This window comes from Sus scrofa, chromosome 1 (genome assembly GCF_054392235.1).
Source record: "Sus scrofa isolate SSC_HxYL_T2T_F1_AM1 chromosome 1, Sscrofa_HxYL_maternal_Yorkshire_Landrace_v2.0, whole genome shotgun sequence".
In the NCBI taxonomy this organism is placed as follows: domain Eukaryota; kingdom Metazoa; phylum Chordata; class Mammalia; order Artiodactyla; family Suidae; genus Sus; species Sus scrofa.
Window position 1 is genome coordinate 100632372 of NC_139383.1, and position 61010 is coordinate 100693381.

At 36.4% G+C, this 61010-nt stretch overlaps 3 protein-coding genes and 3 pseudogenes across 3 annotated transcripts; 3 read left to right on the top strand and 3 right to left on the bottom strand.

The window, feature by feature from the left end:
- The first annotated feature begins 397 nt into the window (after nt 1–397).
- LOC100520293 (olfactory receptor 9G19-like) lies at nt 398–1348 on the top strand (annotated as a pseudogene).
- A 9037-nt stretch (nt 1349–10385) lies between these two features.
- LOC100520122 (olfactory receptor 9G4-like) lies at nt 10386–11332 on the top strand (annotated as a pseudogene).
- Nucleotides 11333–24567: 13235 nt separating this feature from the next.
- On the top strand, nt 24568–25518 carry LOC100519942 (olfactory receptor 9G4-like). The gene has a single exon (XM_005660903.1). It carries the CDS (start codon nt 24580–24582, stop codon nt 25516–25518), a length of 939 nt encoding a protein of 312 aa, XP_005660960.1. The 5' UTR covers nt 24568–24579.
- Nucleotides 25519–27927: 2409 nt separating this feature from the next.
- On the bottom strand, nt 27928–28863 carry LOC100519759 (olfactory receptor 9G19-like). The gene has a single exon (XM_003122780.1). It carries the CDS (start codon nt 28861–28863, stop codon nt 27928–27930), a length of 936 nt encoding a protein of 311 aa, XP_003122828.1.
- A 14430-nt stretch (nt 28864–43293) lies between these two features.
- LOC100519587 (olfactory receptor 9G19-like) lies at nt 43294–44211 on the bottom strand. Its single transcript, XM_013994320.1, has one exon. It carries the CDS (start codon nt 44209–44211, stop codon nt 43294–43296), a length of 918 nt encoding a protein of 305 aa, XP_013849774.1.
- Nucleotides 44212–56475: 12264 nt separating this feature from the next.
- LOC110258898 (olfactory receptor 9G1-like) lies at nt 56476–57394 on the bottom strand (annotated as a pseudogene).
- Between the last annotated feature and the right edge of the window lie 3616 nt (nt 57395–61010).

Sequence of the window (61010 nt, forward strand, 5' to 3'; positions counted from 1 at the left end):
AGTAAAGCCAAAGGATTCTTGAAGAGAAAACAAACTCCCTCTCTCCTTTCTCCCACATGGTCCCCAACCACCCTAAGTACAAACAGAAGAGAAGATGAACAAATCATAATTTCTCAAAAGGAGGACAACTAGATTAAACATATATGGCAACACATATTGTATTATATACATAATATCTGATCTTTTAAGGCACCATAGAATAAGTTCCCAGTTTTCCAACAGGAATTGTACCCAGTTCAGCATAAGCATTTCTTAAAATGAACAGTGTATAGACATCCATTGGATTATTTCAATGATCTCAAATGGCAAATGATGGGGAAACTGATCTGCTAATACCTTAAGTCATGACCTACTGATTAATCTTTTCACAGAGAGGAACCAAAGAAACCTAAAATCAATGGATGAAAAAAGTTTCACCGCAGTGAATGAGTTTATACTTTTAGGGTTCACGACAGACCTGTGGTTACAGAGTGTTCTCTTTTACATCTTCCTCAGCATTTACATCATCACTCTGTTGGGAAACATCACCCTCATTTCTCTTATCTGTGCTGATTCTCAGCTCCACACACCCATGTATTTCTTCATTGGGAATCTGTCATTCCTGGATCTCTGGTATGCTTCTGTCTATGCCCCCCAAATCCTGACGACCTGCATCTCTGATGACAAAATCATCTCTTTTGCTGGCTGCCTAGCTCGGTTCTTCTTCTCAGTGGCCTGGTCTATAGTGAATGTTACCTGTTGGTTGCCATGGCTTATGACCGCCATGGGGGCCATCTCCAACCCCTTGCTTTATTCCCAGGCAATGTCTCCAAAGTTATGTGCCAGTCTTGTTGCAGCTTCATACTTTGGTGGCTTTGTGAACTCAACTATCATCACCAGTGAAACATTTACCTTGAGCTTCTGTGGAAAGAACATCATTGATGATTTCTTCTGTGATCTGCCACCCCTTGTCAAGTTGGCTTGTGATGTGAAGGAAAGTCATCAGGCTGTGCTCTATTTCATACTTGCCTCCAATGTCATCACTCCCACCGTGTTTATTCTTGCTTCCTATCTCTTCATCATTGCTGCCATCTTGAAGATTCGCTCTACCCAAAGTCGCCTCAAGGCATTTTCCACTTGTGGCTCTCACCTGACATCTGTCACCTTGTACTATGGTTCAGTTGTCTTTATTTACTCCTGACCAAGTACTAGCTATGCCCTGGAAAGGGATAAAGTGGTGTCAGTGTTCTACACAGTGTTGATTCCCATATTGAATCCCTTGATCTGTAGCTCAAGAAATAAAGATATTAAAGATGCCCTGAGGAAAATGATAGATAGAGCAAAGTATCTTAAACAAATATTTTGTTAAAAAAAAGACTCTTTTTTAGTTTTTATTTTTTGTGTCTTTTTTTAGGGCCACACCCATGGCACATGGGGATTCCAAGGCTAAGGGCTGACTCAGAGCTATGGTTGCTGGCCTACACCATAACAAGAGCAACGCCAGATCTGAGCTGCAACTGTGACTTACACCACAGCTCATGGCAGTGCTGAATCCTTAACCCACTGAGCAAGGCCAGGGATCAAACCTGCATCCTCATGGATGCTAGTCAGATTCATTTCTGCTGAGCCACAACGGGAACTCCTATTATTATTTTTTAAAAAAATTAATTTCAATGTCATGGATAACAGATATGAGCTTGTAAATCTCTGAAATAAGTAAAATGAGCAAAAGATAAAGTCATTGGATAATGTAGAAATTGCATATTACATTTGTCTTTTTAATTTGGCATTAATGTCTTTGAATATGTGTTTAAAATAAACGAGTCTGCATCAATTGGAAAAACTGCCATGCATGCTGACTCAGAACAGAGTCAAGAGCACTGCTGAGATTCTGAGAAGGTTGTAAGAGTCTTTTTTGTCTTTATTTTTAATTACACTTGACAGTTCATAAGTTGCTCGTAAGTATAGTACTATAATCTATAATATAAAATAATAACATTCATTATGGATTCATTATCATGATTAGATGGATGAAATGACTTGCTTCAAATCAGGTAATTCATAGGTGAGAAAATAAGAATGCAAACTCAGAATTGATAACTCCGGGGGTACTTATTCATTTGTTAGGACAGTGTGTTAGTTAGCAGGTCATAAGTAGAATATCTACCATAAAATGCCCTTCAAAATAAATTTATTTTTTCTTTTCTGATTTTCATATTTGTGCTTGCTCCAATACAGAGATTTCCTTGACAATATATGTATTGTCAAATAAAGCATATATATATATATACACACACACATATATATATACACACACATATATACATATATATATGAAAACAAATATTTTTATTTAGAGTCACTGAAACCTACCAATAAATAATTTCCCAATAGTTAAAAAAAATCAAGATCAAAAGAAGAAGAATTGCTGCATGAAACAGAAAGAAATGGAGATGTAGCTAGAAATAAATAAGTAGAGAGACAGAGACAGAGAGACTTCAAAAAGCTTTGCATCCAAAAGAGGATACATAGTGGAAATCTCTGCAAGGTAAAGCAGTAATTGATAGCGATTAAGGTCATGTGGGTGTTTGTATTTCTTTCTTCAGTTATATATATCTCAATTAATGAAAAATTAAGGAATGCCTTATTATGATACATTGCATCTCCTAATTTAAGTAATCTTTTTATATATAAAAATCAACATAAAAAAGTCCTAGTATTGATTAAGAAGTATGTTAGTTTCCTAAGGCTGCCATAAAAAAATACCAGATTCTGGATATTGTAAACAATAGAAATTTATTTTCCACAGTTCTAGAGCTAAAAGGCCCAGATCAAGGTGCTAGCAAGGTTGATTTGTTCTGATGCCTCTTTCCTCTGCTTGCACATGGCCACCTTCTTGCTTTCTCCTCACATGGTCTTTTTTTCTGTGCCCAAGCACCCCTCATATCTCTTTGTGTCTAAATTTCCACTTTTTGTGTTTTATAAAGGCACCAGTCAATTTGGATTAGAGCTCATCCTAGCCACCTCCTTTTCACTGAATCACCTTTATAAAGGTTCTACTTCAAAATACAGTCACATTCCAAATTTCTGGAGGTTAGGGCTTCAACATATGAACTTTGGAGTGTTATAACTCAAGCCATAGCACCAAGGATTGGTGGAAATTTTCCTGATGAATGAGACATGAAAGTATAGCCTAGGAAGATAGAGGAGCACTGGTCAGGAAAAACATGAACCACATGATAGCTTCTAGAAAAGTCTAATTAGGACAATTTGGAGAGTTTCTATTGTTAGATACATGTATGGTTATATTGTGACATAGATTCTTTTTGAGAGTCACCTTTTGATGAAATGCTGTTTATTTCATCATAACCTCATTAATGTATCTTCTCTGTACTCCGAATGAACTCTTTGGAGACTGAGGTACATGCTTCTGAGCTGTTCTGTGAAAGAGGCCCCAGAGGAAGGGCTGTTAAGGAAATACATATATTGGGTCCAACAAAGCATACCCAGACGTCAGAGGGAAGAGAGTATCACTTCCAGGAGTGCTGGTCCTGATCAAGGGTAAGCAGCGGGGATCAGTGGGAGCAAAGAGGTTTGGCCTCTCTGTGACCTGAGCTGTGGCCTCAGGCAGAGTCTGACATAGCTCTCACAGGGTCCTTGTTATGCCAACACACACACACACACACAATCCTCTAAATAGAATTCCATTAATGATATACATAACCTTCATCTAGAATTCAAGTTCAGTCTGGTGGTTACACTGGATCATCATCTATTTACTCACTAAACAGCAATGTGTGATATTTTCACTTCTTGGTACTTATTTTCAGGGGCTAGGGGGATATGTGTAGGCTTCCCAGAATTTTAAGTGCTCCAGTGTAGGGAGAAAGGGACAGAATCAAAGTTGTTCTATATGACATGTTTCAGCAGGACTGCCTCTGACATTTTCTTTGTTTTTTCATTTATTTACTTTCACATTACAATTTATATTAAATTCAGAAGTCATTTTAGTCCATCTTGATGGTTATGTGTCCTGTCTTCCTCCTTCTTTTGATCAGGGGAGTCTACTCAAGTGAAGATTTCTCCTGAATAGTTTGAGCTAGAGTAGCCATAGACAATAATTTGGAAAAAACAGCTTCATGTGTAAAGGTTGTAACCCTTTAATTGATTTTAGGAATACATAAATTCGATACCAGGAAGTGCCTTATACTTTGGGATACAGCAGTAAACAAAACAGAGGAACATTTCTGACCCATAGCTAAAGCATTCTAGTGCGGAAAAACATACAATTTAATAAACAAATGTTAGAAGATAACTGTAAGTCTTGGGGAAAATAGAGCAGAGTCTGGGCCGACTAAGAAGGATGGGGATTGTTGGTGGGAAGAGGATCTGGAATTTAAACTGGAATGATGCGGACATGCAGAAATGTCAGAAAATGACATTTGATTGGCCTTGAAAGATGAGGTTGTGAGCCCTGCAAATGTCTGGGGGATAATATTCACATGGAGGAAGAGATAGTTCAAATATCTCTGATTCTGGGGCCAGGCTGCTGTTTGGGAGAAGCAGTGAAAGTCATCAAGGTTGGAACAGAAATCAGGGGGTGGCAAGTCTTAGATGATAAGGACATGCAGGTAATAGACAGCCTTTAATCCACCATATGGACTTTGAATAACTTAAAATCAGTTGGTAGAGTAGAAGGGTTTTTGTTGTTGTTGTTTGTTTTTGTTTTGTTTTGTTTTGTTTTGTTTTTAAGAGCAATAATGATATTGCCCTTTTTTTGTGGTACAGAACCATACTGACCGATATATTAAAAACATGTTACAGGGAAATATGTATATGGACCAGTTAGAAGTATTTTTGCAGTATTCTTGGCAACATGATGATTATTTGGACCAGGTGGCATCAGTGGAGGTGGTGAGAAGGGCTCAGATTCAGGATGTGTATTGAAGGCAGGGACACCGGGGTTTCTTGGAAGTTTGAAGAGGACGTAGGAGACAGGGAGAATAGGTTGATTCCTGGTGTGTGGCTTGAGTAGAATTTACTACCTTATTTGAGAAATGAGCAGATGATCAATTTGGGGGGGGGGTGACTAGGAATTCAGCTGTAGACATGTGAAGTATTTATTACTCATCTCTTATAAATATGGAATGTTACCACTAGGAAGAGACGTAGGAAACTTTTAGTGTAGGGTTTTGTTTGTTTGCTTGTTTGTTTTTAAGAATCATAACCACCAAATCCATGGATAGGTTTCTGGGGCTTCATCATCTCTCTAAAATTTTCTTTGTTTAAACTTATGTGCAGTTTTGGATGTTGAAGAGAAAATATATTGCTTTTGTTAGATTTTCAGAGATCCAGCATTCCAAAAATTTAAAAGCAATTAATTATTTTCCTGATAATGAAATTAAGGAATATGCACAAGCTCACATGGTTGGTTTATCTGGAGACAAGTATGACCATGCAAGTCTTTATGTGAAAATGAGAATGTATTTCATCTCTCACTTCAAGAGGGTGATCATATCTGATGTCTCCAAAGATATGTGCATGAGTAAGGGTTGTTAATCTTTTCTGCACAGTATATTGTTGTGGGTGAGATTATCTATTCTTATATCTCTGATCCATTCTCTAAGGGGCTTTAACAAGCTGAAGTCATAGAAGGTGGGTGCTAGAAAAGGATTAGTCAGTTTTTCATGTGAGTGAGACTGTGTTCCAGGGAGGACCTTGGCACTCTTAAAAGCACATAGGCCTGTATCTGTTAAGTCCATGTGCCTAAGGGAGAAGCAACAAGGATTTACTGTATAACAAAGGGAATTATATGCAATATCTTGTAATAACCTATGATGGAATATAATCTGAAAATAAATGATTGCCTAGGGTGTACACCATCAAGTAACTTCAATTTAAAAAAAAAAGAAAGAAAAAGAGGCCTTCCCATTATGGCTTAATTGGTTAAGGACCTGATGATTGCTCTGTGAGGATGCAGGTTTGATTCCTGGCATTGCTCAGTGGGTTAAGGATTTGGTGTTGTTGCAAGCTGTGGCATAGATTGCAGAGGTAGTCTGGATCTAGTAGTGCTGTGGTTATGGTGTAAGCCTCAGCTGCAGCTCTGATTTGACCCCTAGCCTGGAAACTTCCATATGCCACAGGTGAGGCCATAAATAGAAAAAAAAAAAGACAAAAGAATTAAAAAAAGAAAAAAAAGAAAAGAAAAACAAATGGGTAATTATCTCTGCCTCTATTACATGACTTTCTATCCATAACCAATAAAAGTTGCATTTTAAAGCCTACCGATCTTTTGTCAAATGCATGTGAATGGGAGACAAAATAACTTTCAGGATTTTAGAAAGATTATGAAGGATACCACTATTCTGGCTTATGCTGTCTCCTTGAGGAAACTTAGCCTTACTGTTTTTTTCTCTTGAGTTCAAATTTTAAAAAAATGAGTCAGGTATTACTCATCTTTCTCAGAGTAAAAATAGCTACTGTTAGGGATATTTTCAGTTGACACACAGCATAAGTACTTATTGTATATGGCACTGGTATTTTTCTTACTTTCTTAAAAGTGATGAACTGTGGTTTGGAAGCTGTTAAAAGACTTTCCCAAGATTTCAGACCTACCAGAGGGTGGAATCAGGATTTGAACAGGATTTTCCATTTCAATTGTTCAGTTATGCAAGTCTGCCTAAGCCAGTCCCATCTGCACTCAGCTGGGTTGGCATATATGTCTGCGTTTAGCTGTTAGCACAGTGAGGACTGGTTGAAGAAGAACAAACCAACGCACATGTCTGGGGGTCAGCTTGCTGTCATCTGGGGTTGGAAAGAATGCAGCCAGATGTCTCAATATCTAACCAAGTCTTATATACCTGGTGGTGGAAGAATTCCAAAAGTGAGAAGAGAAGCATGCAGCATCTCTTGAGCTCCAGGATAGGCCTCTGCAGTGGTGCTACTTATGTTGCAAGCGATTGGCCAAAACAGATCACAAAACTCTCCCAGTTCAAAGGTTAGAATGATAGAATCTACTCTTGATATCAGGAAACCAGTAAAGAATCCCAGTCATTTAAATATATATATTTTGTTGATCATTGATTGGTGGTTAATTTACCACTTTCTCTCTTAAATATTAGAAGCTTGGTACAAAATATAAAGGTGACGCATTTCTGATACAATTTTGTTTCACACAGAAGTCAGAATGGTGACTATATGATATGGCCTTTTTCTAGAATGTTCTAAAACTTTCACCAAAATTATTTACTTACCCTTTTAAATATTTTATAGTTTCTTGTAAAAACACAGAGGGCATGCTTTCATTACCATCTAATACCTTGAAAGGATGTCTTTAAGATTTGTCTAGTATTTTGACGTTAAATTACTATATAAATATACATTACTGATTAGAAGAGAAATTGAGCCTGAGAGTCTTTGAGTCTTGTTTATTAAATAAATTCCCAGTTTATATAAGCCCTAGAAATTTTCTTAAGAAGTTTGAATGCTTCTTTGCTGCCTTTGTCAGCAGGTGATGAAGGATTAAGCATTTCAGAGAAATTCCAGTTAAAAGGAAACATTTCCTCCATTTCTATCCATTATCTGATCTACAGCCAGTGTAAACCTTGAAGATGTAAATCTGATCCTATTACTTTCTCATCATGACAGTGTTTCCATTTGTGTTGTTTTAAAGGCCAACACCCCTGCTATGGCTTCTAATAAGCTTTGTGAGCTGAGAACTCTTGGGGTCCATTCCACTTCTTCCATCGTATCTTTAGTTACCTTCTTAGTCTCTTAGCTCATCAGCCTCTGTCTCACATGAGGGATCTATGTTCTTTCATCTCATGGAAATGCTCTCTCATCTCCTGCTGTGTAGCACTGAGAACTATGTTTAGTCACTTACAATGGAGCATGATAATGTGAGTAAAAAGAATGTATGCTTGTATGTGTAACTGGGTCTCCATGCTGTACAGTAGAAAAAAAAATAATACATTGGGGAAACAAAAAATTTAAATGTATCATAGAATATTCAATAAAATAAAAGTCTCTGTTAAAAAAGAAGAGATCCATTCTATACTGGCAAGGATTCCAAGATTTTTTTTTACTTTTTTTTTAACCATAATATCATCAATAAGTCACATGTTCTCTGAAGCCACCAGCTACATTTAAATTATAGTTTTGTCCAGATAGATGGCCAGGAGGGGGATTTCTGGATCACATGGCAATTATGCTTTTAGTTTTCTAAGGAATCTCCATGCTGTTTCCCATAGTGGTTGTACCAATTTACATTCCCACCAACAATGTAGAGGAGTCTCTTTTCTCCACACACTCTCCAGCATTTGCTATTTATAGACTTTTCAATGATAGCCATTCTGACTAGTGTGAGATGGTACTTCATTATAGTTTTCATTTGCATTTCTCTAATAATTAGTGAAGCTGAGCATTTTTTCATGTGCCTACTGGCCATCCGTCTTCTTTGGAGCCATTAGCTACATTTAAAGGATTAGGATAGTTCTCTAAATAACAAGTGGAAAAACTAGACTTTAAGTGAGAAAACTTGGATTTGCATTCCAGTAACAGCAGTGTGTGCAGTTTAGCTCAAAAATAAATGTTTTATCATTTAAGTAAATCATAGCCCTCTTAGTTTTAGTTTTCCCTCACTGTCTCTGGGGGAAAGTCAACTGGCTACTGGAGCGTTAGCTCTAATGCCAGAGTGTTTTATATTATATTCCTTCTTTTAGCTTCTCTCTGAGAGCTCGGGAAAGTCAAGATATAAACCTTGAGGGATTCATGATTTTTCAGTATATCTTTGGCACCAAAAATTTGTTTTTTCCTAATATTCAACATCTGCTGTATCAAAAAATACTTTGACTATATATATATATATAAATCTCACATCAGCTAAAGAAAAGTACAGAATAAGAACAGTTTAAAAAAGAATTTTTAAAGCTTTCTTTCTTTCTTTCTTTTTTGTCTTTTGTCCTTTTTAGGGCCACACCCTTGTCATATGGAGGTTCCCAGGCTAGGGATCAAATCAGACCTATAGCTGCCGCCAACGCCACAGCCACAGCACTGCCAGATCCAAGCCATGTCTGTGACCTATAAACCTTTTTTAATAGATAAAGAAATTCAGGTTGTCAGAGGAGTACAGGACTGCCTTAATTAGGGAATGCGAGAAAAATATATTTACTTATAAGAGATGGCTTAATAGAGTTTTGTTTTGTTTTGTTTTTGGCTTTTTAAGGGGTGCAGTTATGGCATATGGTAGTTCCCAGGCTACTTGACTAGGGATCACATCAGAGCCATAGCTGCCAGCCTACGTAGCGTGGAATCAGATCCACATCTGCAACCTATACCGCAGCTCATGGTAGCAACGCCAGAACCCTGACCAACTGAGCGAGGCCAGGCATCAAACCCACATCCTCATGGATGCTAGTATGATTTGTTTGTGCTGTGCCATAATGGGTACACCAAGAGCATGTATTCTTGGTAAAGAAAATTCTGGATTTAAATACCAGCTCTGCTGTTTACCAGTTCTGGGACCTTGAAAATGTTTCCTAAACTATGTGAAGATTATAATGCTTATCTTACAAATTGTGCAAATGATGAAGTGGGTTAATTATAGGATTTAGGATGCTATCTGAATATAATGAGCAATACAAATATTTTTCTATTTGTACTAATAGTTGTGGGAGTATTACAGTGCATTGGTATTTGTGTAACTATTAACACAATGCTTGACATATAAAAAATTCCCAATAATACATACAGAACACTGAAAATATTTGAGTGCTTCCCATGTAACGATATTTGGATGGATATTTTCCTGAAATATGACCTAAATTCAATCACACCAACTGTCAGAGGTCATCATTTTGCTTAACTGTTGATGAGACAAGGTACTTGCACTTCATCAAACAATTGGTAAGTGAAGACCTTAATTCTAAAATCAGATGCTGGATATCCTGTCGTTGCTCAGCAGTTAACGAACCCAACTATTATCCATGAGGACACAGGTTTGATCCCTGGCCTTGCTCAGTGGGTTAAGGATCTGGTGTTGCCATGAGCTGTGGTGTAGGTCACAGATGCTGCTTGAACCTGGTATTGCTGCGGCTGTGGCGTAGGCCAGTGCCTATAGCTCTGACTCAACCCCTAGCCTGGGAATCTCCACATGCTGTGGGCATGGCCCTAAAAAGATGCTAAATAAATAAGTAATTAAAATAAAATCAGATCTTGACTGCATTTCCAGTGGGCTTCTCAAGTCACAGACTGAAATTATATCCTTTTTTTTTTTAAAAAAAAAGATAGTAAGGGATTAAGGGGGAAAGTCTCCTAGTCATTGTTGACTTAATCGATACCTCTGTTTATTTCTTTCACCAGAGAAGGCACTAATTTTTTCTGTCTCCTTATCATATCAGATTTTCACCTCTGTGGACATGGATGTTGGAAATCGCACTATCTTGACTGAATTCATCTTAGTGGGCCTCTCGTCAGACCCCCAGTGACAGATGATGTTATTTGGAATATTTCTAACTCTCTATTTGGTCACTTTATCAGGGAACATGACCCTAGTTATTTTAATCTGTATTGATTCCTGCCTCTACACACCTATGTATTTTTCATTGGCAACTTGTCTTTTTTGGATTTCTGGTACACCACTGTGTACACACCCAAAATCCTGGCCAGTTGTGTCTCCGATGATAAGCGCATTTCCATGGCTGGATGTTGAGCCCAGTTGTTCTTTTCCTGTGTTGTAGCCTACACGGAGTGCTATCTCCTAGCAGCCATGGCTTATGACCACCACATGGCCATCTGTAATCCATTGCTTGACTCAAGTTCTATGTCTGATTCTCTCTGTACTGCACTCATTGCTGGCTCCTACATAGGAGGGTTTTTGAATGTCATAGCCCACACTGCCAATACTTTTCGCTTGAGTTTCTGTGGCAAAAATATAATTGACCACTTCTTCTGTGATGCACCACCATTGGTAAAGATGTCTTGTACAGACACCCACGTTTATGAAAAGGTCCTCCTGGGAGTGGTGGGCTTCACTTTCCTCTCCAGCATTCTTGCCATCCTGATCTCCTATTTTAACATCCTTCTGGCTCTTCTGAGGATCCACACAGCCTCAGGAAGATGCAAGGCCTTCCCCACCTGTGCTTCACACCTCATCTCGGTCATGCTCTTCTATGGATCTTTGCTCTTCACGTATTCAAGGCCAAGTTCCACCTACTCCTTGGGGAGAGACAAAGTGGCATCTCTCTTCTACACTGTGGTCAACCCATTGCTCAACCCTCTCCTCTATAGTGTGAGAAACAAGGATGTCAAAGAAGCCTTCTGGAAAACAACTCAGATCATAAGGTCTCAAAGATGAAGTTCATTTTTTGCAGAATGCTTTCATTGCATTTTCTGAATTAGTGGCTTATAAACATGTTTGTAAACATTGCAATATTTCAAGTAAATGCAATACATTAATCTTAAAAGATGAAACATTGATAAGATCATTTTTATTGTTTATTATATTATTGAGATTAAATTATTTTAAACATGATATTTGGCTCTTTGATGTTCTGTGATACTGTAGTTGTTTCTCAGCAGTACTAGATTTTTATAAGATTTATCTGTTTAATCATCTTCGGAAGGTTGTAGAAGGAGAAAGAGGAATTAGGTCGTTTTTGTGCACATGGTTTGACGTTGACTCTTAGTGAACGAATTTTATTCTATGGGGAAATGATTTGGAATGGCTAAATATCCAGAAATCTAGTCAAGGTTTTATACACATTTAGTTTTAGTAAGGAATTCCCTCCATATTCATTCATAAAGCTCTAGATGAGCATGTAGAAAATATCTTTGTAAATAGGTATCTTCCACATCAATTTAATATTAAGTGAAATGTGTAATAGTTATTTAGATGGAAAAGAAACATACATCATTGTAAATCACGGAGAAATAGGTGCCTCTATGATAATGTATTGCCCTGAAAAAGAGGTCTCTTCCAGAGACTCAGTCTGCCATGTTTCCTTAATTCATACACCTCATCTTTTCCATAAAGAAAAATAACATCCAGTGGAACGAACTGCAAAAATGAACCAACAACCATAAGTGCAACTCTATTCTAGACACATTTTTTTCTACCAGAATATTTTAAGTACAGAGAAAATTATAGCTTCATTTTCAGTACATGAAAATGCTTTTTATTTTTATTTTTTGACAGTTTTTACACCATGGAAAACAAAGGACTATTAGTTACATATGATGAATGAGTGGCTTGTGCCATGAAGTTAGAACTTTGTTATTAAATGCTTATAGCTATTGTTGCAATGAGTACATGTATAAGATGCATTTACATTAAAAATGTAAAATGGATAACTGTAACCACTTCACCATTTGTACTAGCTCTGACATTTCTGATTTCTTTTCATATGCATTCATTAAATAGCATGTCATTGCCCTCTCTGTTTTCATCACAATATTTCTAATATTCCTTATATTTCCATTTACACAGAATTTCTGTATGTATTGGACAAGAAAGAGGAAGGATGTATTCCTCAAATATCCAAATTCAATATAACATTTTCTGTATATTCCCATAAATCTCATTAGGTAGGGAAAATCAGTGGATCAACATAGGGGAATAATAAGGTCATTTAAGCCCTTGGGATCCCAGATATAATAAATACACTTCTATTTTGCATTTAATGTGAATGCTACTTTTTAAAAACTATATTAATATTAAATTGAATCTACATTTTATAGTGAAGATTATATGCTGGTCAATAAATCAAAATGCCAATTAATTTTTTTTCAAACAGGTGTTTTTTTAATTTTTTAACTTATTTTTTAATATTTTTTTGTCTTTTTGTCTTTTTAGGGCTGCACCCATGGCAGACAAAGTAATGCCATTTGCAGCAACATGGATGGAACTAGAGACTCTCATACTAAGTGAAATAAGTCAGAAAGAGAAAGAAAAATATCATGTGATATCACCTGTATCTAGAATCTAATATGTGGCACAAATGAACCTACTACAGAAAAGAAACAAACTCATGGACAGGAGAAAAGACTTTCTGTTGCCAAGAAGGAAGGAGAGGTAGTGGGAGGGACTGGGAGTTTTGGGGTTAGTAGATACAAACTGTCGCATTTGGAGTGGATAAGCAATGAGATCCCTCTGTATAGCACAGAGAACTATATCTAATCACTTGTAATGGAACATGATGGAGGGTAATGTGGAAAAAATAGAAGGTATATAAATGTATAACTGGATCACTTTGCTGTATGGAAGAAAATGACAGACCACTTTACATCAACTACAATAAAAAATAAAAATAAACTAGCAAATATCTCATGATTTCAATATGGAAAAAAAATCATATTGTGACTTAGACCAACTAAGGGAGCCAATTTTAATTAAATACTCCTCATTATTTTCATATCCTAATTAATATATCATCCCCATATTCCAAAAGAACTGTAATTGTGTCTTTAGAGAGTGAAGTACATATTTCTGGGCTACTGGGTTGAAGGAATCCCAAAGGGCTGTTGAGGAATACATGTATAGGGTCTAATAGAGCATGCCAAATTATCAAAGGAGGGGGAAAAGAGTATCACTTCCAGGAGTGTCCTTCTTTATCCAGGGTAAGCAACTGGGATCAGGGGCAGTGAAGTGGTTTGTCCTATCTCTGACCTCAGCTGAAACAAGAGAGATACAGATTCTGTCCTGTGCTAAACACACACAGAGACACAGACACACACACACACACACTCTCCATCTTCTAAATAGAATTCCATATGTGTAACTCTGATCTAGAATTCAAGTTCAGTCTAGTAGTTATGCTGGATTATCATATATTAACTGTTATCCTGGTGAAAACAAGAGGACCAAAAAGGTGACACACTTTTTGATGCTAGTGCTTCTAGTAGATGTGCAATCCATATTGCTAGTGTGATATTTTCACTCCTTGCTACTCATTTTCAGGTGCTGGATGGATGTTGAAGCGGGGCCAGCAGAGAAAGAAAGTAGGTTGATTCCTGGTTTGTGGCTGGAGAAACTAGAAGAATCAAATTTATTACCTAATTTTAGAAATGAGCATATAGATCAACATGTGGGGCTGAAGATTAGGAAATCAGGTATAAGCATGTGAAGTTCAAAGTATTTAGTACTCATCTCTTATGATTATAGAATGTTAGCACTGGAAAGGAACTTAGGCATCTTTTAGTATTAGAATTTTCATTAAGAATCATAACCAAAAAACCTATGGATAGATTTATGGGGATTTGTGAACTCGAATTTTGTTTGTTTAAACATATGTGCAGCTATGACTGTTGGAGAGAAGGTGCATTGCCTTTGTTTAGTTATTGAAGAGATCCAGCATTCCACAAATTGAAGAGCAATGACTCATTTTCTTGATGAAGAAATTAATGAGTGTGCACAAGCTCATTGGTTGATTTTTGTTGAAACAAGTGTGACAGTGCAAATCTTGTTGTTAAAATAAGACTATATTTTCTCTCTTGCTTAAGCCAAGAGGATGGTAATGTCTGATGTCGCCAAAGATATATGCATATATAAAGGTTGTTGATTTTCTCTGCATGCTGTCTTGCTGCAGGTGAGGTTATCTATCCTTATCTTTGTGATTGATTCTCTAAGTGTTAACAGATTGGAATCACAGAAGGTTCCTGAAAAAGGCTCAACCAAATTGTTCATATGGGTAACCTTGTGTTCCAGACCATACAGGTGACTCTCTTATAACCACACAAGTGTTATGGCAATCATATCTCAATTAAACTCAGACACATACACACACACACACAGAGAAAGTAATTAGTGTCAGGCTCTGTCCCTATGACAGGACTCCTCAATCCCAGACCAGTGGACTTTGCACTCCGTTGTTCAATTGCATGTGAAAGTAACAAAAATATTAACCTTCAAGGTTTTAGGAAGAAATTCTGAAGGATAGTACCATTCTGGCTTAAACCATCTTCTGGGAAAAAAAACATGGTTTTGTTTGCATATTTTTTTCTCATGCTCAGCTTTTATAATTAAGTCAGGTATTATTCATTTTTCTCAGAATAAAAATAGCTTCCATTAGTTAGCTATATTTTCTGGTGACACACTGAGATATGCATCTTATGTACATAGCACTGATTTTTATTTTTACTTTTCTAATTGTGGAGGAATGAGGAGTGGAGGCTAAAAAAATTGCAGAGTTACCAATGGATGGAATCAGCATTTGTGCTGTCATCTCAATTGTGCAGTTATACAAGACTGTCTATGCCAGTCCTGTTTGCTTCCAGTTGGGCTGGCTCATATGTCTGTGTTTAGCCATTAGCTCAGGTGGGGTTTGGATGATGAAGAATGGACCCACTCACATGTTTGGGGTCTAGCTTGCTGTCAGCTGAGGTCACAAAGAGAATGCAGCCAGATATCTTATTATCCAGCAAGCTGACCCAAGTTTATTTACATGGCAGTGGTAGGATTTCAAAAATAAGAAAGGAAACATGCAAAGCTTCTCGAGGTTCAGGCTTGGCATCTACAGGATGATGCCTATGCTGCTATAAACTATTTGCCCAAACAAAATACATGGCCATCACAGACATCAAAGGTAGAAAAACAGAATTTACTTTTGAAATCAGGAAATCAATTAAAAGTTCTTTTTTTTTTCTTTTGCAATATATCACATAGATCTTTGGTTTGTTGTTTAGTTTTGCCCTCTTTCTCTTTTAAATGGTGGAGTTGTTACAAAATATCATGTGGTGGATTTCCAACACAATTCTGTTTCATACAAAAGTCAGAATGATGACTATCTGTCTTTTAATAAAATGTTCTAAAGCTTTTGTTAAATTTATTTATTTACTTTTCCCAAGATTTTGTAGCTTTCAGTTTAAAAGTACAGAAGGAATGATTTTGTTACCAAACAGTACTTTGAGAGGATCTTGTCTTTAAAGATTTCTTGTATCCTGGGTTTAAATTAGTTTATAAATACACATTCCTGGTTAGAGATTAAACTGAGATTCTGAGTCATGTCTGTCAGGGTAAGGTCTCAGTTTATACAATTCCTAGTAATTTTTTCAAGAGGTTTGAATACCTCTTTCCTGCCTTTCTCAGATAATTGACCTCAACCTTGAGCAAATAGTTGATTGGGGATTTCAGAGATTTCTCTTAAAAGGGAGATTTTGCTCCTTTTCAATCCATTCTGTGAGCCATAGCCAGGGTGAACCTTAAAAATATAAACATGGTTATGTTACCTCCTCATAATGGAAGTGTTTCCATTTGTGTCGGTTTAAAGACCGAAATCCTTACTATGGCTTCCACTAAGCTTTGTGAGCTGATAACTCTTGTGGCTCATCCATTGGCACCTTCTTCCATCTCATCTTTAGTTAACTTCTCAGCCTCTTTGCTCACCACTCTCACTCATGTGAGGGATATATGTTCTCTTTTGTAATTCATTTTTTAAAATTTTGATTTTATTGGATTACAGTTGATTTACCATGTAGCATTAGTTGCAGGTGTTCAGCAGAGCAAATCAGTCATACATATAAATATATCCATTCTTTCTTCCTATATAGGATATTACAAACTATTGAGTAGATTTTCTTGTACTGTACAGTAGGTTCCTGTTAATCGCCTGTTTTAAGCAGCCATGTGTATATGTTACTCCCATCCTCCCAATTCCTCCCTTCCATCCATGGTTTCCCCTGTGGTAACCAATATATTGGTTTTGAAATCTGTGAGTTTGTTTTTGTTTTATAAATAAGTTCTTTTGTATCTTTTCTTAAGACTCCACATATAAGAAATATAAGTCTTTATCTGTCGGATTTACTTCACTTAATGTAATAATTTCTAAGTCCATCCATGCTGCAGCAAATAGCATTATTTTATTCTTTTTTTGTGGCCAAATAATATTCCTTCATATATAGGTACAAAATCTTATTTATCCATTCCTCTGTTGACGGACATTTCAGTTGCTTCCATGTCTTGGATGTTGTAAATAGTAGTGCAATGAACATTGGGGCGCATGTATCTTTTTGAATTGTGGTTTCCTCTGATGATTTATGTTCTTTCTTCTCATGGAAATGCTCTCTTGTTTCTTGTTCCCCCTTCAATAGGCCGGCATTTGGACTCACTTTTCAGGATCATTTAAATATTTCATCTTCTGAGAAGACTGAGCTTAGCACAAAATTCATTTTTTCTGTTATTTGCCTCTTTGGGTGGAAGTAGTATAACAGTAGTAATTAGCTCTATCCAGATATTTCCATCGCCCAATTATATTTTATTAAAGAGAGTTTAATAAGTCATATATATATATATATTTATATATAAATATATATATATATATATATATATATTTCCCAGTGTAGACAAGTGATAACATAGCACAGAAAGTTTGTAATAGATATTGAGATGATAATACATTATTTTGTAGGTTATCAATGTAATAACCATACATTTCTGGCAAGATAATTTATTCAAGCCTGAATAGATATAGAAGAAAAATATAAATGTAGAAATGAAATGAGTCATGTAGAAATGAGTCATGGTGAGAAAAGGCTTATGAAGGTAAATTAAAGCTGACTTATGAAACTGGGTGAATGAATGACTAAAGCTTCTTTTGTTCTTTGCATGCTAATAAGAAGAGATCCATTATATAGTAATAGCTGGAGTAGTAGAATTGTCTTCAAGGCTTCAAGCTGCTTTTACCACATGCCATCCATGGAGTCACAATCTATCTTAATATCATGGGCTGCATGAGAAAAATTCAGACATCCATACCTTACCTCCTAGCAAGTGGAAGCACTAGACCTCCAGATAAAAGAATCAGGTTTGCATTCTAGCTGCAACACTGACTCTTAATTGGCTCCAAAGTAAATGTTTTAAACATCAGGGTAAATCACAGTCCTCTGTGGGTTTTGGCTTTCTCCCACTGCCTTTTTACCTAGGAGGACATCAGCTCTCAAGCTACTGGGGCCTCAGTCCTAACTCTGTAATGTTTTGAATTAAATAATCTCATTTTAGCTTCTCTCTGAGAGCTTTGGAGCTTTGAAACATCAACTTAGAAATATTCATGCTTTCTCAATGAACCCTTGACAACAAAGTTGGGTTCTTTCTAATGGTCTTAGGCCACCTTATAAAAAATGCATCAAATACATATATAAATTTCATGTCACCTGGAAGAAAATGGAAAACAAAGCATTCTTTAAAAACAATTTAAAAATATTTTATTAGATAAGGAAATCAGGTTCTCAGGGGCCACAGTATTGCTTTAGCTTGAGCAGGAAAGAAAACAGTTCATCTATAAAAGACATAAATGGTTTAACAGTTGAGAGTATATGCTCTTGATAAAGAGAATTCTGGGATCAAACACCAACTGTCCTGCTGGCCAGTTCTGTAACCTTGGAAATGTTTTTAAAATACATGATGATCACGTATAGAGTTGTGGAAAGGATTAAGTGAGTTAAGATTAGGGCTTAGACTATTAACTGGTATATAGTTTGTTTCTCTATTAATATATGCATGCATGTATGCATGTATATATGTAATTTACATGTATTTTATATATTTATATTCATATATATATGTATAAATTTTCTAGTTGTACTAATAGTAGCAAGAATAGTAAAATATACTGCTATTTGTATAACTATCAGAAAGAGAAAATGCCTAATGTGTGTTCTTCAGGATATATGAAAGTATTTATTTCATATATATACTTCACTATGTTCCAAACTGTGATGGTGTTCTCATGTATACCTCCTTTTTTTAATTTTTATATTTTAATTGAAGTATAATTTACCAACAACCCTGTTATTTGCAGATAGACATCATAGGCATTTAATATTTCTATATATCACAAAATGATCACCGTTATAAGTCCAGTTATCATCTGCCACTGTACAAACTTATTACAATATTGTTAACTGTATTTACCATGCTTTATATTCCTTACATTGCTATGACATTTATTTTGTAACTGGAAGTTTGTTTCTCACCTGTTTTACTCATCCCACTACCCAGACATCTTCCCTCTGGCAAGCACCTGTTTGTTCTCTGTATCTATAAGTCTGTTTCTGTTTTCTGTTTTCTTTTTCTTTTTGGCTTTTTAGGGTTGCACCCGTGGCATATGGAGGTTCCCAGGCTAGGGGTTGAATTGGAGCTGTAGCCACTGACCTATGCCACAGCTATATGAGATCTGAACTGCGACTGTGACCTACACTACAGCTAATGGCAACATTGGATCCTTAACCCACTGAGCAAGTCAGGCACTGAAACTGCAGCCTTGTTGGATTTGTTTCTGCTGCACCATGATGGGAACTCCTGTTTCTGTTTTCTTTTGTTTGTTCATGTTTTATTAGATTTCACAATTAAGCAAGATCACATAGTATTTGTCTTTGTCTGACTTACCCTCTAGATCCATTCATGTTATTGCAAATAGTAGATTTTCATTATTTTTAATGGCCAAATAATATGGCATTGTTTCTATGTGTACCACATCTCCTTTATCCATTTATCTATTAGTGGACAGTAAGATTACTTCCATATCTTTGCTATTGTAAATAATACTGCATAAACAGTGGGGTGCATACCTTTTTGAATTAGTGTTTTTGAGATAATTACCCAAGAATATAATTGCTGGATCATATGGTAGTTCTATTTTTACTTTTTTGATAAACATTCATACTCTTTTCCATAGTGAGTGTACCAATGTACATTTCCACCAGTTAGTACACAAGAGCTCCCTTTTCTCCACATCTTTAGCCAAACTTGTTATTTGTTGTCTTTTTGATAATAGCCATTCTGAGAGTCTGAGCTGATATCTCATTGTGGTTTTGATTTACATTTCCAAGTGATTAATAATGTTGAATATCTTTTTATGTATCTGTTGGCCATCTGTATGTTTTCTTCGGAAAAATATCTACTCAGGTCCTCTGCTCATTTTATTTTCCTTTTCGGCTACACCCACATCGTATGGAAGTCCATGGGCCTGAGATTGAATCTGAGCTGGAGCTGAGACCTACATCGCAGCTATGGAAAACAATGATTCTTAACCCATTGCACCAGGCCAGGGATCGAACTGGTAACTCTACAGAGACAAGCTGGATCATAAACCCATTGTGCCACAGGGGGAGGACCACTCTGCTTTTTTTAAAAATTGGGTTGTTTGGAGGTTTTTTGATGTCGAATTGTATAAACTCTTTTATATTTGTGGATATTAATTACTTATCAGATATATTATTTGCAAGTATTCTCTTCCATTCAATAGATTGCCTTTTGGTTGGTAGTATCCTTCACTAGGCAAAATCCTTTTAGTTTGACGTCCCCCCCTCTTTATTTTTTTTGTCTTTTGAGGGCCACACCCGTGGAATATAGAGGGTCCCAGGCTAGGGGTCTAATCAGAGCTGTTGCCACTGGCCTGTGCTAGAACCACAGCAATGCTGTGACCTACACCTCACCTCATGGCAATGCTGGATCCTTAACCCACTGAGCAAGGCTAGGGATAGAACCCACAACCTCATGGTTCCTAGTTAGATTCATTTCTGCTGAACCACAACAAGAACTCCTGATGTCCCATTTTAAAATTTCTGTTTTCATTTCTTTTTTTCTGAAGAGATAGATCTTAAAATCTATTACTAAGACTTATGCCAAAGAGTATACTGCCTATGTTTCCTTCTAGAAATTTTCTGGTTTCAAGTCTTAAGTTTAGGTGTATTCCGTTTTTAGGGTTTTTTGTTGTTTGTTTTTGTTGTTGTTTTATATGGTAAAGAAAGTTGTCCAGATTGATTCTTTTGCTTGTACCCGTCTAGTTTTCCAAACACCATTTATTTCAGAGGCTGTCTTTCCTGACATGTATATTCTTGCTTATCTGTTGTATATTAATTGAACATGTAAGTGTGGGCATATTTTCTAGACTTTTTATGCTGTTCTGCTGATATATGTGTCTACTTTTGTGCCAGTATCATATAGTTTTGATTACCATTGCTGTCTGGTATAGTTTCTAATCAGGAAGCATGATAACTCCAGCTTTTCTCCAGTTTTCTTTCTCTAGGACCTTTTGGACACTTCAGGACCTTTTATATGTGTTTCCATATACATTTTAGAATTATTTGTTCTAGTCTTGTGAAAAATGCCATTGATACTTTGAGATTGAACTGAATCTGTAGATTACCTTGATTTGTATGGCCACTTGAACAATATTAATTTCTCCAGTCCATGAGCATAGCATATATTTCCATTTGTTTCCATTGTCTTCAATTTATTTTATCAACATCGTGTAGTTGTCTGAGTAAAGGTCTTTTGTAATTTCCTTGGTTAGATTTGTTCCTAGGTATTTTATTGTTTTTGATGCAATTGTAACTGGGACTATTTTCTTAAATTCTCTTTCTGATAATTTGTGTATAGAAACACAACAGATGTCTGTATATGCATTTATTTATTAGATTTAATAGTATTTTTTGGTGGAGTCTTTAGTGTTTTCTACATACAGTGTTTCTTATATCGTGAGAGTTTTACTTCTTCTCATCCAATTTGGATGCCTTTTATTTCTTTTTTTTTATAATTTTTTTTTATTTTCCCACTGTACAGCAAGGGGGTCAGGTTATCCTTACATGTATACATTACAATTACATTTTTTCCCCCACCCTTTCTTCTGTTGCATCATGAGTATCTACACAAAGTTCTCAATGCTATTCAGCAGGATCTCCTTGTAAATCTATTCTAAGTTGTGTCTGATAAGCCCAAGCTCCCCATCCCTCCCACTTTCTCCCCCTCCCATTAGGAAGCCACAAGTCTCTTCTCCAAGTCCATGATTTTCTTCTCTGAGGAGATGTTCATTTGTGCTGGATATTAGATTCCAGTTATAAGTGATATCATATGGTATTTGTGTTTGTCTTTCTGGCTCATTTCAATCAGTATGAGAGTCTCTAGTTCCATCCATGTTGCTGCAAATGGCTCTATGACATTCTTTTTTATGGCTGAGTAGTATTCCATTGTGTATATATACCACATCTTCCGAATCCAATCATCTGTCACCTTTTATTTCTTTTTCTTGTCTGATTGCTGAGACGAGGACTTCCAATATTATTTTAAAGTTAGGTGGCAAGACTGAGGATCTTTGTCTTGTTCCTGGTCATAGAGGAAAAACTTTACTATTTTTACCATTTAGTATCATGTTAACATATTGTTTAATTGTGGTTGCTAAAATTTTGTCGAAGAATTTTTGCATTTATGTTCACTGAGCATACAGGAGTGTATTTTTTTTTTTTTTTTTTTTTTTTTTGGTGGTGTCTTTGGTTTTGGTAGCAGTGTGTTGCCGGCCTCTAATAATAAGCTTCAAAGTGTTCCCTCCTCTTCAATTTCAGGGAATAATTTGAGAAAGATAGATGTTACCTCTTTAAATATTTGGTAGAATTTCTCTGTGAAGCCATATGGCCCTGGACTTATTTCCTGTGAGTTTTTTGTTGCTGATTCAATTTCATTACCAATAATGAGTCTGTTCATATTTTCTATTCCTTCCTGACTTGATCTTGGAAGATTGCTTGTTTCTAGAAATGTATCCATTTCATGTAGATTTTCAAATTTGTTGGCATGTAACTGTTCACAGTATTCTTATGATTGCTTGTATTTCTGTGCTATAGGTTGTAATTTCTTTTGCACTTCAAATTTTACTTATTTCCTGATGAGTGTGGTTAAAAATTTCTCAATTTTGTTTATCTTTTCAAAGGAACAGTTTTTAGTTTCAGTAATTTTTTTCTATTGTCTTTTTTAGGCTTCACTTTTCTTATTTCTGCCCTGTTTTTTATTGTATCCTTCCTTCTACTCAGTTTGGGTTTGGTTTGTTCTTTTTCTAGTTTCTTTATGTGTATTGGCAAGTTGTTTATTTGAGATTTTAGCAACACAATGTCTTTTGAATTAATAATATACCCCATTTATATTTAAAGTAGGTATTCCTATGTATGTTCTCATTGCCATTTTATTAATTGCTATAGGATTGTTTTTTTAGTTGTCTTTTTTATTTCTCGCTTCTTCTTTTGCTCTCTTGTGATTTGATGACTATCTTTAGTTTTATGTTTTGATTCTCTTCTTTTTTTGTGTGTGTGAGTCTACTCTAGGTTTTGGTTTGTGATTACCACGAGGTTTATATATATTATGTATACATGATATATGTCATTAACTATTATTAATTGTTTTTAGTAGATAATCTCTTAAATTTGAATGTATTCTAATAACCCTACAGTTGTACCTCTTCACCCTTTCACATTTAATATTTTTGACATCATATTTTACAACTTTTGCTTGATATATTCCTTAGCCATTTACTGTGGCTAGAGATAATGATCTACTACCTTTATGCTATGTCTGCCTTTATTAATGAGTACCCTTTTAGTAGAATGTGCTCCCTAAAATGGATTCAGAAAATATGAGATTTTTCAGATGTCTTTTAGGATTGGAGTGTCTGTTATATACAGTCTTCCGGTTCTCCCAAATGTAAACCCACCTGGTTTTTGAAGCCAGATGTCCTGGGGGGACTTCATCTTTTCATGCAGGACCCCCAGCTTAGGGAGCACTATGTGGGACTTGGACCCCACGTTCCTTGAGGAGAAACTTTGCAATTTTGATTATCCTCCTCCTCATGGTCACCTACTTGAGGGTGTGTGTTTGACACTATCACATCGTTACCCTCCTATCCACCTCATAGTTATTTCTTCTTAAGATGCTCAGTTGTGGAAAATCTTTTCTTCTCATCTTGGTGCTATTCTAATCCATAGTTTTTCTGTCAATATTTATAATTTAGGTATGTGCATGGGAGGAGTTGAGCTCAGGGTTCTTCTACTCCACCACCTTGGTCATTCCCCAGCCATACTCAGAAGCTGACATCACCGGTTAAAGGCATTTTATCTTTTCTTCGTTGGTGGTAAGTGTTAGAAATTTCCCTGTAAAATGATGCTTTATTGTTTCCCACTAATTAATATGTTATATTTTTATTTTCATTCTCTCAATAGTTTCTAAGATTGCTTAATTTGTTTATTTAGCTTTTAGGTCCCTTCAGAAGATTATTATTTATTTGTCAAATATTTGGGAATTTTCCAGAGATCTTTCAATTACTGGGTTCTAATGTAATTACATTGAAGTCAGAGAATATACTTTCTGTGACTTGAAATATTTGAAATTTATTGAGACTTTTTACAGCTGCAAATATAGTCTGTTGGTGTTCAGATTGTTGTCATTGATACTTGCTCTGTAAATAGTAGCAATTTCAGTTGTAACTATGGGAGAAGGTAGGCTCAGTGTCTTCCATTTCTGCCATACTGGACACACCTCTCAAGTGTATTTTCTTTAATCTATCAGACAACCTGTAGGGGATCACGTTTTTTTCTCACCCATTTGGTAGGAATGAGGGTCTTTTGCTATATTAAGCAATTAATTGAAAGCTCTACAATCAACATGAGGTTCTAACTCCAAGTCCAGTGTTTCCCAAGTCTCAGTGAAGTTCTATCATTCTAGAGAGTAGGGACAAAAGTCCACAAGCCTCCTAGCAATTGCTGATTTAATTGTTGCTTAATTTCTTTCAATAAAACATTATTAAGAGATTTTTCCCCCCTCATATTTATTAGGCTTTCTACTCTGTGGACATGGAAGTTGGAAATCATACCATCCTGACAGAATTCATCCTAGTGGGCCTCTCTACAGATCCCAAGTGGAGGTTGATTCTGTTTGGAATATTTCTGATGTTCTATTTGCTCACCTTATCAGGGAATATGGCCCTTGTTATCTTAATCTATATTGATTCTTACCTACATACACCTATGTATTTTTTCATCGGCAATCTGTCTTTCCTAGATTTCTGGTACACCTCTGTGTACACCCCCAAAATCCTGGCCATTTGTGTCTCAGAAGATAAGCGCATGTCCCTGGCTGGATGTGGTGCCCAGTTTTTCTTTTCCTGTGCTGTAACCTACACTGAGTGCTATCTCCTAGCAGCCATGGCCTATGACCGCCACATGGCAATTTGCAACCCTTTACTTTATTCAAGTACCATGTCCAGTTCTCTCTGTACTAGACTTGTTGCTGGCTCCTACATAGGAGGGTTCTTGAATGCCATAGCCCATACTACCAACACTTTTCGCCTGAGTTTTTGTGGCAAAAATATCATTGACCACTATTTATGTGATGTTCCACCATTGGTAAAAATGTCTTGTACAGACACCCACATTTATGAAAAGGTCCTCCTAGGTCTGGTGGGTTTCACGGTCCTCTCCAATATTCTTGCCATTCTGATCTCCTATTTCAACATTCTTCTGGCTCTTCTGAGGATCCGTACAGCCTCAGGAAGATGCAAGGCGTTCTCCACCTGTGCTTCACACCTCATCTCAGTGATGCTCTTCTATGGGTCCTTGCTCTTCACATATTCAAGGCCAAGTTCTGCCTATTCCCTGGGGAGAGACAAAGTGGCATCTCTCTTCTACACTGTGGTCAACCCATTGCTCAACCCTCTCATCTATAGTGTGAGAAATAAAGATGTCAAAAAGGCCTTCTGGAAAACAACTCACACCATAAGACTTCAGAAATGAAGGCTATCTTTGTTGCAGAATGCTTTCATTGCATTTTCTGAATTAGTGGCTTATAACCATGTTTGTAACATTGCAACCTTTCAAGTAAACACAGCATATTGTACATAATGAAAACTTGATCAAACCATTTTTATTGTTAATCAATACTTTTTGGGATTAAACTATTTTAAACCTATAATATTGGGTTGTTTGATGTTATACAATATTGTATTTTACTACTTTGCAGTATGAGGTTTTCATAAAACTTATTTGCTTGTTTTTTGGGGAGGTCTTTAAAAGAAAAAGTGGATTTGGATGGCTTTCATGTACATCTTTGTCTCTTGCTGAGCAAACTTGATTAATTGAGAAATAAGATTTAGAATTGTTAAGCTCCTGGAAATCCACTCAAAACTTGACAGCTATTTATTTTTAGTAAGTCATTCTTTCAAACTCCTTCATAAAGCTCTAATTGAGTATATTATTTCTTTGGAAACCTTGTATCTTCTACAGTAATGTAATATTACACAAACTTTTATGTTTTTAGATTATGAAAAAAAAAACTTTTTAAATCTATAGTGAAATATGTGACTTCAGGATTGCATATCACCTTAAAAGAATGATCACTTAATGTAGAATGTAGAGTCTGCCATGCCAGCCCTTGGTCACACACCATTTATTTCTCAGATAGGAAAATATCATCAGGTGGGACAAAGTGACACAATCAAAGCAACAAACAAAAGTCCCATCATATTCATGTTTTACAGCTCCATGTGTAAAACATGGCAGGTTTAATTGATTTTTTTCATAACTTGTGTGTAATGTACAGTTCTTTTTGAAAATTGGATCTGCATGTCATTTATAGTACTTTAATCATTGTAAGGAATGACAAGCTTCATTACTTTTGGAAGAGTATGGATTCATCTATATTCATGACAAAGGTAGTGGACATTTAGCCTCCAGATATTTACTTTTATTGCTTAAAATCTGATGTTGACTCTCAAAAATACTTTCATGACTATAAACATAGTTTATAGAAACTGTAAACTATAAAATTGCAGATAATGTTGTTTCTGAAAACTACAAGTAATTTGTTGTAGAATATCCTTGAATGTCTGTTTTCATTTCCACTTATAGGCATAAATGATAGCTAGAGAAGTGCAAAGAAGAAACTGTGATTCCTATCTGGAGTTGTAATCATCGGACAAGTTATTAAATTACACACTTATCCTGACCTTTTTTTTTTTCCAATTTTTGGTATTTGCATCAAGTAGTTTATGTTTTACCTTGAAAAAAGAGAGTAAGTTCAATCAGACTTCCACCCCCAATGTGAATTTGCCTGACAAGCAAAAGGTAATTTCTTGGTAGCATCCACCTCGGGATATTATCCTAAATTTGAGCATGCCCTGGTATTGGCTCAAACTTTCTGATTGATTGCTCTGCTCCCCTCCCCATACACAGTATAGTCACAAAAGTAGCTTTTAAAATATTTTGAAAGTGGTATATGTAGATCTATATTTATGGACTATACCATGAGATCATTAGCTAGTGGGAAATTTTCTTCAACAGTCAATAATTGGATGGAAAAAGAGAGAGGAAAACCAGAAGAAAGTGAGGCACTCTCTTTTTTCTTGTGAAAATAAGTTAATACACATCCCTTGATAAGTATTGCAAGTAAAATAGTTTGGAATGGCATTGAAAATGCACAGTGAATTTTTTTTCATTCTTTATTTCCTTTGTACCATCTAAACACTTATAAATGGTTAATGTTTGAAAACACTCTTTATAACAACACTACAAATTATAGAATATTAGCTACATGTGACAAATAAGTAGCTTGTACCTCATAAATTAGAATTTGTTATTGAACAATTGCAGCTATTGTTGTTACGAGCACTTTTATAAAATGGAGTTAAATAAAAATTGTAGAACCCATAGTTGTAGCCGGTTTACCATTTGTACTAGCTCTGTCATTTCCAATTTGATTTTTCATCTCGGTTTATATTCCAATGTCTCGACGCCCTCTCTTTTTCCATCACAAAATTCTTCACATTCCTCATTTTTCCATTACCATGTAAGAGTTTCTTCCCAATACTTTAATGCTTGTTGATAGGGAAAAAATATAGGGATCTATCTAAGGGAGATAGTGAAGTAAAATTTAATCATTTGGAATTCCAGAAGTGATATATACTGTTCATACTGCCTTAAAACCTTATATAGTTTTTTAAAAACTGTATTACTATTAATTTGAATCTATCTTGTAGAGCATATTATAGCACTTTCACTAAAGCAAAACAGACGAATGTAAGAAACATTATATTTCTCATTGGATTTCATTAAATAGAAAAACAGGTGTTTTAAAATACTTCTCCTCAAGCTTCCCCTGAAGTAGTCTGTTTTCACAGAGCATTGATTTGAGAGAGAGATGTCAATTTATCCTTCAGTTTGCATAATCCTGAAGAGTTTTTTCAGAGCTCCTTTCACGTCTTTATTCCTCAGACTGTAGATCATGGGGTTCAACATAGGGAAGAGCACAGTGTAAAATGTAGACACCATTTTGTCCCTCTCAAGAGAATAGCTGGAACTTGGGCGGGAGTAGATGTAGAGGATGGAGCCATAGTACAAGGTGACAGAGATGAGGTGGGAGGAGCAGGTGGAGAAGGCTTTGAGGCGGCCCTGGGTGGAGCGGATCCTCAAGATGGTAGTGATGATGAAGAGGTAGGAGGACAGGATGAGCATGGCAGGGGTGATGACATTGGAGGCCAGGAGGAAGTAGAGCATGTCCTGGTAGGTGTCTTTCACACCACATGCCAACTTGACCAGGGGTGGGACATCACAGAAAAAGTCGTCAATCATATTGTCGCCACAAAAATTCAACGTGAATGTGTTGCTGGTGAGTATTATTGCATTGACAAAACCTCCAATATAGGAATATGTAACCAGAGAGCAGCATAGTGTCCTTGACATGGCCTGAGCATAAAGCAGGGGGTTGGCAATGACCACATAGCGGTCATAAGCCATGGCAGCCAACAGGTAACATTCACTGTAGGCAAGCCCAGCAGAGAAGAAGAACTGGGCTACACAGCCAGCAAAGGAGATGCTTTTGTCTTCAGAGATGCAGGTCACTAGGATCTTGGGGGTGTAGACTGAGGAATACCAGAGATCCAGAAAAGACAGATTCCCAATGAAAAAATACATGGGTGTGTGTAACCTGGAGTCATTACAGATCAACAACATGAGGGTGGTATTTCCTACCAGGCTCACAGAATAGACACCAACGAAGGCCACAAACAGGACCAACTGCATCACGGGGTCTGTTGTGAAGCCCACCAGGATGAACTCAGTGACAGTGTGATTGCTTCTTTCCATGGTTTAAAGAGACCTCACCTGCCAATATAAGAGCGACATCTTTATTTATCTCAACCAATACCAAAGGGCATTCTCTTTTATAAGACTATGAGATATGGTCAAGGCTATGGTTATTAGAGTAAGAAAGATCTGGGCAGGAAACTTGGGTGATTTGGGCCAGTGATGGATATTTCTTGAGTCTGCATATTTATTTCAACGAAATACATTTAGTAGTAAGAAACCTTAATGCCGTTTGGGGTTTTAGTCATTTACGAAGTAAATTCTTCAGTCCTTGATGTCCAGGCATTGGGATATAGCAGTGAGGCTGACAGAGCTGACCCTTATTCTACAGAGCCTTTATTTAGAAAGGAAACCACATAATAAATAAAGGTATAAGTATAGAGATATTTTGAGTTCATGTTGGCTGATATTAAGAAATGAATATTAGATGAGGGAAAAATTGGGAAAGGAGCTAGTTAAATTTAGACAGAGGAAAAAAAATCCATTTACCATTTTCTAGCTACAAATGGAAAAGTTGTTCAGAGCCCATGAGCTGTGGGTAAGTCCCCACGGTTTGGAAGGTGGTGACATGTGAAAGGTCATAGAATAGGCCACCCTGGCATATGCTACTTTGGCATAAGAATTATTTTGAACTAAAAGCATAAAAAAACCAGCAGAATCCTAAAGGACACTCTGATACCCCCTTTGATTCTTGAAAATAGGAGATAAAATTCTTATGTGAGAGCTGTCTTCTCAAAACCTGGAAAAAGAAATACTTTTTCAATGACAGGAAAATGAGATCAAAATAATTCTACAAAATGAGACCTTGTTAAAACAATTATTTTTCCCTTTTTCATCTCCATTGCAGCATGTATCATTACTGTATTCCTTTTTATTGCCTATTAATATTCCTCTATATACTTGTGCCATTTTTGTTTACCCATTTATTCATCATTCATCAGTTGAAGGGTATTTTGTTTCATCTACTTTTTGGCAATTATGAACAGTACTGCAGTGAACATTCTTTTACAAGTTTTGTGTAGAGATGTGTTTTCATTTGCCCTGTGTAGACACTAGGAGTTGAATTGCTGAGTAATATGGTGAATCCCTATTTAACATTTTGAGGAACTGAAAACTACCACCCATGTCAGCTGTACTATTTTTCAATCCCACTAGCAAGACATGAGAATTCCAGTTTTCTCTTATTCTCCTTAAAACAAATTGTCTATCTTTTTGATTTTATTGATGTTTTTGTGTTAAAAATATCATAATATTGTGTTTTTGGTAGATTTTTAATGACTAATAATGTTAGGTGTCTTTTCATATATTTATTGACTATTTGTTTTCCTTCTTTGGAATAATATTAGATTAGAATGTGAACATTTTTGAAGGCATTAGCCTATGTACCAAAACCATGAACCTAAGAGTTTATTTTTGGATTGTCCATTAGGTCACTGATCTTTACATCTATCCTTATGCCAGTACCTTTCTGTCTTAATTACTGTAGCTTTGTAATAAATCTTGAAATTGGGATATGTGAGTCCTTCAACTTCGTCCTTAATTAATTAATTAATTAATTTTAATTTTTATTTATTTTTTCTTTTTAGAGTGCACCTGTGATGTATACAAGTTCGTGTGCTAAGTGCTGAATCAGAGTTGAAGCTGCAGGCCTATGCCACAGCCACAGCAACACCCTATTGGAGCCCCCATCTGTGACCTGGGCTGTAGCTTGCAGCAACTCCATATCCTTAATCCATTATGTGAGACCAGGAATCAAACCTGCATCCTCATGGACACCATGTTGGGTTCTTAACCCACTGAGCCACAATGGGACTCCCTTTCTTCTTTGTGAAATAATGTTATATTCCTTCTCTTCCTCCTGTACTTCTGCTATTTTTCCAACATTGCTTCTCCCTGTTCAACTTGTATAAAAGCGTTTTGATTTTTCCACTTTAGGTCTTTATTTCCTTATGACGGCTTCCATGCAATGTAAAACATCTATTAAATAAATTTGCATGCTTTTCTCCTGTGAATCTGTTTTATGTCAATTTCTCAGGCTCAGCCAAACACTCTAAGGTAAAATTTTGCCCCTCTTCACAGTTTTCTTCCACAATCACAGAAGAAATTCATCCCTTGGTTATTCTGCAGGAGTTTTCAACATAGGCTTTGGCATATTTACCACAAATTCCAGAGATAAAACCAAATTAAGAATCAGGGTGAAGTGTCAGAGTGAAGACCAACAAATTAAGACATCTGGTTATGTCGAATTAAAAAAGGAAGTAACTGTAGGTCTTTTGCTGTCTAAAAACCTGGGGCTTAGCATTATTTTCTGGTTTTAATAACTAGTCATGAACAGTTCTCAAAAAGACACATCATAATTTGAAGTCATCTATAGTAATAGTTGTGAATTCTATCACATTCAGAAACTTATGCTTTATAACAAATATTTTTAATGTCTCCTTTTTATTCCTAAAGTGAAATTTATAGTTAATACAACATTTTGGTGCTCTGGGACCCCAAATCTGATTTGAAGGGTTTTTTCCAAACATACAACAGGCAATACTCTGGACATCAGCAAGGTGTCCAAGAATTCACCTCAATCCTGATGCTCTCTACCCAAACATAGCGTCAGGTTCCACAGGAAAAGATTCAACCCCACATACAACTTCAGATACCACTTGCAAACCCAGTTTGTTACCTCTACTTCTGACCAACTTGCTTGTCAGAGGTTTCCAGTGTCTCTTCTTGGGTTTGATTAAATTGCCAGAGAAACTCACAAAACTCAGAGAAATGTTTTGCTTACTAGATAACCAGTTCACTATAAAAGGATAGCGCTCAGATACACCTGGATAGAAGAGATGAATGGGGCAAGGCGTGGGGAAAGGGCCCAAAGTTTTCATGCCATGTCCAGGAGTGCCACCCTTCCCACACCTCCTTTTGATCATGAACCCAGAAGCACTCTGAATCCTGTCCTTTTGGGTTTTTATGTAGACTTCATTACATAGGAAAGATTGTTCAAATCCCTGGCCCCTGGCGAGGAATTCAACCCTTTGCTTCTTTCCCCTCCCTGGAGGTCAGAGCCAGTCACAAGACTGGTTTCCTTGACAACCAGCCCCTATCTTTAAGTGATTTCAGAAGTCAACTCATTAACATAACAAAAGACACTTATTTTTTAAGATCACTGTCAACACTTAGATAGTTCCAAGAGTTTTAAGATCTATGAGCCAAGAACTCTGGAAAAAGACAAAATATATAGGAAAAATATATTTGGCCATCCAGATGACCAAAAATATTTTCATTTTAAATCACAATTTTGCAATTACCTACCTCACTAATACGTATGCAAATATATACATATATATATAAAATATATCTTAAATCTAATATAAAGGGGATAAAAGAGAAAGATAGCTTATAGTACCATTATTACATGGTAATAATGATATGATTACTATAAAATACCATGAATTTCAATATGTAAATTCTGGAACACAGTGCAATGTATATACATATACGTAAAATCATTGTGAATGTGTTAGTAACTCGTATACAAAGCATTGCATTTATATTAGTGATGAGATATTTCTGACAAGGTGACTAATTCTTGATAAAGGCCAAAACAAAACAAATGGCAATCATTACTCAATTTTGAATTTGTAGACTAGTAGATACAGAGCACAATCTTGCGAAACATAAATTGTGTATTTTTGTAAAGTGGTAAACACATAATTGTAAAGACCTTTTTTTCAATCATAAATGTCCATCTAGACCTTGGATTTAGAGGGTGGTACATTTTTATTTGGATGGGACTATCCATGGATGCAAAACATTTTCATCATTGTCTACTATGTACTACAGTCAGGAGGGTCCCTGATATTTGTGACTATTAAAAATCCAACTGTTTATTTAAAAAAAATGTTTCCTAAATGATATTATCTGGCATTCCCATCGTGCCTCAGTGGAAATGAATCAGACTGGAGTCCATGAGGACTTAGGTATGATCCCTGGCCTCTCTCAGTGGGTTAAGGATCCAGTATTGCTGTGTGCTGTGGTGTAGGCCAGCAGCTATAGCTGCAATTAAGGCCCTAGCCTGGGAACTTCCATATGCCATGGCTGTGGTCTTACAAAGTTTAAAAAAAAAAGAGATGTCATCACTTCTTTGATAAACCCCACAACTTTGTATTTTACTTTGTGACTCTTCATTAAATTCTTCTAGGAAATATGTGAAGAAATAAAAAATAAAATAACTGGAGAATACCCCTGAGTGGTAAGATTACCTGTGGTAATGTGGTCCTCCATTAAAGCTTTTTATGGCTTTATTGGGTCTCTAGGGTCACACAGAGATAGGAACCCACTAGGAAGTAAACCCCATGAGAGTAAGAATTTTTGTTCCATTCATTACTCTATACCCAGTGCCTAGAATATTACCTGGGATATGGTAGACACTCATACATATTTAATGAATGAAAGAATAAACAAGAATGAAAGAATGAGTTGGGAAGAGAAACAAGCCAATAATATCAATTTTTTAGGTGACTTTTAATGATGTCACTTTATCCTTAAATTGTTAGAATTGCCTAGTATCACATATGCTTTTCCTGACACTAGTAATCCCAGGTCATTTGTGTTCCCTGTAGATAGCAATAGGAAGGAACAAAGAAATCTGCCTACAAAATAGACTTACCAAATATTTACTCATCCAGAAGGAGTGCATCTGTGATGCCTGCTAAAAAATGTCACTCCCCATCTGGGTCTACAAGGATTGAGTCATCAGCCACTGCTATCACTATCCTTCAACACATGCTGAGGAGCTCAAGGTGATGATCAGGAGTGAGGCACTTTGTGCTCTGTGTTCTGGCAGAACAGGCCTTCTGATAGTGAGGTATTTTCAGGAGAAAATTTTATAATTTCTTCCAACTCATATTTAGAAGAGCACTAACATCATTAACTAAGAGATCTGTGCCTCATGAATAGCACTAACTTTCTGCCAAGCTATGTGTTTAATTGCACATACCACTTCTCCCAAATCACATATGTGCTGAGCCTCCTGTCCTTTACCTCTTCAGAGCAGTTCCTCAGAGCTAACTGATAGGGCATCTCCCAGGCTATAGGCCTAGTATGTACCACCTGATAAAAATGAAACTCATAGCTCTCATGTTGTGTGTTTTTATTTCTGTCAGCAGTAAAGAAGATGTTTTTCATGACAGCAACAGATTTTCTGGCATTATATGTTATGATGAATAGGAAGCATGCCTCAGAAATTGAACTGACTGCTCAAACCAAAGATGGTTGGGGTATCATGGAAAAAGCACTTAATTTTCAGGGAATTAACAAGAATTCAACTTCTCCACCACTAGTCCACATTGTAAAAGCTACACTTTAATTGTAAAACAAGGATAGCTCATCTCTCCTTAGTGTTGTTGTAAAGACTATAACTTAAGAAAAGACTAAGCACAGTGCCTGATACCTCATAAATTCTCAAATAACCACAGGTGCATAAAAGACTCAGCTGGATCAACTCAGAGTTCCTAATTCAGGAGACTAGATGTGGGATCCAGGAACCAGCTTTCATTAAAGCAGTCCAAGTAGTTGTTATGAAGGTTGTCTGAAGATCAAGTTTGAAAAATGCTACAATAAGTGTCTGTTGCGTCTTTACCCTTCCTTATCATAGGAGTCCTTCCCTGCATTGCAAGGTTGTGAAGACTCAAGAAGTTAATAAATGTAAATACGTGTTCAATAATGTTTGCATTTAAGGAATTCCTGTTGTGGCTCAGCAGTAACGAAACTGACTAGTAGCCATGAGGATGCGGGTTTGAATCCTGGCCCCACTCAGTGGGTCGAGGATCCAGTGTTGCCATGAGCTGCAGCATAGGCCAAAGATATTGCTCAGATCTGGCTTTGCTGTGGCTGTGGTACAGGCTGGCACCCTGCAGCGCCAATTAGACCCCTGGCCTGGGAAGTTCCATGTGCTGTGGGTGCAGCCCTAAAAAGGGAAAAAAAACTACAAAATAATGTTTGCATTTAAAAAGAGGAGCTATCTATAGTTCTATTTTAAAACGTAATGCCAATACTAAACAAGATGGCTCACACATTTCCTTGAGCAGAGATCCCCTTGAAGAATTGGGTTCTGTATTTTAATTTTTTTTAATTTTTTTTTTAAATTTTTTGTCTTTTTGCTATTTCTTTGGGCCGCTCCCATGGCATATGGAGGTTCCCAGGCTAGGGGTCGAATCGGAGCTGTAGCCACTGACCTACACCAGAGCCACAGCAACGCCAGATCCGAGCCGTGTCTGCAACCTACACCACAGCTCACAGCAACGCCAGATCCTTAACCCACTGAGCAAGGGCAGGGACCGAACCCGCAATCTCATGGTTCCTAGTCGGATTCGTTAAACACTGCGCCACGACGGGAACTCCGGGTTCTGTATTTTTAATCAGAAGCATAACACTATAAATTGGCTGTACTTAATAACCAGAAAACATGTTATTCTTCCTAAGGACTTACATATATATTTTAAATTAAATGAATTTTATTATATTTATAGTTGTACAACCATCATCACGCACTAATTTTACAACATTTCCATCCCAATCCCCAGCCTATCCCTCCACCACAACCTTTGGTTACCATGAGTTTTTCAAAATCTATAATCAGTATCTGTTCTGAAAATAAGTTCATTGCATCCTTTTTTAAGATTCCATATAAGTGATAGCATATGTCATTTGTGTCTCACTATTTGCCTAATTTCATTTAGCATGATAATTTCTAGATCCATCAATGTTGCTGCAAATGCCATTATTTCATTCCTTTTTATGGCTGAGTAATATCCCATTGGGTATATGTATCACATCTTTATCCAATCCTCTGTCAATGGACATTTCAGTTGCCTCCATGTCTTGGTTATTGTATATGGTGCTGCAACGAATATTGGGGTGCATGTATCTTTTTGAGTCATGTTTTTCTCTGGATGGATGCCCAGGACTGGTGATGCTGGAGCATATGGCAATCCTATTTTTAGTTTTTTAAGGAATCTCCATACTGTTTTCCATAGTGGTTGTACCAATTTACAGTCCCACCAACAGTGTCATAGGGTTCCTTTTTCTCCACACCCTTTCTAGCACTCATTGTTTGTAGACTTTTTGATGATGGCCATTCTGGCTGGTGTAAAGTGGCACCTCATAGTAGTTTTGATTTGCATTTCTCTAGTAATTATGGATGTTGAACATCAGGACATATATTTTTGTTTTAAGATAAATAATACATTTCCTACCAAAATTATTAAAATATAACATTTTGTGTTTAGAAGTAAGTTCCTCTTATCTGGAATTCTTCTCAAAAATACCATATGACTTTGTGCTTCTTAAGGCATATTAAACTGAAAGAAGTTAATACATTTTTTATGTCTTCTGGTCTTTAGAATAATAGTTTCTAGTAATCACTGCTACTTTATCCAGTTACTTTAGTTGCTCTTAGGATATCAACAATGCTGGTTTCTTTCATAAGTAAAATACTACCTGATAGTATCTTGCTTGTTTGTTATGTGTGTGCATATGTGCACATTCATGTGTATGTGTAAGTGCACATACATGTATGTGGGTGTGGGTGTGTGTGTGCCTGCATTTAGGGCTTCCCCCATCCCTTGTCCTTTTTGGTATATTAATTTTTCTTTTCTGTCTCTAATAGTGAGAAAAGTTATTTTTCATGTGAACTCTCTAGCAATTTCAGAAATTGCAATTGGAAAATGGAGAGATATTTCAAAAGAGGCCATTTTAATAGACATATTATATCTTAGTATTTAAATGACCTTAAGACTGATTTTGAGGAATAAATAAAATTTTCCATCTACACCTAACATCTTAATTAGGCAACTTACCTAAAATTCTCAGCAACACCATCACTTCAACAGAGTTCAAATTTTCCTGTCCCAGAATCTTTTTTTCTTTTAAATCAGTTTCTGAATCTCCAGAGTCTTAGATTCCTGCAGCCCCTTAGGATTTCATAGGCTTGGGAAATAACTAACAAGACAATTAAAAATTGGTATGTTGACCAATTAGTTACTATTCAATGATGGAGAATCTTTATTTTTTGAGACAATTCCCTGGTGAAATATAATCAGTCAGAATTCTAATTCTCACTCTCTCGAATTGGATAAAATTCAAAGTAAATCTAAGTGGACACATTTATTTTATATACTGCATATATTCATATGCACATATTTTCAGATTATGTGCACTTATGTTCGGTGATATTGATATCTTCACATCTATTGAATATCTTTCCTTTGTCCTTCCAAATCCAGTCTCCACAGTTTTAACATCTTTGCTTCTTCAGGATTCTCAGCTCTATCAATGGTATCAATGGGCTTCTTTGCACGCTACCTACTTAAGAGGTTTATTCAGTGGTTGCCAATGGCAGGAAAGGATGTGAGGTCAGAGTAGTTCTCCTTTTCCTCTTTCTTGAAAAGTTACTTCAGATGGCTGTATTCCTGCACCTAGACCATATCTCCCACCAGGTCACCCATTTCCAAGTCCCCTCTCCAGTGATCATAACCTCATTCTGTACTTACACCTTCAGGAATAGAGGAGATAACAGCTCTCAGAAGTTCTTAGTTCTAGACTTATGACACTGTTTCTTGGGATGCAAATAGATACTATAAACATCACATGATAAATTGGCTTTTGTTTACATTTAAACCTGGACTATCCAACTGAAAAAAACTAAACAAAACAAAGAAGCCAGAAAGCCAGATTTGTCTGTCTCAGAGACAAGATAGAAGCAATTTCCTAATATACCACAAACTCTAGACTGTAATGAAATATTTTGTTGTTCAGATGTTTGTGGCAATGTCTCATAGATTAGGTGGTTCTCATGGAATGATGTAGATGAGAAAACAACCAATTTGATATTTCTTTTGTAAAGAAAAAACATTCCATCCTTCCTCCATCTCTTCTTCACTTGTGGTCAGATTTGCATCATGTTGATGACACTGCCTTTTTTTTTTTTTTTCCTTTCTTTTGTTTTTTTTTTTTCCTGGCTCCCTTTCCATTTTCTCTGATACAGGCAGATTATTTCCCCTAATAAAATTTTTTCACATTTAATTCCATTTTGGTGTCTGATTTTTGGAGAACTCTGAGTAACCCAGCTTGTTTAACTATTGTAACATGAAATAGCCCACAGCAATTTAATCTCCCTACCCATAACATAGTACTCAGTATATCTAGAAATTTAAGTGCACAAGGATGGCATGCCTTCCAAAGAAACACCACAATGTTCTGATTAATTGGAGTTTGGCACTGCACTGTGGCCATGTTAGACTCTTCATGCATTGATGTGACAGTGATCACTGTATTTGGACGGGCAATTGATCCTAGTGACCAGAAGGGAATGAATGGTACTCAAAGTGAGGTCAAGAAGAATGATCCTTGGAACTCAGGAGACTTAGCATCAACTTAGCCTTCACTTCATTTTTTTTTTTGAGAGTTTATCAATGTTTATATATTCATTATTTATTTAAATTTTATTTATTTATTTATTTATTTAAATTTTATTTTCCCACTGTACAGCAAGGGGATCAAGTTATATACATTACATTTTTTTTTCTTTCCCCACGCTTTGTTCTGTTGCAACATGAGTATCTAGACATAGTTCTCAATGCTACTCAGCAGGATCTCCTTGTAAATCTATTCTAAATTGTGTCTGATAAGCCAAGCTCCCGATCCCTCCCACTCCCTCCCCCTCCCATCAGGCAGCCACTAGTCTATTCTCCAAGTCCATGATTTTCTTTTCTGAGGAGATGTTCATTTGTGCTGGATATTACATTCCAGTTATAAGTGATATCATATGGTATTCGTCTTTATCTTTCTGGCTCATTTCACTCAGTATGAGAGTCTCTAGTTCCATCCATGTTGCTGCAAATGGCTGTATGTCATTCTTTTTTATGGCTGAGTAGCATTCCATTGTGTATATATACCACCTCTTCCGAATCCAATCATCTGTCGATGGACATTTGGGTTGTTTCCATGTCCTGGCTATTGTGAATAGGGCTGCAATGAACATGCAGGTGCATGTGTCTCTTTTAAGTAGAGTTTTGTCCGGATAGATACCCAAGAGTGGGATTGCGGGGTCATATGGAAGTTCTATGTATAGATTTCTAAAGTATCTCCAAACTGTTCTCCATAGTGGCTGTACCAGTTTACCTTCACAGCAACAGTGCAGGAGGGTTCCCTTTTCTCCAAAACCCCTCTAGCACTTGTTCTTTGTGGACTTATTAATGATGGCCATTCTGACTGGTGTGAGGTGGTGTCTCATGGTAGTTTTGATTTGCATTTCTCTTATGATCAGTGATGTTGAGCATTTTTTCATGTGTTTGCTGGCCATCTGTATATCTTCTTTGGAGAAATGTCTATTCAGGTCTTTTGCCCATTTTTCCATTGATTGATTGGCATTTTTGTTGTTGAGTTGTATAAGTTGCTTATATATTCTAGAGATTAAGCCCTTGTCCATTGCATCATTTGAAACTATTTTCTCCCATTCTGAAAGTTGTCTTTTTGTTTTCTTTGGGGTTTCCTTTGCTGTGCAAAAGCTTTTCAGTTTGATGATGTCCCATGATTTTCTTTTTGCTCTTATTTCTATTGCTTTGGGAAACTGGCCCGAGAAAATATTCATGATGTTGATGTCAGAGAGTGTTTTGCCTATGTTTTCTTCTAGGGGTTTGATGGTGTCCTGTCGTATATTTAAGTCTTTCAGCCATTGTGAGTTTATTTTTGTGCATGGTGTGAGGGTGTGTTCTCATTTCATTGCTTTGCATGCAGCTGTCCAGGTTTCCCAGCAATGCTTGCTGAATAGACTTTCTTTTTCCCATTTTATGTTCTTGCCTCCCTTGTCAAAGATTAATTGACCATAGGTGTCAGGGTTTATTTCCGAGTTCTCTATATTCTGATCCATTGGTCTGTCTGTCTGTTTTGATACCAGTACCACACTGTTTTGATGACTGTGGCTTTGTAGTGTTTCTTGAAGTCTGGGAGAGTGATGCCTCCTGCTTGGTTTTTGTTTCTCAGGATTGCTTTGGCGATTCTGGGTCTTTTGTGGTTCCATATAAATGTTTGGATTGTTTGTTCTAGTTCTGTGAAAAATGTCATGGGTAATTTGATAGGGATTGTATTGAATCTGTAGATTGTTTTGGGTAGTATGGCCATTTTTACAATATTGATTTTTCCAATCCAGGAACATGGAATATCTTTCCATTTATTTACATCTTCTTTGATTTCTTTGATTAAAGTTGTATAGTTCTCGGCATATAGGTCCTTTACCTCTTTGGTCAGGTGTATTCCGAGGTATTTGATTTTGTGAGGCGCAATTTTAAAAGGTATCGTATTTTTGTATTCCGTTTCTAATATTTCATTGCTGGTATACAGAAATGTGACTGACTTCTGAATGTTAATCTTATATCCTGCTACTTTGCTGAATTTATTAATCAGTTCAAGTAGTTTTGGGGTTGAGTCCTTAGGGTTTTCTAGGTATAGAATCATGTCATCTGCATACAGTGACAGTTTGATCTCTTCTCTTCTTATATGGATGCCTTTTATTTATTTTTTCAATTTACCAGTAAGTTTTATTCAACTGAGGTGCTGATAAAAGAGTGAATGGACCAGAGTCATGCAACAAGGGAGGTAGTGAAATGTTTGTTTTATAATTATAGCAGTAGGAAGTTACAGTAGTAGATAATTTTGTAAATGTCAGCTCTATAAATCCAGTTATCCACTTCTTTTTTTTTAATCCAGGTACAAGGCTGAATTGAAAACTATTATATTATGATTTTAAGGGTACCACAAGTCTTATTATTGGGAAGTGTCCACTGATATTGCCTATACTGTGAAAGACCACCAAGAGTTCATTTTTAAAAATCAATCATATAAGTTCAAGAGATTTTTATTGCATGGAAAACACAAACATTTGTACTTACAGAAATGTTTATTAAAACTCATATATCTAAAGGACACAATTTAGAAAATACTTTCTTATAGGACTTCAAATTTCACTTGTGATTTGAATTAAGAAAATTCCTTTAGAAATTTATACTGTAATTTCAAATTAATGTTGAAGATTCTTCTGAATCCTTTACATCTGCAAGCTATAGCAGGACTACTTCCAGCAAGTAGAAACTTCCTGCCAAACTCATACTGAAACCTATTAAAAACCAACAATTCCACATTCTTATGTATTTTTATGTCTTCCTAAGATCATTATTAGCCATACTTTCTGATCTTACTAGGGTAATGGTAATGTGATTTAGACTTGGTTTTGGAGTTGAGATACTTTTCTATATACAAAATATGACTATACACTTGGGTCAGAGAAGGTTATAGTATCTGGGTATATAGTGATAATTATTGGGAGAATGGGCTTTGCTTATTGCCTCTTCTAAAATGATTAAAATCAGAATTCTTGACCAGTAGTTTGAGTATTCTTTTTGCAGGTAAAATCAAGATTTATGATACTAAGATGTTTTAAGAATAGATTTATTATACCAGCTTAACTTTTTGTCACATATTTTCCTGTGGAATGATATATTTTATAGTTTCACTTAACAATATTAAATAATTATTTTTCTGCTACTGTAATACACTAATTAGATCTATTAACATTACTTAAAAAGAACCTATTTAATAGAAAAAATTATTAGTGAGTAATAAATAGCTTTCAGAAAATGAGAGTCTGAGTTGGCATAAATAAATTTTGTTTTTAGAATATTGTCTAAATCAGAACTTCCCATTGTGGCTCAGTGGAAATGAATCTGTCTAGTATCCATGAGGACACAGATTCGATCCCTGGCCTTTCTCATTGGGTTAAGGATCTGGTGTTGCAATGAGCTTCGGTGTAGTTTGAAGACATGACTCAGATCTGGCATTGCTGTGGCAGTGTTGTAGGCCAGTGTCTACAGTTTCATTTGACCCCTAGCCCAAGAACCTCCATAGGCTGTGAGTGTGGCCCTAAAAAGTCAAAAAAAAAAAAAAAAGAATATTTTCTAAATCAAGCATCTTGGAATTTTACTGTTGGGCCTAGTCTTTGTTGGGTTACTTTGTGTTAAAACTAATAGTGATTATATTATATTGCATTTAATTTCCAGGTTAATATGTATCATTGATTTGCTGCTCCGTCTTTTTTGCTGAGTGGAACTGCTACATTTTGGGAAACTACTTGTGGGACTACTTGCTTACATTTTACTTTCTTGCCTTTTTTTACTGCTTATCTCTATAGAAATAAGGACATATTCAGGTTTATTGAAGTAAATTACATTAACATCTCACATTTAAAAATCAAAACTATATGTATCTGATTGCATTTCCTCTCCTGATTGATCACTACTTTTATGTACTCCTTTTATGAATTTTTCCCTTCAGGATAATGTGTACTCATAGACTTTTATTTCTCAAGTTGTTCATCTCACTATAGTTATCATTATTACCTATTACACCAACTGTGTTTCGATGCTTAAAACATCACAATTTGGAACTAAAAGTCTGTGTGGATTCACTATGTTGAAAAAGGAACCCAGGGAGTTTTACAGTGATTCCCCAAATCATATCTACAATCATATTGACTGATTTTTTTTCTTAATAGAGTAACATATGTAAAAGACATAGATTGAAGATGTTATGACTGCTGAACCTAGTCATACTGATTATTTCACAGATAACACTGGGTTTCGTGTTAATGCTTCTGGGGGAGAAAAAGTGAATAGAAAATGCTTAAGAAATTCTCTTATAGGAATGGAAAGCAATGATTTAAACTAGTTTATAGTCATAGTAAAATATTAAAAAAATAATTCAGCTTTTTTTCCAATTCTAGGAAAAACTATATAGATATCATTCTATGCTTATGATCCAACCAAAAGATTCCCATGCTAAAGGAGTGTGCTATTCTATCATTTTATGAAGGAAGAAGAGAGAGGTTGGTGTTATGTTCTTTGTTTTTAATCTAGAGTAAAATGAAATTTAATTCAAATCCTTATCATTTTACATTAAATTTTATCTCCTAAATTGCTGCAATTTTCTCATCTTAGGTCTCTTGAATGGACAGATATCAAGAATGAAAATTCTTTAATTTATGTTGTGAGATTTTTTTTTTATGGCCCAAGGGGCCTGCTATCCCAGTCTAGGGGTCCGATTGGAGCTGTGCCAGCACATGCCGCAGCCACAGTAACACCAGATCAGAGCCGTGTCTGTAACCTACACTGCAGTTTGCAGCAACACCAGATCCTTAATCCACTGAGCAAGGCCAGGAATTGAACCCATATCTTCATGGATACTAGTCAGGTTCTTGACCTGCCAAACAACAAAGGGAACTCCAAGAATTAATGACCCAAATGGAACACAATGGAGCTATTCTTGAGATATAATAACCTGATCAATAATTATCTTTGCCTATCCTGAGAAGGCAAGAATCTTGATTTATTTGAGGAGTTTATTCAGAGCTTCTTTCATATCCTTATTCCTTAGGCTGTAAATCATGGGATTCAACATGGGGAACACCACGGTGTAAAATGTAGAAACTATTTTATCTCTATCTAAAGAATAGCTTGATTGTGGACGAGAGTAGATGTAGAGGATGGAGCCATAGTACAAGGTGACAGAGATAAGGTGGGAGGAGCAGGTGGAGAAGGCTTTGAGGCGGCCCTGGGTGGAGCGGATCTTCAAGATAGTTGTGATGATGAAGAGGTAGGAAGCTATTATAAGTACAATGGGGGTGATGACATTGGAAGCCAGGACAAAGTAGAGCACAGTCTGGTAGCTATCCTTTCTTCCACAAGCCAACTTCACCAGAGGTGGGATATCACAGAAAAAGTCATCAATAATGTTGTTGCTACAGAAGTTCAAGGCAAAAGTCCCTTTGGTAACAATGAAAGCATTAATAAAGCCACCAAGATATGAGGGTGCTATGAAGAATGCACATAGTTTTATGGGCATGGCCTGAGAATATAGCAGTAGCTTTGAGATGGCCATGTAATGGTCATAGGCCATGGCAGCCGGCGGGTAGCACTCACTGTAGGTCAGCCCAGCAGAGAAGAAAAACTGGGCTACACAGCCAGCAAAGGAGATGCTTTTGTCTTCAGAGATACACGTCACTAGGATCTTTGGGGTGTAGACAGAAGAATACCAGAGATCCAGAAAAGACAAATTCCCAATGAAAAAATACATGGGTGTGTGCAGCCTGGAGTCTTTACAGATCAACACCATGAGGGTGGTATTTCCTAACACAGTCGCAGAATTGATACCAAGGAAGGTCACAAACAGGACCAGCTGCACCACAGGGTCTGTTGTGAAGCCCACCATTATGAAATCTGTCACTGTGTAATTGCTTCTCTCCATGGCTACAGGTAATCTCACCTAGGAGGAAAGAAAATGACTTGAGCTTGAATCTCTATGCTGAAAACATAGTGAAGGACATTTCATTACTGCCAGACCTTGAAGTCTAGGATGCAGCAATGTAAGTGTCCATTTTTGAAAGAATGTTCATTTTGCTACAAAACCACTCAGATTGTGCTATATGTTGTTAAAAGATAGAGTTTGCACATTATAATTTTCAGGTGTTTCTTTGATCAAACGTCAATTTGAATCAGGCAGCTCTTAACCAAATGTGATGAGGAGTTGTTTACAGACAGGAAGTAGGGCAGAGGACTTGGTAGAGAAGATATGGAGGCAAAACAAGGAAATTATCTGATTGGCCATAGCTTAAGTGGTTGTCTTATTAGGAAAACCTAGCAGGCTGTTTGTGATGGTTGTTCTTAGATTTCATTTTCTCAGGTTCAAGTAAATTGAGTCTTGTCTTCAGTTTTGTAAGATTCCTTACACAGTCTACCAAAAGGTAAAAACATCTGAGGCTGATTGTTTCCCTGTTTAGTGGCTTTAAAATTTTCAATTATAAATGTTTGTCTTTGGTTGATTTTTTTTCCTCTTAAGAATGATTGTTCAACTAAAGGAAAGATGCACTTAATATCCATCTTCTTGTACTTTGGTCTTCTTCATAATCACAATTTTCTTTTATGCTAAAGTCATGATTCCTTATTTGTGTCTGAAATACTGAATGTTACCTATTTTTAACATATGTTTTTAAAGAATTAGGTCTTTTCTTTTAGTGTTTCCACACATTAGGCCAAACTAGAGCCGTTATAAATTTATCTCATCACAGTATATACATGAGGAAGGAAATACAAGATTAAGTAAAAAGGGAATATACACAAACTTTTGGGGAAAAGTCTATATAGGATCAGCTTTTTCATACATGTTCTACCAAAAAAAAAATAGCAACAATAATCTAAAGGGTCAATTTTAAGTGTAATTAATTCAGGAAGTTCTCATGTGGTGCAGTGGGTTAAGGATCTGGCATTGCTGTTGCTGTGGCACAGTCGGTACAGGTTCATCCCAGGCCTGGGATCGTCCATATGCCAGATGCAGCCCCCTCCCCCACAAAAAAAAAAGAAAAAAAGAAAAAAAAAAGAAAAAAGGTATAAGTAGTTCATGTATACTACATAAGAAATATAATACTAGATACTCTTGTATTATTTTAGATTTTTATTTTTTATAATATTTTATTCTTTATAATATTTTCCCTTAATGGTAATAATTAGGCAAAATATATGTCTTGGAATATGACAATGAGACTTAATATTGTATACAATGATATGGACATTTTCCTCTCTTCAGAGTTGCTGCATGGTGAACTACAAATGATCCATTGAAATGATGGACGAGAACATATCTAGTGACTGCACACCCATATAACACTTCAGGGACAATTCTGGTCACACTAACTTCCCATCAACCTAACTCCTTTTATAGTTCAATAAAAATCATGGACAACATGATTATTCATAACTCATTGTTTTGGAATCTATAAAAATATTAAATTTAACAAAACTATCAATATTAGCATCAAAAATGCTATTCTAATAAATTATTTTTGAGTAGAATATTGAACAATATAAGCTGTTCCACATAGGCTTTGATAGGATTACTCCACTAATGCTTCCCCCCAGTAGGGTCAATGTCTACACAAATGTCAAATCCCAAAATTCCTTAACTCCTCATCTGATTTGATCTATCAGCAGCATTTGAAATAGTTCATCAGTGGTTCCTGCTGGAAACCCTCTCTTCACTAGGTTTCCAGCTCATCAGACATGCCTGGTTTCCTCTCCTTCTACAGCTGTGTGTTGTCAGTGATACTGACCCCAGCTTTGATGTTTGGAAAGCCCAGACTCAACCTTTGAATCAATTCTCTTTTTCTCCCGCAATCACTTTCCAGTGGACCATACAGTCGAATGACTTTCTGTGCTCTCTATATGTGAGTCCTTATGTATGTGTATATGTATTTATGTATGTACATATCTATCATTATATCTATATACTCTCCATCCATCAGATATCTCTTGACCATTTCTCTTCTCTGAACTTGAGACTCATGGACCCAAGTGCCTACCTAATATCTCCTACAGAATATCTCCCGGGAAGTTCAGGAGATGTTCAATTCTTAACAATCCTTTCTAAGCCTACTTTGCTCTCAGACCTCTCCATTGCAGAAAATGCATTATCACCACTTAGGAAAAATCATGGGATTATTTTTGACTCCTTGTCTTTTACACTGTAACTGACTAATCAACAACATCTTAATTCTATCTTCAAATATATCCAGAACCTGCCCAATTTCTCCCAGCACCTGCGGGTCCGCCTACACTCAGCCTCTATCATCTCCCCCTTGCATTGCTGCAGAGCCTCTACTCATCTCCCTCTGTCCTCCCCACTTCCACCCTTACCCCACTTGAGCCTCTCAACAAGGCAGCCAGAGTGATCCTATTAAAATATCAGGTCAATCATATTAGTCCTCATCCTCAAACACTCCAGCGACATAACTTATTCAGAGGAAAAGCTCCAATGCTTCTAAAGAATTGTAAGCTAATTATCTTTTTCTTTTGATTCTTGCTCTTCTCCCCTTCACTGATCACACTGCCTCAGCCCTGCTGCCTTCCTTGCAATTCCTGGAATAAACTGTGTCTCCTAAAGGCTTGGCAGTTATTCCACCTATGGTGAAAATGCTCTTCTCTCTTTGTAGAGAGATGGTGTCTTTACAGAGAATTCCCTCACACTTTTCAGGTATCAAATTGCCACCAATACTACCTCTCCTTGGGTGACATTTCTCTGTAGCCCTTTTCTTCTGTACTATTCTCCCTGGAACAGCTTATTATCTAAGACTACATTACATCTCATTACTTTAGCTTATTCTCCTTTCCATTCACTGGAATATATTCTTTCCTGGATGCTCTGGATGGAAAATACATCTCAGTTGTATCTTTATGTCATCTTATTGGGAGGATTATTATGAGTTTTTGCGGGCTGCCTCTTTTAAGGGAATCACAGCACAACCTGAGAATAAGTTAGTGGCTTGGCCATATCTTCAAAAACATGGATCCCTGAGAAATAAAAGGGGCTTCCTGTGGGGAAATGGTGAAAACTCTTGGACTGAATCTCAATATTAGAGCCTTCTGACTCTATTGCTCTGATTCTTGCAAATATTCCAGAATTTTATCATTTATTAAAAAAAAGAGCTGACAAATTTGAAGACTTTCCTAGTGTTTTATAGACATTTGTACTTATTCCTACAGCATTCATCATAGACATGTTTAAAGGTTAATTAGCATTCCTTTTACAGACAACCTGTACTTCATACATGTGGCATCACATACGACTTTCCAAATACCTTTCAGGTCATCTTCTCTCAGAGCCTTTTATCTCTTGCATTTACAGCCAGTCCTGGTTATATGTACAGAAACATTCTATTCCCTTTGTCCAGGACCAAGAACAAAGGGAATAGAGTCATAGCCAAAAAGGTACCACGCTGTGGACCCAGCTAACTTTTACCTGCCAAGGCTCATAGTGAATTTGATTCCTTAAGTGCCTTGGGGCTTCATAGCATTGAAAATCTCTGAAAAAGCAATTAACTAGAAAGAGTATTAAATTCATCTAGAGAAGTCACTCAATGCAAAAGGAGGGCATCATTTTCAAAGTAGTGACACTAATTTTTTTATTTTGCAAAACCACTCATTGCAAAACACCTTCCTTGGAACTTTATTAAGTTGCCTAATGCTATATATGATATGTATCATAGTCCCCATTATATATAAGAAAGTAGATGGAGAGCAGTGAATTAACTTGCCCAGGTAATCTTAGATGTAAGGGCAGTCAGGGTTTAAACCCAAGGCAATCTTATTAGAAAAGTTGTAGTCTTTGCCCTAACACAAGTGTACACTGGGGAGACAATCTTTGAGTGTCTATTCGACTATGACACCGATGCTTCAAAAGTAGACTACACTTATCCTGAGTGTCTATACGGGAAGATAATACAACAAATATATTCTGTCTCACTTTTTATCCACTCATTACTCAATTTTAAGTGTCAAAATAGTTCCATTGCCAATGTCCCTAAAAGCACCTTGTTGAGATATATTATGATATATCATAATATTTATTGGGAATTTAACCTATGCCAGGAACTCCACTGAGTGCTTTAAAAAAGTCATCTCATTTTAACCTTCACAATAACCTTGTGAGACAAACATGATGATCATTCCCATTTTATGGAAAAGCTATTGCTGCACAGTACTGATTTTATGTAAATTGTTTGAGGCACCAAACTGGATGCTTTGAGAGCCAAAATTAAAAACCAGTTCTCTTAGTGCTCGTCACCTGTGTCCAAACCTGCATCTCTGTGTAACATTTCCTATGTTCCAGATCCTCTTCCAGGTACTGTGAAGAATGACAGAAGCCAGGAATGAGGCATGACCTCAAGAAGAGTGTCGTTTATCAGGTGACACCAACTCTTTATAAACAAAAAGGTGTAAGAAGTTATGACAGAATTACCTATTGTACATGACACTAGGAGGCAGGCCAGAATAGAGAGCTTTCTAGAAGCATTCTAGCAAGTGCTCTGTGTTTAGGAATGGTTTTATGCAGGAGGGAGAATCATGTTTCTGTGCTTGAAGATGCATGAACAATTACTCTGTGAGAGGAAGACATTTCTTAAAACTGAAACTATAGGCATGAAATGAGGGAATGGAGTGGAGTCAAATGTGTGTCAGATCTGTTGGAGTTCAGAATCTATTTGTTGGCATGGTGTTATGTTAGATGAGATTGCCAAGGGCTTTTTATACCCACTCATAAAATTCTGAAAGACAATGCCTTCACCTAAATCGGTATTAAAATACTTGACTTCAACTTAAAAGCTTTTGTATAGCAAAGGGAACCATAAACAAAACAAGAAAAGACAACCTGCAGAATGGGAGAAAACATCTACAAATGATGTGACTCAAGAGGACTCAATTTTCACAAGATACAAACAGCTCATCCAGCTCAATATCAAAAGAAGGAGCAGTTATAAACAGATCTCTTTTGCATCCTAATGCCAACTCAAAACCAGATGGGACACATATATTTCCTTGGGTAGAGACTGGCTTGAAGAATTGGGTTATGTATTTGTTAATCAGAACCAGAATACTATGGTAAGAGGCTGTTTGATAACTAGCAAACATGTCATTTTTTCCTAACTAAGTATATATTGTTGTGCTGTAAACTAAATCGTGAAAATTTATTTCCAAATTAATAAAATCATTTTTTTTGTGTGTTTTGAGATAAGTTTCTCCTGTCTGTGATTCTTTACAGAAATATCTTAGGCCTTTGAGCTTTCTTAAAGAATATCCAACTGAAAGAAATTTAACCTTTCTTAAAATTTATTTTGACCTTTAAGTTAACAATTTCTAGTAACCTCAGCTACTTCATCCCTTTTCCACATTTTCTTTTGAGATATTAATAGTGTTGTTTCTTTTATAAGTGGTTCCTGATAGTTGCTTCTTATTTGTGCATTTGTTGTTTCCGCTTTGCCCTTTTCTATAATATCAGTTGCTCTTTTTGATCTCTATTTGTGAGTAATGCTGCTTCTCCTTGTGACTCTTTGTATGGGTAGAAACGGCAATGGGAAATTGGTGAAGATATTTCAGATGAAATCATTTCCTTAGCACTTAACTTATCTCTGTAAGTTAATGACCATTGGACTCCTTGTGAGGAACAAGTAAAATTTTCTTCTAACATCGGAATTTGACAACTTACCTAAAGTTCTCAGCAACACCATCACCAGTAAAATTCAAGAGAATTCAAATCTCTCTGTATCAGAATGTTTTATATCAGCTTCTGGATTCCTAGTCTTTTTTTTTTTGTCTTTATTTTTTGCCATTGCTTGGGCCGTTCCCACGGCATATGGAGTTTCCCAGGCTAGGGGTCAAATCGGAGCTGTAACCACTGGCCTACACCAGAGCCACAGCAACGCCAGATCCGATCTGCGTCTGCAACCTACACCACAGCTCATGGCAATGCCGGATCATTAACCCACTGAGCAAGGGCAGGGACCGAACCCGCAACCTCATGACTCCTAGTCGGATTCGTTAACCACTATGCAACGGCGGGAACTCCTGGATTCCTAGTCTTATAGAGCCTTACAACCCCCTCAGGATTTCATGATCTTGGGAAATAACTAACGAGACAATTAAATCAAACTTTATGTTGACAATTGGGTATGATTTAGCATTAGAGAATTTTTTTTGAAGCTACAAATCCCAGGTGAAAATTAATGTCAGAATTTTTATTCTCATTCCCTCTAGGATTTTACAGGAGTTAAACAAAACATGAATGTGCACACATTATATATACCATATATATATATATATTCATATGTATGAATTTTTGTGTTGTTGACTTAAACGATATGCACAAGGGAGTTCCCATCATTGTTCAATGGTTAACAAACCCCTGACTAGTATCCGTGCAGATGCAGGTTTGATCTCTGACATCCTGCAGTGGGTTAAGGATTTATTTATTCACATTTCTGTGAGCTGTTATATAGGCCGAAAGTGCAGCTCAGATCCTGCCTTGCTGTGGCTGTGGCGTACGCTGGCATCAACAGCTCCAATTTGACCCCTGTCCTGGGAATCTCATTATGCCCTGTGTGTGGCCCTAAAGACAAAAAGACAAAAAAAAAAAAAAAAAATTAGCACAACCTAAAGGTTGAGAGTTAAGTTTTCTTTGAGGCAAAATGAGGACTACGGCCTGGAAGGCAACATTTTAGATAGCTCTGAAAACAGCACTCCAAAGCGGTAAGGGGGCAATATCAGTATATATGAGACTTTGATAAGGAGGAGGTACATGAAATCTAACATACGTTGTGCATAAGATTGCTGCTAGAGAAGCTTACTGCTAGTCACAGGAACAGATGTTGTTGTGAAGTATTTTAGTGCTTTTCTAGATATTAGGAGGTGAAAACACTCCAGTTTTTCCCAGTGCACAGAATGCCTCACTCGTGATCTCCACCCTGAGCTTTTTGAGGAGGTGTTGAAGGTTGGCAGCTGCCATGGCTCTGAATTCCATCCATGTAGAGGCAGATGGCAAATGCCAATCTCTAGTTCCCAGTATTAAAGCACAAATGCTCAGTGACACTGATATTTTTGTCATAAGTTGAATACCTTTCATTTGTCCTTCCAAAGCCATTCTCCACCCTTTTAACCTCCTCTTTGCTCCAGGATGCTCAGCTTTATTAACTGCATCTCGGGCTCCATTTGATCAACTTAATACGTTGTTTAGCCAGTGGCTGACACTGGCAGGGAAGAGAGTGAGGCCAGAGGGGTTTTTCCCTCTCCTCTCTTGCAGAGATGTCACGTCTCTGGACCAACACCTAGATACAGCTGGGTGACCCATTTCAAAGCTCTCCCTCCGGTGCTCATAACCTCTCCCTCTTCTTACACCTTCATGAAAGAGGAGGCAGCAGCTCTCAGAAGTTCTTAGTTCTAGAGTTACCACACTGTTCCTTGAGAATTCCCTAAGCTACACACATTCTTTTGTCATAACCCCTTTATTAAACCCTTCCTAAAGTTACCAGTTTAAGTAGCCTTCTGCTATCTGCCAGATTCATAAGGGATAATGGTCTTAGAAGTAGTCCCAGAGAGAAACACTGCAATGGAACTTAATTATTCTTATAAATGAAGATTAGGAATACAAACCCATCATTGTGGCAAATGGGACAGTGGTAACCTAATCATCCATGGCATCTGTTTTACTTTAATGGTCAATATGGGCATCACAACATGAAGGGCACGTGGAGAACAAAGAATTGAGTGGCATTATTTTTTTTTTTTGGCAGAGATTTGTGCTAATAGAGATTACAAACATCATGCCGTGAGTTGTCTTTTGCTGAATTTTAAACCTGGACTATTCAGCAGAATAAACATCAGGCAGTAAGAAAGACACATTATAGAACAGAACTCTCAGAGATTAGATGGAAGAAATTACCCATACACCAGACAACCTAAAAGGTAACATAATATTTTATTACTTATATATTGGCGGAAATGTCTCATGGATTATGTGATTTCTGAGGAACGAAGTAGATGAGAAAGCAACCAAGGTGATATGTTTCTTGTGAGGAAAAAATACCATTTTTAAAAATCATTTTTAACAATTTTTGGGGGGCAGATAAAAACTTGCTCACAGTGTTCTAGTAGGAGATTCCAACCTCTTATATAATTCTCTGATCTAAGCCAGTTTACAGCCCCTGAAACCACAGACTGGTGGTGGTTCAAGTGCCCTTTTAGGAAGGATCCTGAACCTCAGCCAGTGTTTACAGTGACTTTCTCTAAGGCTTCTTGTGGATGACTTAACAGCCAGTTATGAAGATAATCCCACTTTGAGAAAAGGGAAGTCCCCAGATCTTCTGTAGATTATTGGATCCTGGCTCTGACCTGACACTTCTCCAGAAATAGAAATACACCAGTGGTACACACTTGCCAGGGCTCTAATGGAAACCACATAAAAGATTATTTTCCCAGTGTGCATCTTTCAGTAGGACCAAAAGGACCAGTCATATAGCTGGTCACTCTTTCCCCAGACCCAGAAATCATATTGGGTATAGATATACAGAATAAAACTGAAGCCTCATTTTAGTCCCCTGTTCCTGCCACTTGGAATTAGGATTAGTGTTCAAAGGTGTGACCAGATATAAATTACTCTCCCCTGATATTCTCTGTTGAGACAGGAACAAAATGCAATATTGCATTCCTGGGGGAAGATGTAAGATTAGCATTTTCATTGAAACTTAAAGATGGTGGTGTATATGTGTGGCTGAATCACTTTGTTGTATAGCAGAAAGTATCATACCACTGTAAATGGATTACACTTCAATGTAACTTTAACAAAATGAAAAAAATAACAAAGTACATAAATTAAAAAATATGAGAATTCCAAAGCCACTACTAAATCACAGTTTTTAGTAGAGATTTCAATGTTCCTCAGTAATTGATAGAATGTATAGATAACAAGCATATAGAAGGCTTAATACCATCCACCAATGGGGATTAATGAATATTTAGAGAACACTCCCCTCAACAACTGCAGAGTACATATTTTTTTTTCAAGTGCACATAGTATGTTTACCAAGATAGACAATAACCAGCAACATAAATATATATCAATTAATTTAAAGTTTGATATTTCACAGGATGAAATTAATTAAATAAAATTATTTTGAAAATCAAAAAAAGAAAGATTCCAAATTGGGAATCCCAACTCATCAACTTTAATCTATCTCTTTGTTTGAGGGGAAAAGTTTGAGCTCTTCAAAGTGGAGGTCATGTGTGAAACTTATCAGGTAGAGATCTTGAAGAAAGTGTGCAGGATTAGGAACTTTTCTTGGGAAATAAAATAGAGTGAGTTTGGAATAAAAAAAAAAAAACTTATATACCTGCAAAGGCTACTATTGAAGTAAGTGGCTCACACTAAAGTTAAGCAGTTTTAGCCTTTTAGGGATAAAAAAATGCATTTTGAGGTCGCTCAGCTAGCAGAGGAAGCTGAAAGATTCTCACATTTTATTGAAACTGCAAAGTCATAAACTAACCAGACAGTGTCATAAACCCTTTACATTCATGCATATGTACTCATTCTAGCCACACCTGCATACACTGGGAGGCTCTCAGTAGTTAGGTGGAGCAGAGGCATCAGGCTCTGTGAATGTCACTCAGCATCTTTCCCCACACACCACAGTTCATGTTCAGTGGGAACTTGTACAAAGTGGCCATAGCAGCTGGAATGGGATCATAAAGATTGTCTTCTTCTCACTAAGGCTTATTTGGCTAATGCTGCAGTTACGTATCCAATATGCAAATAACAGTGGCCATCACAATGCCTCTGAAATATAGTCACATTCTGGTAGGATTGGTAAGCCATTTGAGTAGCAGGGTGATTAGATTAGACAGCTTTCTACTAAGTCAGAATTGAAAAGGTAATGGCTTTCCTTCTAGGAATACTCAGGTACTGGAGGCTTTATTTGCTTAACATACTCTTTTTCTTACCAGGTTTTTCCTCCAGTACTTGTGGACGTAGACTTCATAATGCCCTTTTCTTATGACAATGGTGTTCACCAAATGTTACCTATACCAAGAAATACATTGGATAGAGAGGAATAGTAACAATCTTCTCCAGTCCACAGAAATAATTGGTTTTACTACTTATACTCCTATTCAGAAGTAACTGTCCTGATAAAATTGAGAGCAATTTACATTGTAATTACAAATCCATATGAAAGCTTCTTCTGAATGCTTCACGACCATAAACTGCACATAAAATATTCCCAACAGTGCTTTAAAAACTTACACTTAGTGCCAATATTACACTTAAACATTTTCAAAAACATTGTCTAAAACATCAGTGTCATATGTTTAATTGCAGTTTTATTATTCTTATATATTTTTATGCTTTCTTATGACTACCTTGCTGTAGTTTACCTTCTTACTAGGGTCTTGGTAGTGTTATTTAGACTTGACTTTGGAGTTGAAATCACTTCTTCATAAACAAAATATTGTGATTATACATTTAGACCAGTGAAAGTTACAGTATCTGGGTACATATTGATAATTATTTGGAGAACGAGACTTAAATGTTTCTCCTAAGAGGAGAACATTATTTTAGAAAAAGAATTTTTCACAGTAAGTTAAAGATCTTTTTTTGTAGTCAAATTTCAGGAGTAATAGAGCTGGGAAATAGATGTCTTTTATGTTTAAGAATAGGTTTACTACACCAATTTTATTTTTTCTGGCATGATGAAATTTCCAGTTTCAATTAACCCACATCAAAGAACTTATTTTCTGTGACTGCAATGCAGCAATTAAACCTGTTAACATAACTTAAAAAGAATATGGCTTATAGGAATTTTGTTAGTAGTGGTGGAAAATAGATATATTTTCGAAAATGAGAGTCTGAGTTGAAATTAATAGGTTTCCTTTTTGAAACGTAGTTTAAACCTGACAACTTGACCTTAGCATTGGTCAGTGTCTCACTTGGGTTACTATTTGTTACAACTAGTAGTGATTGTATACCTTGGATTTAATTTTCAGGTTATTATGTATCCCTCCCAGTACTGATTGGTTTTTCCTGCTCTGAGAGGAGGTCCTACAATTTGGAAGAATGTTTGCTTAAGTATCACTTGTTTTCATGTTTCTATTCCAAGAAAAACAAGGGCATCATTCAGGTTTTGCTTTTGTTTTGGCTGACTCAGATATGCAGAAGTTCCCAGGCCAGAGATGGAATCCACACCAACAGAGCTGTGACCTAAATTATAGCAGTGACAAATCTGGATCCTCAACCACTAGACCACCAGGGAATTCCCACTTTTTATTAATACACATTGCATTAACATTATATCACTTTTAAAAATAAAAATTATATGCATATCATATTTCCTTTTTTTTGATCACTACTTTTCTTTTGAGTAATTTGTGCTCATAAATTTATTTCTTAAGTTGTTTCCCCTCACTATAGTTATTACTATTTTTATTATTATAATTTTGACTTAATGCCCAGAATATTACAGTTTGAATGTTGAAGTTCTTGTTGGTTCATGCTTATAAAATAAAAGAGAAGACCAAAGAGTTACACAGTGATTAGCAAATGTCATATCTATGGTTACCTGACCAATCTTTCCTTATTAAGGAACATATATAAGAGACACATAGATTGAAGAGCTCATGCTTCTTAATTGTAGATTTACTGAGTTATTTGATGAGTACCCCTGGGCCTTTTTGCTAAAGCTTCCAGGAGAAAATGCTATAGCAATTCTGTTATGGGACTGGAAATTGATGATTTAATGAAATTAATAATCATTTGAAAATATTAAAACTTAATTTGGCATATGTATGACTTCTAGGAAATAACAGCTGGATATTATTTTATACATAGCAGTCAGCCAGAAATACTCATGCTAAAGAGCTGTCACTTTATGAAGGCAGAAGTTTTGGTTTTAAGTTTTTGGTAGTTCATGAAGTAATATGAAATTCAAAACAAATTATTACTTTTATATTTAAATATTATCTCAAATTATGCTATTCTTTTCATCCTAAGTCTCTTGAATTTTCATGTATCAAGGGTGCAAATTTTCCTACATGTATTGTAAGAATTCTTTACCCTAATGGAACATAATGACAGCTCTTCTTGAAAAATAATGAAATGATTAAATATTGCCTTTGCATCTCCCTAAAATGAGAGAATCTTGATTTATTTGAGGAGTTTATTCAGAGCTTCTTTCACATCCTTATTCCTCAGCCTGTAGATCATGGGATTCAACATGGGGAACACCACAGTATAAAATATAGAAACTATTTTGTCCCTATCTGAAGAACAGCTCGATCATGGATGGGAATTAGATATAGAGGATGGAGCCATAGTACAAGGTGACAGAGATAAGATGGGAGGAGCAGGTGGAGAAGGCTTTGAGGCGGCCCTGGGTAGAGCAGATTCTCAAGATGGTAGTGATGATGAAGACGTAGGAGGCCAGGATGAGCATGGCAGGGGTGATGACATTGGAGGCCAGGAGGAAGTACATCAAAGCCTGGTAACCTTTCTTCCTGCCACAAGCCAACTTCACCAGGGGAAGCAAATCACAAAAGAAGTCATCAATGACATTGTCATTACAGAAATTCATGGTAAAAATTCTTTTGGTGATGATGGAGCAGTTAATAAAGCCACCAAGATATGAGGGTGCTATGAAGAATGCACAGAGCTTTATGGACATGGCCTGAGAATAAAGCAGTGGCTTTGAGATGGCCATGTAGTGGTCATAAGCCATGGCAGCCAACAGCTAGCACTTACCGTAGGCCAGTCCGGCAGAGAAGAAGAACTGGGCTGCACAGCCAACAAAGGAGATGCTTTTGCCCTCAGATATACAAGTCACTAGGATCTTTGGGGTGTAGACAGAAGAATACCAGAGATCCAGAAAAGACAAATTCCCAATGAAAAAATACATGGGTGTGTGCAGCCTGGAGTCTTTACAGATCAACACCATGAGGGTGGTATTTCCTAACACAGTCCCAGAATAGACACCAAGGAAGACAACAAACAGGACCAGCTGCTCCACAGGGTCTGTTGTGAAGCCCATCAGGATGAATTCAGTCACTGTGTAATTGCTTTTTTCCATGGCTATAGGTAATGTCACGTAGGAGACGAGAAAATCAGTTGGGCTTGATTTACTATACTGAACACATAGCAAATATGCTAAATAAAGGGCATTATATTACTTTCAAGCCTTGATGTATAGGTATCAGCCATGTAAGTGCTCATTTTGCAACATAAACCACTTAAACTTTACACTTATACTCTGTTAAATGGTAAACTTAGGTACATAAAAATTTTCAGGTGTTTACTTGAGCAAACATCCATATGAATCAGGCAGTTGCCAAAGACGTTAAGTGCACTCCTTAGGTAGGAGCTAGGGGAAATGTCTTTATAGAGAGGACACTGAGCAAAAAGGATGTCATTTGATTTGCTATAGATTAAGTGGTTATCTATTCTTTTTCCCCTAAGTTTTGTTGAGATATAATTAACAGATAACGTATTAATTTAAGCTGCCCAATGTAATAATTTGATATTATGTACACACTGCAAAATGATTACAGTTGTCTAGTTAATATCCATCACCTCATATAGCTACATTTCTTCCTCTTTTTATGATTTTTATTTTTTCCACTATGATTGATTGGCAGTGTTCTGTCAATTTCTACTGTACAGCAAATTGACCCAGTCATTTCTTTATATCCCTTTTCTACTGTATTATTCTCCCTATAACAGTTCATTATCTAATATTACCTATATCTTATTAGTTTATTCTCTTTCCCTTCACTAGAATATATCCTTCCCTTATGTTTTGATGGAAAAAGATATGTCAGTCCACTGTCTATCACATCTTAATTAATAGGCTTTTTATGAGGTTTGGAGGCTGTTTTGGTGGCTGCGCAACATCTTTGAAAACATGGGTCTGTTGAAACTAAAAGTAATTTCCAGTGGAAAGAAGATCCAAATTCCTGGACTCAGTCTTAAACAATATCTTCTTATTCTTTTGTTTTCTGGTTCTCAAGATTGTATCAACATTTTATTTATAAAATGATAGCTATCAATTTTGAATACTTTACTGTGAGTCAAGCACTATGCTTGGTTTTTCATAGCATTGTTTATTTATTCACATAGCATCCATTATAGGTGTGTTTAAAGATTAATAGCATTTAAGATTAGAGATAATTTTGCAGGAGACCAAACTGAGTATTACTGAGGAACTTGTAATTACACAATTAGTTATGTGGTGTTATCTTAACCAAGAGACCTGGGACTTAGCCACAAAGTCACCTCCTTTCATATATGATATTAGGTTAACAGTTACTCGTGGCCTTCAAGGGTCCCTGTCTTTTCGGTTGTGACACCTTAACCCAAAACAATAGGATAATGCTGACACTCAGATGCTGTCACAGGGAACTCCTCATGCATGTGGTTTCAGATAAATACTTCCACATACTGCTCAAATCATCTTCTGGCAGAGTCCTGTGTCTTTTCTCTTTTCAGCAAACACTGACTGTGAGTATAGAAACATTCTACTCACTCCACCCAGATCCAGGACACTTACCTGTAACTCTAACAATCACAGACATCAAAAGACCACACTGTGAATTCAGATTACTTATACTTGCTCAGTATCCCCAGTGTATATGATTCTTTAAGCATCTGAGAGGTTCATAGCTTTGGCTTTGAAAGGCTCTAAAAAGCAATTAACCAAAAAGTGGGTTAACTTTATTTTGAGTCAATTGTTCCATGCAAAACAAGTGATCAATTTAAAAAGAAAGGATGTTAATGAATTATAGTTTGAGAAACTACTTTTTGCAAAATACCTTCCCCAGGATCATTTTTTTTAATTGTCAAACAACTTTAAGGAGTGTGGAGTGTAGTTCACATTAAAGACAAGAAAAGAGATTCAGAGCAGTTAATTAACATGTCAGGGCAACCTTAGAAGAGAGTGCATTCAGAATTTAAACCTAAGGCAATCTGATTAGGTAATTTATCACCTTTCCCCTACACCAAGAATGCACCAAAGACACATAATCATTGAGTATTCAGCTATGACACTGATGCTTTAAAAGTGGACTGCACTTATTCTGAGTGTTTATACAGGCAAATTTTGGAGAAAACATATTCAGTCTTTTAATTCATTCTTTTAACTTTTTAATCTACTCATTACCCACCTTTTATTTTTTGTCTTTTCTAGGGCTGCACCTGTGGCATGTGGGGGTTCCCAGGCTAGGGTCTAATTGGATCTGTAGTTGCCCACCTATGCCACAGCCACAGCAAGGCAGGATCTGAGCCGAGTCTTCAACCTATACCACAGTGCATGGCAAAGCTGGATCCTCAACCCACTGAGCAAGGCCAGGGATTGAACCCGAAACTTTGTGGTTCCTAGTCTGATTTGTTAGCCACTGAGCCATGAGGGGAACTCCTATTGGAGTGTTTAATCACAGTAGGTTGAGTCCTGTGGCTTCAGCTTTCCGAAATAACTTTCCTTCATGACACATGCTGCTCACAGAGACTGCATTCTCTGGAGCCCATCCAGAGTTTTACACAATTTATTTTTCCTCTTATTAATGCAAACATATTGGAATATGGTAAGTGTGTTTCTATATGGGAATATTCCTGAGTTGAATTGAATTATAATTATTTACAAAATAATTTAATATACTAGTATTGATTTATTTAATATAGCATTGTTGTAGGTCTTACAATCGGGGGCACTATAAGAGTTTCATGACATTTTTGTTGTAAACCATCAACTTTAAGATAAGTAAACTGGCACAGGATTTAGTGATCTAGCTTTTTTTTCCCCTTGGAAAATAGTGCTCTTATCCCATGTGGTGTATTTTCTACTTATAAATTGTGAATATTATTGCCTAATATTTCTTTTCCATAGGCATTATTTTGAGATTAAATTTTAATTATGAATAAAGGCATTTTACCATCTTTGTATACAATTTAAAGATGGAATTCTTACTATCATTATCTTGTGCATCTAATTCCAGAACTGGCACAGGAAACAACTTCTTTGAAGATGTAGTGTAGTTTTTACTTGGTGTGAAGTGCCAATATTATAATAGGATTCATAATGATTCCCTAGTGTACATCAGAAAATGATATTTAAATATTATGTTGAGCATGAATGGTAGGAAATTAAGAATAAAACATTGACATTCCTTTGGTGGCTCAGCAGGTTAAGAACACAACATAGTGTCTGTGAGGATCAGGTTTGAACCCTTGCCTCGCTTAGGGGGTTAAGGGTCTGGTGTTGCCATGGCTGTGGAATAGACCTGTAGCCACCGCTCTAATTCAAACCCTGGCCCAGAACTTCCATATGCTATAGGTGTGGCCATTAAAAGAAGAAAAAAAAAGTATAATGAAAAAAATTGAAATCGGATAGTTACCTACCTGTTTAATTTATATGTTAGTCAATATTTAGGCTCCATATTACACACATTTCTTATTTAAATACCAGATTTCAGATATGATTCATTTTCTGGTTTTTTTTTCCTCTTATTACTAAATTCTCATATAGACCTAAGGGATAATTTACAATTAAAGATACAAAGAATTATATGAAATAATTGGATTGTGTTCATGATCTGCTAATGATGGTGAAATAGCCCTGAGGTCCAATTAGCCACAGTTTAGAAACTTCACAGCATTTGCCTATGAGAAGAATATATGGTAGTACTTTTAAGACT

Excerpts from the sequence above, each read along its gene's own strand:
- LOC100519942 (XM_005660903.1), top strand. The coding sequence starts at position 24,580 with ATGGAAGTTGGAAATCATACCATCCTGACAGAATTCATCCTAGTGGGC.
- LOC100519759 (XM_003122780.1), bottom strand. The coding sequence starts at position 28,863 with ATGGAAAGAAGCAATCACACTGTCACTGAGTTCATCCTGGTGGGCTTC.
- LOC100519587 (XM_013994320.1), bottom strand. The coding sequence starts at position 44,211 with ATGGAGAGAAGCAATTACACAGTGACAGATTTCATAATGGTGGGCTTC.